This window comes from Balaenoptera acutorostrata, chromosome 2 (genome assembly GCF_949987535.1).
Source record: "Balaenoptera acutorostrata chromosome 2, mBalAcu1.1, whole genome shotgun sequence".
NCBI lineage: Eukaryota > Metazoa > Chordata > Mammalia > Artiodactyla > Balaenopteridae > Balaenoptera > Balaenoptera acutorostrata.
Genome location: NC_080065.1, coordinates 136031115 through 136103203, shown reverse-complemented (window position 1 = coordinate 136103203; position 72089 = coordinate 136031115). Strand labels below are relative to the sequence as shown.

Here is a 72089-nt window from a genome sequence, read left to right as displayed (position 1 = left end):
CTATTGTTATGTCCCTTCTACTGCCCCATTGTTGATTGTGGTAGCAGGACCGAGGGTGCTGGTCGAGGGTCACCAACCCCTGGGAACAGAAACGGAAATGACAAGCCAGCTCTTCTTTTATAACAAGTTTTTTTTCTTTTTCTCTCTCTCCTCTCTTTCAGGCGTATGGTGAGCTTCTTTCTTATAGTCACCCAGATGGGCTTCTGCTGCGTGTACATTGTGTTTCTGGCTGATAATTTAAAACAGGTAGAGTCTTCTAGAGAAGGTGGGAGGGAAAAGAACATGGAAAAGGAGGGTCCTCTTTTTCTAGTTGTTCAACAAATAGCTTCTTCTCTTTGGGCCCTAGTGTCCTCATCATACAATGAAGAAAGTTAAACTGAGTGTTATCAAAGAACCCAGGCTTCCCCCAGTTCACATATCTGCAGATTTCTGTAAGTGATTACTTTATCCACAGTACCCTTTGTCCAAGAGTTGTCTCTAAAACTGGACCTGTCCTCAAGGTTGGTCTTTAAAATTGAGCTGGAAGTAACCTTGGATTTTGTCAATCGTCCTGCCTTGGTACGTAATCATCCTTAACTCTTCTTAAACTGATATAGGTCTTTTTGAATGATACCTAATCTTTGGGCCATCTTTATCTACCTTTAGCTGTTTAATCTCCTTGGTTTAACAGTTTTTTGTCCCCGAGAAATTCTTCTGATCTAACCCAATAGTTATCTTGGAGCAATTTGAGCAAAGTAATGTGGGTAATAACAGAGGCTATCCTTAATCAATAAGCTTAAAAAAGAAAACTATTCTTCAGGGCTCTTTTTCTGTTTATAGTACTACCAGAAATTTGGAAATGTAAAAAAAAAATTTAAAAGAAGGAAAAAAATAGTGAGAATTCAGAATTAGCTTCTATTATGTGTCAGGTACAGTGCTGATCATTTTATAAGCTTTCCCTCATTTAATTCTCTCCATGGTCTTATCAGAGTAGGTACTATGGTTATTCCCATCTTGCAGATGAGAAAACTGATGTTATGAACTCTATAATGTATATAAATATGGTCACAGAACAAAGGTTAAAAACACAGGCCTTTTTAACATCACAGCTCAAGTTTTTAAACACTATGCTATACTGCTTCTCAAAATAAAACAAAATTATTCTTAATCCAACCACTCATGGATTGTTTTAAATGAGTATTAACTGATTAGCATTTTTCAATGTCCTTCAATTTTTTAGTGTAATTTTTAATAGTTTTAGAATTTTCCATCGTACAGATGACTTAGTCTTTTATCATCTGATATTTTCTGTTTTTCTACTATAATCTGTTTTTCTACTATAACCTGTACAAGTCTTTGTACAACCCTTTATTACTTTAGTATATGTATTTTTTAAGTAAAATTACTGGGTCAAGGAATTTGATTTGAAGGCTCTTAATTGCCAGATTGCTGCTTGGAAATCAATCTGACATTAGCAGAACTTTATCAATCATCTGTCTAGAGACAAGCTAAGCATTATCTCAAGGAGTTTTCAGACTAAGTGGGATGTGCTCTAAGACATATAAAAAGCTAAATATCAATATAATATGTCGGTGTTGGGTCAGGACTCCACTAACACCCTGAGGTTGGGGATGCTTAATTGTGAGCTAAGGGGCAGAAATGTATGGGAGCAGGAGAGATCATTGGAGCAAGAGAAGGCTCCCTTGAGGAGATGCACCTGAGCTGGGCATTGAAGGGCAGGTTGGAGAAGTAGTGGCAGCCAGGGTGGGAGGAGGAATAAACACCTGAAGGCAGGAATGTACAGGACTTGCTCAGGAGAGGCAATACAAGTGGTTGTAGAAGAAGGTGTGGGCCTTGGGAGAGGAAGAGCTTTCACAGTTGAATGGGTCCATTTATGGAAGGCCTTGAATACCTGGCTAATGTTCCAGGTATTTTTCCTACTGTAGTGAGGAATCCGAAAAAAAACAAGACTTAATGATTTATTTAAGTATTCATGATGTGTTAAATGAAAAGGAGATTTCTTTTTTTTTTTAATTAATTAATTTATTTATTTTTGGCTGTGTTGGGTTTTCGTTGCTGTGCATGGGCTTTCTCAAGTTGCAGTGAGCGGGGGCTACTCTTCATTGCAGTGCGCAGGCTTCTTATTGTGGAGGCTTCTCTTGTTGCAGAGCAGGGCTCTAGGCGCACAGACTTCAGTAGTTGTGGCACACGGGCTCAGTAGTTGTGGCTCGCAGGCTTTAGAGCGCAGGCTCAGTATTTGTGGCACACGGGCTTAGTTGCTCTATGGCATGTGGTATCTTCCCGGACCAGGGATCGAACCCATGTCCCCTGCATTGGCAGGCAGATACTTAACCACTGCGCCACCAGGGAAGTCCCGGAAAGGGGATTTCAAAATAAGAGTGTATACTATAATTTCAGTCTTGTAAAATAAAAAGGATGTGTGTAATACATGTAATTTGTGATACTGCATAGAAAATGTACAGATGAATATATTGCAAGGCATTACCATGGCTACCCATAGGTACTGAGATTATCATTGATTTTACATTTTCTTCTTGCTTAAATCTAGTTTCTAAATGTTCTGCAGTGGACTGTGTTGCTTGCACAATAAGACTGTAGCCATTAAGTCATGCTGATTCCAAAGGAGGGTGGTACCCTCCCTCCTACCCCCACTTTGCTGGGAGGTATTTGTACAGTGTGCAGGGGGTGTTCCTTGTTTGTCGCAATGACGGGGGGATGCTAATACCTTTTACTGGGTGGCGTCCAGAGATGCTAAATGTCCTGCAATGAATGGTCAAATGCTCACAAGGAAGAGTTCTCTCACTCAAAATGTCAGTGTTGGTCCAATTAAGAAACAGTAAGTGATGAGCTTTTTTGGTTATAAGCAAAAGAAACAGATTCAGTGGAACTTAAGCAGAAAATGAGTTTAGTGGAAGAATATTAGCTAACTTCCAAAATGACAGAGAAAACTAAAAAACAACAAAAAAATGGGTCTCAGAAAAGGACAGGAACAGGAACCAGGGCAGCTAGGGGGATGTCAATAGAACTGATGAGCAGTCTTCTCAGGGATTCCCTCTCATAATTACTGTTTACCCTTTTCTAGGTCTGCCTTGTGTCATTTTGCTTGTTATTTAGATTCATATTCCAGGGAGAGATGTGAGTGCCTCTGCTTGAGTCAAAGGCAGTGCTTTGGCTCTGCCACATGATTGTGATTTACAGTCCACCAAGGTTGTATTCATGTGGGCGAGAATGCACCAAAAATAAATCAAACTCAGGAGGAATGGATTCTGCGTTGCCAAAAGCTAACAAATAGCCACTCTAAGTTTAGGTATTTATGTTTATTAAGTTTGTTTTTTATTAAAGTTATTTCTGCAGCTTCTGTTGAGGAAGTATGGTGCAGAAGATGTGCAGTAAGAAGTCCTAAAGTCACTCTCACTCACTCTGAGACCCTGGCACGTGAGACATGCTAGCTCTTTGTGAGGGAGTCTGATTATGGGCCAGGCACTGAGCTAATCATGTGGCCAGAAGATTCATCGAATCTTCCCCTTGCTTTTCCCATTCCTCTCCCAGGTAGTGGAAGCGGTTAATAGCACAACCAACAACTGCCATTACAACGGGACAGTGATCCTGACGCCCACCGTGGACTCTCGACTCTACATGCTCGCCTTCCTGCCCCTCCTGGTGCTGATAGTCCTCATCCGGAACCTCAGGGTTCTGACCATCTTCTCCCTCTTGGCCAACATCACCATGCTGGTCAGCTTGATCATCATCGCCCAGTCCATCATCCAGGTTAGCACACCACACTCCTCACTCCTCTAGTGGGCAGAGCCTTTTATCAATGACAGACTGACACCTGGGGCCAGCCCTGAGGGTAGATAGGTATGCACTCCCCTCGTCAGCTTAGAACCCACTTTACTGTAGCATTTCTTCCACAAAGATGTCTCTGTGCACTCTCATTTTTCTGGGTATCTCCTCTTTGATGTTCCTTCTCCAATACTCGTTGTATGTCAAATCCTGGTTTTAGAAAAAAATTATGCTTTGCAAGGAAAATATCTTGATTGGTTAACTATAGACCATTCCTGTAATGGCTGGATAGCAGCAAAAGGCAGATAAAAAGCAGGATTTTCTACCACAGCTAAACCTTATTGAACTAGTCTTACATCCTCTAAGCTATAATTCCAAGTAATTGCAAAATTACCCCTGGGGAACTCAAGAGAAAACAACAACAACAACTAATATTTAGTCACAGAGGTATAAACAGAAAGTCTTGGAAGACCACAAACAAATCTATCTTGGTGTAAATCACACACCTTTGAAGTTGAGTATGGGTATTCATTCTCCCTCAGTTTCCCACTTTTCTCTCCTTTCTAATTTTCATTTTATAATGGACAAGCCTACATAGAAATTTAAATCCAGAAGACCCTTGGCATGCCTAATACCTTTCAAGATGTTTTCCTCTTTCAGAAGTCACAAGAAAAAAACGTTATTTTGTCCATGGAATTTAGTAAAAATAACAGATTAGCCAAATATTTTAGGATAACCACAGATAAGTCTTAAGGCAATATTGATAGATTCTACAAAATTGAATTCCCCAATGAAATAGCTACCTCTGATTTATTTTTGGACTATTCCAGAGGTTGCTCAGTTAGAGAAATTGTTCTGTCATTATTTTCACATACTAGGTCACAGGGTACATAAAATATTTATTCCACACACTTTCTTCTCCTTCTATTTACAGCTCATTGAAGAAGAAAAGGGGACTTTCATATTTAACTAATTACTTTGGGCTCCCTAGAATGTCACTGTAACTATAGTCACAGTAATTTCCAACATCTATAACCACTGGTACATTCAAAGTGTTCTTGGGCACTTTAGGCTAGTACTAAACTGTGGTGTGTAAGATTTTCTTCTGGAGGATTCTGATAAACCAGACTCCCTCTGTGAGATCCCTGATCCTTCAGTACTTTGATAATACCTTAATCTTTCTTTCCTCTGGCTCTTTGGTATTGGGAAGTGTTAAAATCAACTCTGATTGTTGCCTACTTCCTTTTGAAGTTTTCTGAATTTCTTGATATTCAATTTTTTTAATAATTCAGCTTTACTCTCAGAATACTCTTCTCTTAAGGGAGCCCAAACATGCTTTGAGAGAAAATGTCTTTACCACATTTCTCTCCCCCATAGGGAATTCCAGACCCCAGCCACTTGCCACTGGTAGCAAATTGGAAGACCTACTCGCTCTTCTTTGGAACAGCCGTTTTTTCATTTGAAAGCATTGGTGTGGTAAGGTTTCAATTGGGGTAGACTTTGCAAGGTGCTGTGGGTGGCCTTCTGAACAGGAGCTGGGAGCTCTGGGTTCTGTGTGCACGGGAGAAACTAACCCCTGACCTCACTTGGGTCAGCTGGAGAAACTAACCTCTGACCTCACTTTGGACCAGCAGGAGAAAGTAGGTTATAGCAGAGAGGTTAGAGCAGTCAGGAGAGTTTTATTCCTGTCCCAGTACATTTGTTAAACATTTATCTTCATATCAACATGTATTTATTAATCTTTAAAAATCAAGATAAATGGAGGTGTGCAACTTAAATTACAGGACTTTTATGAAACATAAAGGAGTTTTAAACTGGAAAGTACAGTTTATTTACAATGGATTATTATATAGTCTCTACTACCACACTTGAGGAAGGATAGTGCTGTGTATAATTTTTTTCTTCCAGTTTTATTGAGGTATAATTGACTTACAACACTGTATAAGTTTAAGGTGTACAGCATAATGAGCTGACTTACATATGTCATGAAATGATTATCACAATAAGTTTAGTGAACATCTATCATCTCACATAGGCACAAAATTAAAGAAATAGAAAAAAATTTTTTTCCTTGTGATGAAAACTCAGGATTTACTTAATTTTCATATATAGAATAGTGTTAATTATATTTATAATTGACCTACAGCACTATGTTAGTTCCTGTTACTTACAACATAGTAATTCGATATTTCTATGGCTTTCAAAATGATCACCATGGTAAGTCTAGTTACGATAAATGTCACAATACAAAGATATTACATAGTTATTGACTGTTTTCCCTGTACTGTACATTTCATACCTGTGACTCATTTATTTTGCAAGTAGTAGTTTGTACCTCTTGTACCTCTATGCTTTTTAAGTTTACTTTTAATTTATATACAGTACAATTCACTTTTTTTTTTATTTTTACAGTTTTTTTTTTTTTTTTTTTTTTTTTTAAAGATTTTTTTTTTTTTTTTTTTGATGTGGACCATTTTTTTTTTTTTTTTTTTTTTTTTAATGAGGATCTTGAATCAGATGCGTATGTTTGATTGATTGATTGATTGATTGATTTTGGCTGTGTTGGGTCTTCGTTTCTGTGCGAGGGCTTTCTCCAGTTGTGGCAAGCGGGGGCCACTCTTCATCGCGATGCGCGGGCCTCTCTCGTTGCGGAGCACAGGCTCCAGACGCGCAGGCTCAGCAGTTGTGGCTCACGGGCCCAGCCGCTCTGCGGCATGTGGGATCTTCCCAGGCCAGGGCTCGAACCCGTGTCCCCTGCATTAGCAGGCAGATTCTCAACCACTGCGCCACCAGGGAAGCCCCAACAATTCACTTTTATTTGGTGTACATCTCTTTAAGTTTTGAGAAGTGCAGAGTCATAGATGCACCACAATCAGAACACAGAACAATTCCCCCACCATAAAAAGCTCCCTTGTGCTGCCCTTCTTGTAGTCAACTTCCCCCCACTCCCACTAACCCCTGGCATCCACCTTCTGTTCTCTGTCTCTATTGTTTCACGTTTTCCAGAATGCCATCCACATGGGATCATACGGTATGTAACCTCTTAAGCTCGGCTTCTTTCACTTAGCTGCATGTACGGCCATCCACGTGGTTGCACGCATCAGGAGCTTGCTGCTTTCTACCGCTGAGCATCCACTGTGTGAGCAGTACCACGGTTTGTTTAACCATCACCTGTTTAAGGACATTTAGGTTGTTTCTAGTTTCTGACGATTATGAGTAATGCTACTGTAAGCATTTGTGTACAGGGTTTTGTGTGAACATACGTTTTCATTTCTCTAGGAGTAGGTTTGTTAGGTGACATGTTAATGTATGTTTAACTTTATAGAAAATTGCCCAACAGTTTTCCAGAATTGCTATACCATTTTGCATTCCCACCGGATGTATGAGTGTTAGAATTCCTTTGCATCTTTGCTAGTTCTTATCTGTGTTTTTAGTGTTTTTTTAAATTTTAGCCATTCTAATAGGTGTGTAGTGCTATTTGATTGTGATTTAATTTGCATTTTACTAATGACCAATGATTTTGAGCATCTTTTTATGGGCTTATTTGACATCTGTGTATCGTCTTTGGTATAAGTGTTCAAATCTGCTAATTTTTTTTTTTAATTTATTTTTGGGTGTGTTGGGTCTTCGCTTCTGTGCGAGGGCTTTCTCTAGTTGCCGCAAGTGGGGGCCACTCTTCATCGCGGTGCGCGGGCCTCTCACTATCGTGGCTTCTCTTGCTGCGGAGCACAGGCTCCAGACACGCAGGCTCAGTAATTGTGGCTCACGGGCCTAGGTGCTCCGCGGCATGTGGGATCTTCCCAGACCAGGGCTCGAACCCATGTCCCCTGCACCAGCAGGCAGACTCTCAACCACTGCGCCACCAGGGAAGCCCCAAATCTGCGAATTTTTAAAGAACTGAGTTGTTGTCTTTTATTGCTGAGTTTTAAAAATTCTTTATATATGCCAGATGCAAATCCTTTATTAGATGTGTAATTTGCAAATATTTTCTCTAGTCTGTAGCTTGTCTTTTCATTCTCTTAACATTGTCTTTCATAGAGAAAAAGCTTTAATTTTGATGAAGTTCAACATATCAAAATTTTTCATTTATGGCTCCTACTTTTGGTGTTTTATCTAAAACACTTTGCCTACTCCAAAGTCACAAAGACTTTTCTCCCGTATTTTCTTCTAAATGTTTTGTTTTCATTGTATATTTAGATCTATGATACATTCTGAGTTAATTTTTGTTAAAAGTGTTTATAGGTTGAAGTTCAATTTTTTTAAGGATGCCAGTTATTCCTTCATCATTTGTTGAAAAGACTGTCTACTCTCCATTGAATTACCTTTGCATCTTTGTAAAAAGCTAATCGATATATGAATATGGGTCAGTTTCTGGACTTCCTATACTGATTCATTGATCAATGTGTCTTTCCTTTCACGAATACCAAAATATCTTGATAACACAAGCTTTACCTTAAAATCATGTAATATTAGAGCTCCAACTTTGTCCTAATTAGTATTTGTGTGATACATTTTTTTCCATCCTTTTAATTTTTTTATCGAGATAAAATTCACCATTTTAACCATTTTAAAATATATAATTCAGTGGTTTTCATTGCCTTCATAATATTGTGCATTCATCACCACTGTCTAATTCCGAAACATTTTCATCATCCCAAAAAGAGACCCTATGCCCATTAAGCAGTCAGTCTCCATTCCCCTCTGCTCCCAGCCCTGGCAACCACAATCTTTGTCCTTTAATTGGTGTGGTGAGACCATTTGCAGTTAATGCAGTTATTATGTTTCTTAGGTCTGCATTTTATTATTTGTTTTCTGTTCTACCCTTCCTTTTGCTTTCCCATTTTCTCTTTTTGCCTCCTTTTGGATTCTTTGAATACTGTTTAGTATTCTACTTTAGTTTGCCCATCGGAGGTTGTATCTGTATCTGTATCTCTTTCTATAATACTTTTCATGGTTGCTCTAGGGATTACAGTATACATATATTTCACAGTTTACTTACAGTTAATATTTTATCATTTCTAGTAAACTATAGAAATCTTATAGTTGTAGAGTTTTTTTTTCTTTCCCCCCTTTTTGTTGTAATGCCCATACTGCATTGGCCAAAAAGTTCGTTCGGGTTTTTTAAGGAAAAACTCAAACTTTTCAGCCAACCCAATACATCTAAATATATCAAAACACCATCAGAAAAATGTTATAATTTTTGCTTTCAGTAGTGCCACATGGCACTTTTGATAAACCTACTAAGGGAAAAATAGTCTAATGTATCTATCCAGGTAACTACCATTTCTGTTGCTCATTCCTTATTCCTGAAATCACAAGTTTCCCTCTGGCATCATTCCCTTCAACAGGAAGAAACTCCATCATTATTTCTTTTAGACTGGTGACAAATTTTTTTCATTTTTTTTAATCTCAGAATATCTTTATTTTTTGCCTTTATTCCTGAAGGATGTTTCTGCACAATATAGAATTCTAGGTTGGCAGTCTATTTTTAGCACTTTGAAAATATGGTATCCCTTCCTTTTGCCCTCAATGGTTCTGGTGAGAAATCTGCAGTTATTTGAATCATTGTTCCCCTATATGTGATGTTGTTTTTTATCTGGTTACTTTCAAGATACTTTTCTAAAAATCTTTGGTTTTCAGCAGTTGTATTGTATTGTCTGGACTAGTTTTCTTTGAATTTGTCCTGTTTGAAATTCACTTAATTTCTTGAATCTGTAAATATATGTCTTTTACAATTTGGGAAGTTTTCTTTTTTCAAAAAGTTTTTTCTGTACCAATCTCTTTTTCTTCCCCTTCTGGGACTCCAGTGACCTGAATGTTAGACACTTTGATATATGTCCCACTATTTTCTGAGGCCCTATTCATTTTTTAAAATCGTTTTTTCTCTTTTATGTTCAGATTCAATAGTTCCTATTGATCTATTTTCAAGTTCACTGACTGTGTTCTGTCATTTACATTGGGCCTCTCCAGTGGGGTTTTTCAGTTCTAAAATTTCCATTTGGTTCTTTGGTTCTTATTCCTTCAGCTTCGTTGCCGAGAACTTATATCTGTCAATTTGTTTCAACAGTGTTCTCCCTTACTTCACAGAGGATGGTTATAACAGTTGCTTTAAAGTCTTTGTCTGATATTTCCATAATTTTAGTCATCTTAGGGTTGGCATCTGTTGTCTTTTCCCTTGAGAAGTGTTGAGATTTTCCTGGCTCTTTGTATGTTGATTAATTTTAGACTGTATCCTACACATTTTGAATATTATTTTATGAGACTCTGGAGCCTGTTAAAATCCTCTGGAGAATGTTGACTTTTTTACTTTAGCAAGCAGTCAATCCGATTAGATTCAAACTACAAGTCCCGATCTCCCTTCAGTAGACCATGGTTTTAATATGAGATTAGTTTTCAAAGACTTGGAAGTGATGTTTGGCTTCACCTTGCTTACATGCTACCCAGGGGCCAGATGGTGGTCTGTCTACACAATAGTTCTCAAAGCCTTTAGTTTGATGCTTCACATCAGTTCCATACATGTACAGCTCAGGGCTAAGCCCAGACTTCATTCACAGGGATGAAGGGAATCACTTTCTCTGGCTCCCTCCTTTCCGTGTTTTCCTGCACACTCACCAGTGTGCTGCACATTCACCCAGCAGCTTCTTTTTCTGGTCCTCTGGCTACAAAGCCAGGGTTTTAGCCTCCCTATACTCCTATACACTTCTTGTGACTGGGCCTAACTCGAGGGTGAGCACTGAGAGTAAAAAGAGAAGAAAAGAGCAATAGGGGTTCCTTCCAGGTCTGGCTTCATGGGCATGTAACCTGTGTGGTCACATGGGCCCCTGCCTTTAAAAGGATTTCACACTTGGTTTAATGCCCTGTGTTCATCATCTTGAATTTCTTGATCTTTGACCAAGTGGCCTTGCGTTGTCATTTTGCACTGGGCCCCACAAATTATGTAGCCAATCCGATTCCCCCTTTACTTTTTGGACTCCCAAAGCCCTCTTTCCCTGTTCCTCTGCTCCAAGAGAAGGAGTTTGTCTTGTCTCAGATTTTTAGGTGCCTAAGTAACCACCACAGTCCCTGATACAACAGATTGCTGCTTTGTGACTGAGACTTGCCTTAGGGAGTATGACCTGGAGAGTAAAAAAGGAAACAGAATAATAGGGATTCTCTCCATGCTCTCTGTCCCATAGGGTCCCCTATTTTAGGTCCCACCGGCCAGAAAGAGGGTTTCTTTTTGAGTTTTTTCTGTCTGTATCCACTACATAGTTCTAGGATTTGGGCTCTCCTTGAGTCTAAACTAGGAGATACAAGAAGAAAAAAAATCAGGAAACTCACGGCCATGATGGTCATTTTTACTGGTTTTGAGCAATTCACCTTCTATTATATACTTTTCAGAGTCCATGGATAGTTGCTTTATGTATTCTGTCCAGGGCTTTTAGTTTTAATTAGTGAGAGAGATATGGCGCAATGTGCTTACACCATCTTAATGGACCCGGAAGCACTTTATATTTAGAATTTTGAACAGTCATGGCAAAAAGAAGAGTACAGTGGTTGAGCAAATGACTTTGGAGGCAGAATGTGCTGGAATCTTAGTTTAGTCACAGGCTAATCTCTGAACCTTAATTCTTCAACTATAAAATGATGATTCTACGTGTTCAATAAGTGTTTATGATCATCTACTATGTGCTAATGATTATTAGTATCAGAGTTCAAATTACCTTTAGAAACCTTCTATTCCAGTCTCTAATTTTACAGAAGAGGAGCCTAACCCCAAAGAAGGACAGGGTCTTGAGCTGCGTCACCAGCTGGGAACTGCTACAGCTGGTACTACTCACTCCCAAGCCAGAGGCCTTCCCACTTTATGTGAATGGCCATTTAATCTCTTTGATTGATTGTGGGGAGGCGCGGGGAGCGGAGCGAGAAAGCCAGTTACAGTAAATCCCCTACATACAAACCTTCAAGTTGGGAACTTTCAAAGATGCAAACATAAGGAGTGAAACTGTGCAGCTTGCCCTCTGTCTCCTATTGCTGACGATACTTCAGCTCTACATCTCCCACCTCCTCTCCCTCCTCCAGTTAGTAACTCTTCTTGCCTGTTCACTCGATGCCAGCCCCTGTATGCCAGCTGTTGTACTGTACTGTACTACTGTACTTTTCAAGGTACTGTACTGTAAGATTAAAAATGTTTATTTTTTTGTGTTTTTTATGTATTATTTGTGTGAAGAGTATTATAAACTTATTATAGTACAGCACTATATAGCCGATTGTGTTAGTTGGGTACCTAGGCTAACTTTGTTGGACCTATGAACAAATTGGACTTACGAACGCGCTCTCAGAATGAAACTTGTTCTTATGTAGGGAACTTACTGTACTTAGTATGACCTGGCCTTGTAAAAAGATCATCTTTAGCCTGGGGAATTTATGCAACAAAAATGTATTGCAGGGTAGAAGAGCTCATGTTGGATTGCTCTTCACCTAATCCCCTGGACATTTTCCCAAGCACCTGCTGCATCTAGGAATGTGCACTTAACCCAGAAGAAAGTGGAAAGTCCCAGACACGCACTCCCCTCAAGCATCTGCCATTTGCATGGGGAGGGAGGGGAGGTGCATACAGGACAAAGAAGGATTTAACGATACAAAGGAATAGGTGCTAAGTTCTCACTGAGTAATAAACAAGCCCAGGGCTGTGCGAGTTTAGGCAAGATCGGGTAGAAGTAAGTACTTGGACTTTGGAGGACAGCCCTGGTTTGCAGCCTTCCTCTGCCACTTCCAAGCTGTATAGCTTGGTGTAAGTTATATCATCTTCAGAGCCTTGTTATAAAATAAGAATTACACAAGTACCAGCTTCATAGAGTTGTGGTCTTCGCAGTATTACAAAATAATTGTAGTTAACATTTACTAAGTCCTTACTGTGTGCCATTTCAATGCTCATATAATTCTCCAAAAGATTCTAACAGGTAAGTTTTCAGATCAGGAAACTGAGGCACAGATCACCCTAATGGTGCATGAAGTGTGCTTAGCACATGGCTGGATCAAGGAGAAGGGGAAGGGGAAGGTGAGGGTGGGCCCTCGGTCAGTAGAAGTCTGAGGAGGAAATTATGAGATGAGGCCAAAGAGTTGCTACCAAAGATAGAAGAGACCTTGGAATGCCCAACAGGCCCAAGAGGCAGGCTGGCCTCAGTTTGGATTCTCTTAGAGCCAGGTATGCATCTGGGGAAGAAGGATCCTGAGAACATGGTATGTGGGGAAATGTGCCTCTGGGGAGCCAGGGCGCTCTAGTCCCAGTGCTGCTGCCAGCCCACTGCATAACCTGAGTCTTGGCCTTCCCATCTGTACAGAGAGGGGCAAGTGCACTAGAATTGGGAGCCTCAAACTCAAGTGCTTTTGGAAGACAACGTGGGTGGAGAAGCCAGGTATATGTCAGCGTGAGAGGGAGAGGTGGGCCTCGTAGGTGGAGAAAGAATGTTGTGCTTAAAGGCATTCATATTCAGTTGTCTGAAAGGCTGGCCAAACAAAATGCACCTGCTGGCCAGATCGGGCCGCCCCAGGGAGTTGAGCTCCTTGGTCTGGTCAACCTGCAGGGTGCTTCCAGCTCTGAACGGTCCAGGGATCATCTTGTGACTCCAGGCCTTCCTTTCCTTTCTTTTCTCTCTTTTTTTCTTTTTTTTTTTTATTATTTATTCACTTATTTTGGCTGCGCTGGGTCTTAGTTGCAGCACTCAGGATCTTCATTGCGGCATGTGGACTTCTTAGTTGCCGCATGCAGACTCTTAGTTGCAGCATGCATGTGGGATCTAGTTCCCCGACCAGGGATCGTATCCGGGCCCCCTGCGTGAGGAGCGCAGAGTCTTACCCACTGGACCACCAGGAAGTCCCTCTTTTTTTTTTTTCTTTAATTGTGGTGAAATATACCTAACATAAAATTTACCATCTTAACCAGTTTTAAGTGTACAGTTCAGTGACATAAAGTACATTCATATTGTTGTACAAAGATCATCACCATCCATCTCTTTTCATCTTGCAAAACCAAAACTGAGTACCCATTAAACAATAATTCCCCATTTATTCCTCCCTCCAGCCCATGGGAATCACCAGTCTACCTTCTGACTCTGAATGTGACTACTCCAGTTACCTCATATAAGTAGAATCACATAGTATCTGTCATCTTGTGACTGGCTTACTTCATTTAGCTTAATGTCTTCAAGAGTCATCCATGTTGGGGCATATTTCCTTCTTTTAAAGGCTGAATAATGTTCCATTGTATGTATGGACCACATTTTGTTTATCCGTTCCTTCATCGGTGGACACTCGGGTTGCCTCCAACTTTTGGCTACTGTGAATAATGCTGCTATGAATGTAGGTATACAAATATCTGTGCATGTTCCTGCTTCCGATTCTTTTGTGTACATACCCCCGGAAGTGGCATGCCTTTCTTCTTTATGCTTGTGTTCCTCTTTCTCCTCCTCTCTTCTTACATTGTGGCGTTTCTGTAGGTTCTGCCCCTGGAAAACAAGATGAAGGATGCCCGCCGCTTCCCAGTCATCCTGTCTTTGGGAATGTCCATCGTTACTGCCCTCTACATCAGCATCGGGACTCTGGGCTACCTGCGGTTCGGAAATGACATCAAGGCCAGCATAACCCTTAACCTGCCCAACTGCTGGTAACTCTATGGGCCCTCAGGCGGTAGGGACTCAGGGCCAGTGGGAACAGGAATATATAGGTTACTTTCTCCTCCTTTCCGCAGAAGGTAAACTGAGGTCTGGAGGGTCTCCACAGGGAGAAGCAGACCTGACACTGGAACCCTGGGCTCTGGATTCTCTGTCCAGGGAGCTCTTCTTCAACAACAGCCTCCCATGTTGAGTGAGGCCTTGATAGCTTAGTATGAGGAAGGACATGATTTAGGAAGAGAGGGGAGAAGTCAGAGTCCTTGGTCACCTAAGGAGAGAAAGGAGGGGCACAGAGAAGGGCAAGAGGCAGAGAGTGGAGCCGGTGGGTGGCTCCAATCACATTTACTAAGGCTGCACTACCAAGTCTTGCAGAGTAGCTAGGATGAAAAAGTAAAACAAGAACCAATTGGGGAAGACCATTAGAATCTGGAAAATGTTTATATCAAATGACCAATTCATACAACAGTTAGCTGACCCAGACTTCAACACTGAATATTTAAATAGACATGAACCCCTATCACATTGTGCAGCACTTTCTCCCATACTGAGGCATGTCATTAATTACCAGGTGCCTGTCTTTTTAAGGGTCACTTGGAGGCTTAATTTGTCTAAATGGGGCTCCTTTCCCAAGTTGATCAATATCATTCATCAAGCATTTACTGCACCCCAATTACATGCAGATGCCAGTCTAGACACATGGTGTGGAGGGTGCTGATGTGAGTAGACTATGATTTTGCGCTTCACTCTCTTCCTCAGCCCATGGTCCAATGGGAATGGGGAATGGATAGTGTATGTACACAAATACAACATAGAACAGAAAAAGAAGCCCTCCAGAATAGTGGAGAGGATGTGGGGACTCCCAAGGAAAGAAAGTACATTGGAATGGGAGAACAGGGAATCTTCCTGTCCAATGAGACGACTCCGTCCAAACAAGGACAACAACAGCACCTCTGGATCCAAGACCCAGTTACACCAACTCCTAGCTTATGGTCGTGGATGGTTTATTTAACTTCTCTGATGTTCAGTTTCCTCTTCTAAAAAGCAGAGTTATCATGTGGATTAAGTTGGGCATGCCTAAAAGCATCTGGAATGTAGTACCTCCTCAAAAGATGGGAATTTCAAAAAATAGGTGGGATTTGCACAGATGGAAAGGGAGTAGAGAGGGTGTTCCAGGCAGCAGAACTAGTGTGAGCAAGAAACACAGAAATGTGGACGTTTGCCTTTTTAAGGAATGGACTAAATATACACAGACACAGTCATACAGGTTTATTTAACATGCCAGATGCATCTACCACATTAGTGGGCTAAACGAAAAAAGCCTTATCTCCATTGGTCAAAAAAGGCATCGATAAAACTCAGCATCCCCCGTCACATGCTCTCCTGCCCCCAGTCTGAGGCCTGCAAGTAACCCTGCCTCTCCTTTTATTCCCCAACCCTCACACAATCCTCTGTGTAGACTACCTCTTCCCTCAAGGATTTGGGATTCTGCAGTTCATTCAACCACCTGGAAGCATTTGTTGAGAGCCTGTTATATGCCAGGTGATTTGGGGGATCCAGAGAATTCCTAATAAAAGAGATTACAAAAGACCAGATCTTTTAGACCCAGGTTTTTTGGTCTTCACCACTTATCACTTGTATCTCCCTGAGCAAGGTACTGGGCCTGAGCCTCTCTTTCCTAAAATCTAAAATTCAGCATCAAGTGATGATGGTTTATGAAGGTGTTATATATACCCATACCTTTTTATGTAGCGATGACCCTCTGAACTGTTTCCATTTGAATCTGTGATGCTTCACTCTATTTCCACTGCGTGCTCTGCTGTGACTTCCTCTCATAGAAGGTCCCTCCCCGTCAATTTCAGACAAGGAAACATTTGCCTACGGGACTGTTCCAAGGTCAGAGGTTAATGTACAAGGAGGCCAGGGACTTCCCTGGCAGGCCAGTGGTTAAGACTCCACACTTCCAATGTAGGGGGCTTTCAATCCCTGGTCAGGGAACTAAGATGCCACATGCCTTGCAGAGAGGCCAAAAAAAGCAAAAACAAAAAAACAAGGAGGCCAGGTGTCAGAGCACGTTGACCTTGAGAGCACTGCTCTGGTTTGTCCTGCAGGCTGTACCAGTCGGTCAAGATCCTCTACATAATTGGCATCCTGTGCACCTACGCCCTGCAGTTCTACGTCCCTGCAGAAATCATCATTCCCTTCGCCACCTCCCAGGTGTCAAAGCGCTGGGCGCTGCCTCTGGACTTGTTCATCCGCTTCGCCATGGTCAGCCTGACATGTGAGTAGGAGGCAGAGCACCTCGTTGCTGTTTTCCTGAGGGCTATCAGGAATCAGCCAGATGGTAGACAATAGTCATGATAACCAGCATTGATTGCATACTAACTGTGTTTCAGGGTCCATTCTAAGGCTTTCCAAGTAGTAATTCATTTCATTTATGCTTTAGGGACAACTTAATTCTTACATGTACCTAATTAGACAGATTTACTGGTGTCCAGCTTGAGGGAGTGACAACTTATCAAATAATAATCACAATAAGAACTGACTTTTATTAAACACCTACTACGTGCCAGCCACTGTGCTAAGCTCTTTCTGTTCCATATTTCATAGTATTTTATTCAGTCCTTGCAGCAACTCTTATGAGGTAGGACTGTGATAAACCTTACTTTGTAAATGAGAAAGCTGAAGCAGAGAGTGATAAGTAATTGGGCAGGAAGTGCCAGAGGTGGGATTTGAACGCAAGTCCAGGCCCATCACCCTTCACCTCCAGGACAGAGGTTGAAAATGGTGGCCAGTGAGTCTAATCTGGCGTCAGAGGTATGTTGTTTCACCCTCATAATGTTGTATAAATTTGGGCCAACATTAAAAATGTGGGAGAGATCTCACATACAAATGCAGGTTTCTAATGTTTGGGGGAAAAATAAAATGATTTGGCAAACCTAGGGTCACATCCCCATTGGCAGCAGCTCCTTGGCCTCCGATGGGCTGGTATTCACCTGTTGGCTTCAACTGTCCCCACTCACCCCCTCGGCAGCCCTCCTTGTGCTCCAGGCCCTATGATCCAGGGTGCCCCTTTCTGTAAGTATTTTAGTGGAGGCGAAGATGATAGAGATTCCTGCGTTGTGTTTGCCATGGCCCAGCTGTCCCTAAGGCTCCTTTTAATTGTGATTCTTGCTGTGCTAGACCAGCCCATATAAATCATGGGACACTGATTTTCTTCCTTTGAAGTTATTTGTTCCCAATTTGTCCTAGGAGGCAGGGACACTACCCTTCAGAATATTGGAGACTCCAGAAAGATCAATGAATTTGCCCCAGATATGAAGATAACAATTCCTTAAGCTTCTGCATGCGTTGCCGCAATCAGTACATATGCAAACAGTTACCTGCAAACAAGTAATAATAATAAAGTAATAATGAAATAATAACAAAAATAACTTCTCTGAGTGCTTTACACGAATTAACTCATTTAAAACTTTAACACCATTTGGAGTATGAACCATAATACCTAAAAGGATAGCTACCATCCCCATTTGGCAGATGAGGAAAAAAGCTGAGAAACGGGTGGAGACTTACCCAAGGCCACACAGGGAGAAACCAGAATCCTGCCTTCCAGTCCTGTTTTGTTCTGTTATACCACACTCCATCCTAGGAGACCTGGGGGAGCCTTCTGGGCTTTCTTTGTAACTAGGAAAATTGTCCATCAAGTAAAATAAAAAATGTAAAAGCCCAGGCCTATAAAACAGCCTACAAAAAAACAATATATATATATATAAATAATATATAATTATATATAAAAATTTTAATATATAATTATATATTATATATATTACATATTATAATTATATAATTATATAATTATATCACATATATGTATATATTATATATATATATAATTTCAAAATCTTTATTTTAACTTTTAGTATTTCTTTGTTAGATGTTTTCTGACATGTATATAAAACCTGGAGAAGATACTCCTTTAAAGGGACTCTGTGATCTTGTTCCCACTGAAGACCCCTTTCTATAAATAATTTCACATTCTAATTGTTTGCAAGTAAGAGGTTCTTGCAGTCATGTTACTTATTAATGTTAGTTCCATGAAGGTAAGGAGTTTTTTGTCTATTTTGTACATTGACACATTCCAAACAGCTGGACAGTTCCCAGCACTGTTATTTAGTGTTATTTATTAAGTAAGAGCTTAATCATTGAACATGTAGAGGTTCGAAATGTACTTCTGTGGCATAAAAATTATCTTAGGCTAAAAGCATTAGAACAAGCAGCCGCAGGGGGCGCAAAACCTTATCTAAACTTCCTTTGCTGAATTAAGCAGGAACTTCTGAAAAATACAGGCACCATAAATCCCCTTTCTGGGAGATTTTCAATCAGAAAGAAGACTAACCATCATCACAGACTGAGTAATTACTTAAATTATCAGAGAATGTCATACCTTCCACTTGTTCTTGCATGGAAGCTATTTCTCCCCCATCCAGTTCCCCTTCTGAAGTGGGTATATAAACCCCTATCGTTGTTTGGAGAGCCAATTCATCTGAAGGCTCCCTAGCCCTAAATAAACTTTGTCTTTCCTCCTGTTAATTGCCTAATTGTCAGTTAAATTTGCAGGCCCCCAAACACTTGAACCTAAATGGGAAGAGAGAAGGTTTTTCTCCCCAACAATATGAATGTATATATTTGAACAATAATTGGTTGAAAATGATTGAAAGGAGACACACCAAAATTTTAATGTATAAACCTCTAGTGAATGTGATTGGGGGTATTACAGGAGTTTCAACTTTTTCTTTATATAACTGAATGTATGAGAAACAACTGGTATATGTTTTAAGAAAAAGATTTTTAAAACAAACTTTAAAATTTTGGCTAAGCCTGGGAAGAGCCATCTATCCCGTGTCATCTCCTGCAGGCATCTTGGCCATCCTCATCCCCCGCCTGGACCTGGTCCTCTCTCTGGTGGGCTCCCTGAGCGGCAGTGCGCTGGCCCTCATCATCCCACCCCTCCTGGAGGTCACCACCTACTACTCAGAGGGCATGAGTCCCATCACCATCATCAAGGATGCCCTGATCAGCATCCTGGGCTTCGTGGGCTTTGTGATGGGGACCTACCAGGCCCTGGACGAGCTGATCCAGTCAGAAGACCCTCTCACCTTTTCCAACTCCACCATTTTTATTCAGTGAAAATGGCACTGCTTCTTACCCACCAGCACCTGACATTTAATGATATAAATCTCTTTTATATGCATTATCTATATTTTGCTGCTTTACCTTTCTCTGGGTCAAGTCACAGTGAAACAAGCACAGACTCACCAGCTACAAGGTCTAGATGGTAATTTTAAAATTTTTTTAAAATTTATTTTCTTTCCATTCCTCGCTTTCCACTCTACTGAGAGCTCTCTCAGAAGGAGCTCTCTCTCTGACGGCTCTTGATTCCATCCAGCTTTTTGGCAATTCACACGATCAATTTCACACCTTGAGTGGGGCTATGCAAGAGGAAGCCACCAGGGGGCAGCCAACAGGCAGCAACTGACAGAAGGAGGTGCCGCCAGCTAAGGCTGATGGTGATTTGGTAGACAAAGGGTGTCCTCTTTTCCAGATCTGTTTAAAGAGCAAAGATTAAGAGTGGGGACATAATCCATAATCCAGCAAGGTGTGCACAGCGCCAGCGTCAAGATGGATAGGATCCACAGGTCCATGGTGAGCTGCAACTCTCAGACAGAAAGGAACCACCATATTTAAGTCAAGGGCAATAAACTTTCTAAACAACTGGATAAAGCTTTGGCCCAGTTCAAAGATCTCAACAAAGGACAGCTGTCACAGAAATGGATGTGCCAATGGCGGGGGGTGGGGGGTAGGGTGGGGATGGACAATGATTATTTCATTATTTATCTCTTGATTCTTTTTTTTTCTTTAACCTCTTGATTCTTGCAACAAGCATTCTTTCTTACCTACCACGCACCAAGCATAGTTCAAAGTTCTTGTAATAGTTTGCAAAAACGGCGACAAATTCCTCTTGACAATGTGACGTTGCAGCTCGCATCAAGAAGTGAAATCTATATCTCTACCCCTTGAATCTTGTCTTGGCCTTGTAACTTGCTTTGGCCAATGGGACATAGTAAATGTGATGCAAGCAGAGGTTTCGTGATGGCTAATGCATTGGAACTTTCATCGTGATGCTCTGTGGAGATAAGAGCACCAAGTGAAGAAGCCAGGGCTAGCCTACTGGAGGAGGAGAGATCACGTGGAGCAGAAATGAATCATCCCAGTTGAGCCCCATCTCCCAGAACAGCCAGACTGCTGACTTCGAGACACGTGAGTGAAGTATCCTAGACTATATACAGCCCCAGTCAAGCTGGCCCGGACCATAAATATTGCTCAGATGATCCACAGAATTATGAGAAATAATAAATGTTTTTAGTTTTAAGCCATAAGATGTGGAAGTTTTTATGCAGCAAAAGCTAACTGATACATTACTCTAAAGGGGATACACTAATGAGTGAGAAAAGAATCTCCGTCCTCCAGCTAGTCTGCTCTCCACTGGGGAATAATGACAGGTCATCAACTAAGTTAATACCATCATAGGTCCTTTTGAGGGCAGGGGGACACTAACTGCTCTGGAGTACTGAGCATGTCTTTCCACCTGACTTTCCACCGGTGGCACCATTAGAGCTGGATTTTGAGTAGAACTTGGGTCTCCCAACACTGAATCTGACCCTTCTTCCACTCAGTCCTGCTGCCTTGACATTCCTGTGCCTTTTGTCATGTCTGACCTTGGCTGACAGCCAGGGGCCCCTCAACCCAACACAACACTTCACCCTTCTTGGTGGTGACGGCTCCCTCCCTTCTCCCTAAAATCACTAAAACTGGGGAAAGGCATATAGATAAATGAGATGTTGTAGGCAGATCTGTAGCTCAGTGGGGGGTAAGGATGTTTCTTATTACACTCTCTGTGGTGTTGGAAAGTGACCCATGCTTGTTTCAGCCTCAGTTTTAAGATACCATTTTAAAAAGCCCTTTCCTGCTTATTTTTATCCATCACCCTCCCTTTGCAGCCTAGGGAAGTTACGGAGGGGTGAGGGGCGTGTCTGCCCCAATTCCCAAGTCCTGGTCTCCTGTTTTTGTGTGTTACTTTCTACCTGCTGGATTCCAGAAGGTACTTCATGAACACAAGCTCCACACTCAGATCCCATAGTCTGCAGAGTACCTGCTGGGAGATGGGACACTCATAGCCTCTGCAGTGGTCCACAGCCTACCTGGCCAGAGAGCTGGGTCATCATTTCTACCTCAGAAATGTAAAAGACCCAAAGGACTTCCACTGATTGGTTCAGAGCCTTGGCAAAGTGGTCTTCCTCTCTCTGAACCTGTCTCCTCCACCTGGCTCAACTGTCACCCAACCCAACATTGCTAAGTTTAAGATTGTTTTCTCTGTTGTTAAAAAATGGTCACTCTCATTCTCCAAGGACAAGTCCCTACTGTGTAAGATGATCAGGTTAATCTTATCATTTATAGCAGTCTGGCTAAAGTTAAATCTTGGAAAGAAAATAAAAATTTAGCAACATGGATATAAGCAATAAATGCAATCTGGGGAGACTTATTAGTAATTGTCAGCAACACTAAAGATAACAACTATTAGAATTGTGTGAGCATTGGGGATATTAAAATTTTTTAATTCTTCGATACTGGGTTTTTACACACACACACACACACACACACACACACACACACACACACACACACAGAGGCTTCCCCCTCCCTACCCCCCTACTGATTCTTTAACTTTGGGAGCTTGCTTTTGAATCAAGCATCAGAGAAAATCATTCCATCCCTCAGTGAGCACTTTTTAAGTGTTTTGCATGTGATTATCTCATTTAATCCTTACAATGAAACCATGAGGTATGCAGTGTCATTGTTCTCATTTTCAGAGAAGGAAATAGGCCTAGAGATATTGAGTAACTTGCTGACAATCAAACATGTAGTGACAGATGGGTTCAGGACTGAAGACTTTCCACACCAACACTCCTCACTGCTTTGTAGAGCCCAGGAGAGACCTTTGAATGATGGTGGTTAAAGTAAAAATGGGAAAAATGTGTCCAGTGGATTACACATTTTTAAAAATTAGAAACCCCACAGCCTCCCTTTATAAGTAATAAATCAGCTGTGAACTGAGGAGGGGGTTTCTGGAGACTGTATGGTGAATCAGGAGCAAAGCAGGATGTCCTTGCCACCCTTCATGTCTGCCTGATGCTATTTAAACTCTTTTCAGGCCTAGAGAGAGAAGAAAGTCTTCCCTACTTTTTATACAAAGGTATCCTGATTCTGCTACCAAAATCTGACAAAGCACACAGAAAAACCATGACCAAATATAAACATAAATACAAGCATCTTTTGGACTTCCCTGGTGGCGCAGTTGTTAAGAATCCACCTGCCAATGCAGGGGACACTGGTTCAAGCCCTGGTCCGGGAAGATCCCACATGCTGCGGAGCAACTAAGCCCATGCACCACAACTACTGAGCCTGCGCTCTAGAGCCCGTGAGCCACAACTACCGAGCCCACATGCCACAACTACTGAAGCCCACATGCCTAGAGCCCGTGCTCCGCAATAAGAGAAGCCACCACAATGAGACGCCCACGCACCACAATGAAGAGTAGCCCCCCTTAATGCAACTAGAGAAAGCCCGCATGCAGCAACGAAGACCCAACACAGCCAAAAATAAATTAATTAATTAATTAATTTAAAAATAATCTGCAAAATCATTATCTTTCCTACATACTAATTGTCATCAAAAAAACAACATGAGTGGAATGATATCAGCAACATGGAGTGAAGAGCTACCTCTCTCTCTCCCCCTTCAATCTACAACCAGTCAAACATCCACAACTCAACAAAGGCACCCCTGCCCAACACACCAGGACACTAGAGAATTCTAAACATCTGTATACCTGAAGGTGGGTAGACTGAAACACATAGAAGAGGCAGAACTGAGGGACCAGCAGAGTTGGTGCCTGTAATCCCAGCCCTCTGACCGTGGCAGCTAAGCCGCAGCTTCAGAGAACCCAAGAGCAGAAGGGGAGGTGGAGCACACAACTCCGGCCTCCTGACCACAGCTGTGCCTGCGGCCACAGGTAACTGGGCAGCAGTGGCAGTGGGGCCTGGGACCCTGTCCCTCGAACCACTGAGGCACACATGACCCCAGCCTGCCCCCTTCATCTGCAGTGGGGAGCCCTTGAACCTTACAACACCAGACCCAGTAGAGGCACCTGCAGGACCCCAGCTCACCACCCCACCACCTTTCCCCTCCCACCACGGCAGCAGAGCCTGCAACTCGGGATCACAGATGCTAGGGAAGAGCCAACCATCCGGGTGACAACAGTGGCTCTGGCAGAAGCAAGGCAGCAAGGACGCCAGAGGCACAAGAAGCAATAACAAAGGCACGGAGCCACACCTCTTACAGAGACAGAGGCTGGAAAGTGCCAACTCTCAAATGTAACCAGGGGCAGCTCAGGTAAGAAACCAAAACCTTGTGTTATGGCGCCACCTACCTGAAAACAAAAGAAAGGACTCTAACTTCTAACCTGTCGTTAACTTCAAATGTGCTGATAGAGGGACAATTCATCAAGACCCATGAAGAACCATGGTAACATTATACCACCAAAAAAGAGAGAGAGAGAGAGACAATTCTTCATAGACAAGTGATGGAATATTGCAATTTAACTGATAGCGAGTTCAAAGTAGCTGTCATGAAGAAACTCAATGAGCTACAAGAAAACACGGAAAGGTAGTTAAATGAGCTCAGGAATAAAATTAATGAACAGAAGGAATACTTTACCAAAGAGATTGAAACTCTGAAAAAGAACCAAACAGAAATTCTGGAGCTGAGGAACTCAGTAAATGAGATGAAACGTGCATTAGAAAGCACTGGAAATAGAGCAGACCTTATGGAAGAGAACGTCAGAGAGCTCGAAGATAGAAATCTAGTAATGATACCAGTAGAAGAAGAAAGAGAAATAAGATATCTAAAATGAGGAAATTCTATGAGAGCTCTCCGATGCTTTTAGGGAAGGTAATATTAGGATAACGGGTATCTCAGGAGGAGAAGGGAGCAGAGAGTTTATTAAAGAAAAAATAGCTGAGAACTCCCCAAACATGGGGAAGGAATTGGATATACAAGTCCATGAAGTAAAGAGAAAACCTAATTACTTCAATGCAAAAAGACCTTCTCCAAGACACATAATAACTATATATCAAAAGGATTATACACCATAATCAAGTGGGATTTATTCCAGGGATGCAAGGATGGCTGAATGCCTGCAAATCAATCAACATGCTACACCACATTAACAAAATGGAGGATAAAAACCATATGATCATCTCAATAGATGCAGAAAAAGCATTTGACAAGACTACACCTATTTATGATAAAAATTCTCAATTAAGGTGGATAGAGAAGAGACGTACCTAAACATAATAAAAGCCGTATATGACAACCCCACAGCTAACATCATACTCAATGGTAAAAACCTGAAAGCTATCCCTCTAAGATCAGGAACAAGACAAGGACTTGCACTCACACCACTCTCATTCAACAGAGGATTGGAAGTCCTAACCAGAGTAACTAGGCAAGAAAAAAGGCACCCAAATTGGAAAGGAAGAAGTAAAACTGTCACTATTTGCAGATGACATGATTTTTTTTTTTATGATTTATTTTTGGCTGTGTTGGGTCTTCATTGCTGCGCGTGGGCTTTCTCTAGTTGCGGCGAGTGGGGGCTACTCTTCGTTGAGGTGTGCAGGCTTCTCATTGCGGTGGCTTCTCTTGTTGCAGAACGTGGGCGTTAGGTGTGCAGGCTTCAGTAGTTGTGGCATGAGGGCTCGGTAGTTGTGGCTTGCGGGCTCTAGAGTGCAGGCTCAGTAGTTGTGGAGCACGGGCTTAGTTGCTCTGCGGCATGTGGAATCTTCCTGGACTGGGTCCGAACCTGTGTTCCCTGCATTAGCAGGCGGATTCTTAACCACTGTGCCACCAGGGAAGCCCAGCAGATGATATGATTTTATATATAGAAAACCTAAAGGCTCAACCAAAAACTATTAGAAATAATAAATACAGTAAAGTTGCAGGATACAAAACCAATATACAAAAATCTGTTGCATTTGTATACACTAACAAAGAGCTAACAGAAAGCGAAATTAAGAAAACAATCCCATTTTCAATCTCAACAAAAAGAATAAAATACCTAGGAATAAATTTAGCCAAGGAGGTGAAAGACCTGTACGTTGAAAACTATCACACATTATTAAAAGAAATTGAAAACACAAATAAATGGAAAAATATTCCATGCTCATGGATTGGAAGAATTAACATTGATAAAATGTCCATATTACCTAAAGCAATCTACATATTCAAAGCAATCTCTATAAAAATTTCAACATTTTTCACAGAAAAGGAAAAAATTCTAAAATTTATATGGAAACACAAAACACTCTGAATAGCCAAAGCCATCCTGAAAAAAAAGAACAAAGCTGGAGGTATCACACTCCCTAATTTCAAACTATATGACAAAGCTATAGTAATCAAAACAGCATGGTATTGGCAGAAAAACAGATACATAGATCAATGAAACAGAATTGAGAGCCCAGAAATAAACTCACACATATATCGACAATTAATTTACAGCAAAGGAGCAAAAAACATACAATAGAGAAAGGATAATCTCTTCAATAAATAGTGTTCAATAAATAGTCACATGCAAAGAAATGAAACTAGACCATTATCTTACACCATACCCAAAAATCAACTCAAAGTGCATTAAAGACTTGAATATAAGACATGAAACCATAAAACTCCTAGAAGAAAACATAGGCAGTACACTCCTTGACATCAGTCTTAGCAATATCTTTCTAGATACATCTCTTCAGGCAAGGGAAACAAAAGCAAAAATAAATGGAACTGGGCTTCCCTGGTGGCGCAGTGGTTGAGAATCTGCCTTCCAATGCAGGGGACACGGGTTCGAGCCCTGGTCTGGGAAGATCCCACATGCCTCGGAGAAACTAGGCCCGTGAGCCACAACTACTGAGCCTGCGTGTCTGGAGCCTGTGCTCCGCAACAAGAGAGGCCGCGATAGTGAGAGGCCCACGCACCCCGATGAAGAGTGGCCCCCGCTTGCCACAACTAGGGAAAGCCCTCGCACAGAAACGAAGACCCAACACAGCCAAAAATAAATAATAAATAAATAATAAATTTAAAAATAAATAAATAAATGGGACTACATAAAACTAAAAAGCTTCTGCACGACAAAGGAAACAATCAATAAAAGGAAAAGACAACCAACTGAATGGGAGAAAATACTTGGAAGTGATATATTCAATAAGGGATTAATATCCAAAATATATAAAGAACTCATACAACTCAACAACAACAACAAAACCCAAACAACCCATTTAAAAAAGGGGCAGAGGAGCTGAATAGACATTTTTCCAAAGAAGACATACAAATGACCAATAGGCACGTGGAAAGATGCTCAACATCACTAGTTATAAGGAAAATACAAATCAAAACCACAATGAGATATCACCTCACACTGGTAAGAATGACTGTTATCGAAAGGACAAGAAACAAGTGTTGGTGAAGAAGTAGAGAAAAGGAAACTCTTGTGCACTATTGGTGGGAATGTAAATTGGTGCAGCCACTATGGAAAACAGTATGCAGATTCTTCAGAATTCTCCAAGATTCTTCAGATTCTCCAAGAACAGACCTACCATATGATCCATCTATCCCACTTCTGGGCATTTATCCAAATAACGTAAAAACACCAATTGGAAAAGATAAACAAACCCCTGTGTTCACTGTGTTACTATTTACAAGAGCCAAGATATGGAAACTGAGTGGATAAAGAATAAGCGGTATATATATACAACAGAATACTACTAAACCACCAAAAAAGATAAAATCTTGCCATTTGTGACAATATGGATGGAACTTGAGGATATTATGCGAAGTGAAATAAGTCAGACAGGGACTTCCCTGGTGGCGCAGTGGTTAAGAATCTGCTTGCCGACGCAAGGGACAGGGTTCAAGCCCTGGTCCAGGAAGATCCCACATGCCGTGGAGCAACTAAGCCCATGAGCCACAACTGCACTCCAGAGCCCATGAGCCACAACTACGGAGCCCACGTGCCACAACTACTGAAACCCACGTGCCTAGAGCCTGTGCTCCGCAACAAGAGAAGCCACCGCAATGAGAAGCTCATGCACCGCAACGAAGAGTAGCCCCCACTCCCCGCAACTAGAGAAAGCCTGGGCACAGCAATGAAGACCCAACACAGCCAAAAATTAATTAATTAATTAAAAAGAAATAAGTCAAAGACAAATACCCTATGATTTCACTTATATGTGGAATATTAAAAACTAATAAACAAAAACAAAATAAATGAACAAACCAAACTGGACAAAAACAAACACATAGATATAGAGAACAGAGCAGTAGTTTCCAGAGGGGGAGGGATGGGGGAGGGCAAAATGGGTAAAGGGCGTCAACTGTATGTTGAAGGATGGAAACTAAACTTATGGTGGTGAACATACTGTAGTATATAGAGAAGTAGAAATTTAATATTGTACACATGAAACATGTAATGTTATAAATCAGTTACCTCAATTCAAAAATAATAATAATAATAAAAATAAATAAAAGGGGAGTTATTAGAAATCCTACACGTGGCAATAGGAAACAAAAGCACCTAGAAACAAACTTTTAAAATGTGCTATATCTATGTGAAGAAAAAGTCAACTGAGTCATAAATTAAGATTTGCATAAATAGAGTCATAATGCATGCTTCAGATGGGAAAACTCAGATTGTAAATATGACCATTTTGCCCAATATAATCTATCACTCTAACTTAATCACAATAAAAATGCCCAACTAGATTTCAGCGGGGTGTTGAGGGGGTTAGAAGATTCTTAAAGTTATCTAGAAGGATTAATGGTGGGGGGAATAAAATCATGAAAAAGGTAGAGTGGCCCTTTCTTATCAGATATTAAATATACTATATAATTAAAATAATTTGGTACTAGCATTAGAAAAGACTAACCAATGGAAAAGGAGAATGCAAAAAAACAGATCCAAGCCTACAGAGAAATTTGATTAATATGAGGGAAACCTTTCAAATAAAATGAGGAAAAGATAGATTATTCAATATATGGTGTTGGAAAAACTAGCTAACCATTTAGAAAATGTATGAGCAACAGTAATAACTTATTGGTGCTTACCAGATGCTGAGCACTGTTCTAAATGCTGTACACATGTTAATTCATTTAATCTTCCTAACAATGCTCTGACATTGGTATTACTATCATACTCATTTTACAGATGAGGAAAATAAGGCACAGAAAGGTTAAATGACTTGGCCATGCCACACAGCTAGTAAGTGGCAAACCCAGGATTCTAGTAAGAATTAAAAATTAGATATTTAAAGGCAAAAAATTAATAACCATTAAAAATATACATCTTTATTTTTCCAAAGAAGACATACAGATGGCCAGCAGGCACATGAAAAGATGTTCAACATTGCTAATCATCAGAGAAATGCAAATCAAAACCACAATCAGGGACTTCCCTGGGGGCGCAGTGGATAAGACTCCACGCTCCCAATGCAGGGAGCCCAGGTTCGATCCCTGGTCAGGGAACTAGATCCCACATGCATGCCACAACTAAGAGTTTGTGTGCCACAACTGAGGAGCTCACGCACCACAACTAAGGAGCCCACGAGTCACAGTTAAGGAGCCCACCTGCTGCAACTAAGACCCAGTGCAACCAAATAAATAAATAAATAAATATTTTTTTTTAAAAACCACAATGAGATATCACCTCACACCTGTCAGAATGGCTATCATCAATAAGACCACAAATATCAAGTGTTGGGAGGGTGTGGAGAAAAGGGAACCTTTGTACACTGTTGGTGGGGATGTAAATTGGTGCAGCCACTATAGAAGACAGTACGGAGCTGCCTCAAAAAACTAAAAGCAGAATTACCATATGATCCAGCAATTCCACTCCTGGGTATATATCTGAAGAAAACAAAAACACTAATTCGAAAAAATACATACACCCCAACGTTCATAGCAGCATTATTTACAAATACCAAGATATGGAAGCAACCTAAGTACACATCAGCAGATGAATGGACAAAGAAGATGTGGTGTATATATATACAATGGACTATTAGTCATAAAAGAGAATTGCAATAGCATGGATGGACCTGGAGGGTATTATGCTTAGTGCAATAAGTCAGACAGAGAAAGACAAATTCTGTATGTTATCACTTATATGTGGAATCTAAAAAATAAAACAAACGAATGAATGTAACAAACTGTGAGGAAAGAGACTCACAGATACAGGGAACAAACTAGTGGATACCAGTGGGGAGAGGGGAAAGGGGAGGGATGAGACAGGGGTAGGGGATTAAGAGGTACCAACTACTATGTATAAAATAATATACTGTACAGCACAGGGAAATATGGCCATTATTTTATAATAACTTTAGAGGCTAATCTATAGAAATTTTGAATCACTATGTTGTACACCTGGAACTAATATAATATTGTAAATCAACTACACATCAATTTAAAAACAAAGCCACTCCACCCCCACCCAGGGAAGGCGGCAGCCAGATTACCCTCTGTTGGGCCACACCTGCATCCTACGATTCATCAGCACCTTATTGGCCGGGCAGCCTCCATTGTGAGGTAATTCTGGTTTCCTCCTTACCAAAGATAGACAAGCCCTGAGCCTGGCCCTACATCCAGGCACCAGAACCTCCAGTCCAATGGTGTCTTCTTCCTCCCAGTCACACAGTTCACTTGCCCTAAAGCACTAAGGGCTAAACTGGGAGGGGCTGAAAGCCCGGGGCGAGTCCCAGCGTGTGGCGGGGCAATCACAAGGGGCACTGAGGATCCTCCTGAGATGAGACTCTCGTGAGTCCCCAAAGCCAAGTGAGGCATATAATCGACATCAGCGTCCCCCTCTCACCAGCTCCAGGGCCAGGCACCCTTGGGAATTAGGAGCCAGCATCTCAGTGCTGCAGCCTTGGTTCCTCCGGAGAAAAACCCATGGGAGGCTGGTTCAAGGCTGTTACAGTCCTTAACCCTGAGCCACCACCACCTACCCACCATGCTGAAGATCTCACTGCTTGCAAGGGACACCAACAGCGAGCCCAAGGCCTTGGATGATGGGTCCAAGTCGCTCTCGGAGAGTAGCAGTAGCATCACTTCAGAGAGTGTCCGTCCTGAAGAGGAAGCCAATGGATTATCGTAAGTGGCTGCACGGCCCTCCCCTATCTGAGGTCAGGCACTGCTGCCTTCACAGAGCTGGGCCACAACTTCCTACTTCTCTCTTCTTAACACATTTATCCCCGTTGAACAGGAGACACGTAGATTAGAGACGAAACCTTCAGAATCTAAGAAGTTTGACCCATGTGGCTCTGGGTATTACACCTGTTTCACAGGTGTTGCAAAATCACAGATAGTCATCCCCAACAGGAGCTTCTTTTTTTTTTTTTTTTTAATTAAGTAATTTATTTATTTAGCCTGTGCCAGGTCTTAGTTGCAGTGCTCCGGGATCTTAGTTGTGGCATACGGACTTCTTAGTTGTGGCATGTGAACTCTTAGTTGCAGCATGCGGGATCTAGTTCCCTGACCAGGGATGAAACCCGGGCCCCCTGCGTTGGGAGCATGGTGTCTTACCCACTGGACCACCAGGGAAGTCCCCAGCATGAGCTTCTCAATTCCCAGAACAATTTTCTATCTCAGGCTGGCTGCTCTTTCTTCAGCAGTTTCAAGCTGCTTTCCTCTCTGTGGACTTCTGCTATCATTCATACACTCTCTCCCTCTCTCCCCGCCCACCAGCCTCCCTCTCCCTTCCTCATACAAACCCATCCAGGAAATAGAAGTTCACCTCGTAGCCCCATGTCCCTACTTTTACTCCCATAAACTCAGACACATGGCTCTTTTCCTCAGGGCTTTATTGCCAATCAGACTATTATTTAGTAATCAGATCAGATAATATCCATGGTATAAAGAGACTGTAAATGACAATACCCAGTGTTGATAAGGATGTCAGGAAACGCCCTCTCTCGTGTCCTTTTGGGAGGAACTAAACTGGTACCTTTCTAGATGGCAATGTTGTAATATATGTCGAATCCTAACACATATTTATATAAAACATACAAATACTTATTTGGCCTATGCTTTCTTTTAAAGTACACACACACACACACACACACACACACACACACACACAAACAACTGGCCGTAGTGGCTGCTTCTGGCTAAGAGAATTGGGAGACTGAGAGGCAGAGATAGAAGAGACATTTATGTTCACTACATAAGGTTTTTTTGGGTTCTTTTTTAGTTTCTTTTACCTTTTGAATTTCATACTGTTACTTAGGGCTTTTTTTTTTTTTTTTTGGCTGTGTTGGGTCTTCGTTGCTGCAAGTGGGCTTTCTCTAGTTGCAGCGAGCTGGGGCTACTCTTCGTTGCGGTGTGCGTGCTTCTCATTGCAGTGGCTTCTCTTGTTGCAGAGCACGGGCTGTAGACGCATGGGCTTCAGTAGTTGTGGCATGCGGGCTCGGTAGTGGTGGCGCACGGGCTTAGTTGCTCTGTGGCATGTGGGATCTTCCCGGACCAGGGATCAAACCTGTGTCCCCTGCATTGGCAGGTGGACAAACCTGTGTCCCCTGCATTGGCAGGTGGACAAACCTGTGTCCCCTGCATTGGCAGGTGGATTCTTAACCACTGTGCCCTAAGTAGGGAATTCCCCTACTTAGGGCTTTTTAAGCATAAGTAAATATAAATAAATAAATCCTTTGATCAGTAATACCACTTCCAGGAATTTTTCCTAAGGAGATAATAATGCAGGTATGCATGATAATTTTATTGAAGCCAGATCTTAACCTCAGATCTGGTTGTAATACTGACAATTGAGAAACAACCAGAGATTATTTAAAGTATGATACACATAGTGGGATACAATACAGCCATTAGGAGTGATGAAGGAAATCTATGGTTGTGGGAAAATACGTAGGACATACTAGTCATAAAGAAAATTAAAATACAGTATTATAATGGTTCTCCTTGTGTAAAATTTGTGTGCATTTAAAGACAAGTAAAGATGCCTAGAGTAATGTTAAGGTGTTAAAAGTAGTTTTTTTCCAGTTGGTGGAATTTGAGTATTTCCTTTTACAATGACAATGTATCATTTTTCAAGGAAAAAAAAATAGAAACTTTTTTTTAAGTCCCTGGGAGCTCCCAACATGTGTTTTACTCCTCACAGCCCTGATCTATGATGCTGTTAACTAAGGTGCAGTGTTTTCTCCAAACCCTTATCTCACCCTTCCCAAGAGATTTGATCAGGTTGGGCAGGACGCTGCTGTAGGAAAGAAATGAGGGATGGAGAACAGGAAGGGGGCACATCTTTTGGAGAAATTACTGTCAAAGAATTGACAAAAGATTTTTTAAAATAGGGTGTGTGGTTTTTTTTTTTTTTTTTTTTGGCTTTGACATATTTTTCAATAATTGCAGTTACCAAGAAATATAAATTACTGTTGGAAGTGAAGGGACATCTTGTACCACCCACCCTCCCCATTGCTTAGGTGAAAAGTCTGAACTCACAGAGACGCAGGAAGTCACTCTCTTCTCTCAGCCCCAGCCCTCTCCCTGGGCAATACTGAAATGCCAAAACCTGACACAGCCCTGACACCCTAAACAACAGGACAAGACCAGGAGACGTGAGCACTGACTCGCCATGTGACCTTGGTCAGTTTATTCTCACCCTCCGGGCTGCCTCCAGACAGTTCAAAGGCTGCACAAGGAGGTGCCTCCAATGACCTCCTCCAGGGACCTTTTGTTCCAGGAGGAGGGGGCCTCACTACCTGCTTAAACCAGCCCTTGCTTGCCTTTTTTCTATCACCGCAGCTCTGCCTCCTCTTTAGGAGACCCTTTCAAACAGGTGAGCACCGTAAGGCCAAACCAAAGGTGGTGATGGTGGTGATGAGGATGATGATGATGAGGATGATGATGATGATGGTGATGATGGTGATGATGCCTCACATCTGTGAAGCACTTCACAATTCCAAGATTCATTATGTCATTACCTCTTCTGGTTCTTATTATATCCTTGGGAGGTAGGCAGGTCAAGATGAATAAACAGAAGATGTAAGCAGCCGAGGGCCTTCCCAAAATAGTGACCAAACACAGTCGGTTAATGGCAGAGCTAGAACTCAGAATCCAGTGGTCCTACCGCAGTTCAGTGCTTTGCAGTCAACTTTTCATTTCAATTCCTTTTTGATTCTCTTCTCATGATCCTGTTCCACATTCCCCCTCCCCAGTGGACCGGTGGTGCCTGAGCAGGCACTGCCAGCACTGGTGTGGAGAACATTTAGAACCCTGGTACCTAGCACCCTGCCAGGCACATAGTAAGTGTTCTATATGCACGTTTAGCAACTGTTATTAAATTGTATCCAATGCATAGCATGGAATAAGTTTGCGGTGAATATTGAGTAAATGGATGAAAGAGTGAACTAGAACCAATAAATACTCCATATGTGGTGGCAGACTTTTTTTTCTAGTGAATGAATTAATAAATGACTGGGCAGCGATAATTACCTGTAAATTGAGAAAATTCTTATTATTTTTTTCATTGTCTATCTAAATGCCAAACATCTAGTAGGTCTCAATAAATTTTGAGTGAATGTATCATGGAAGAAATCATTGAATACATTAATGAATAAACTGGTACTAGGGAGTTATCCAGAATAGTAGCAATGGTTATTAACTTTTTCTTTAGAGCCTAGTGTGTGTTAAATATTTGTTGAGTCACCTGAACTAGCACCAGCCCTTGATCAGAGGTTCCAGAACAGATCCTGGGAACTGAGAGTTAAACCAGAATCCCCTTCATCTGGTTTTGTCTTCCCACCACAGGGTGCCTGGAGAGGCTGAAAGAAGCCTGAACGTTGGGTCTCCTTTCCCTCCGCTAACATACCCTTTTGTTGCCTTATGCTCCCCCTACAGGATTATGCAAACCTTGATTCACTTATTGAAATGCAACATTGGCACGGGGCTCCTGGGACTTCCTCTGGCCATGAAAAATGCCGGCTTATTGGTAAGATGGACCTGTGCAATGGGGACCAGGTCTACCCATTTGGGGGAAAGGGTTGGCGGGTCCCTAAGGCCTTAGTACTGTTTATCAATGGGCAATAAGCCTGTTGCTTAGGGGGGTACCCTTTGCAATAGGAAATGAGCCTATTGGCATCAATCCACTGGAGCCAACCCAGAGCTAAATGGAGCAGGCCTGGAGGAGACAAGCCATTCTTTTTTTTTCCCCCCCAGTTTTATTGAGATATAATTGACATACAGCTTTGTATAAATTTAAGGTGTACCGCATAATGACTTGACATACGAATACTACAAAATGATTGCCACAATAAATTTAGTTAACATCCATCTCCCCATATAGTCACAAAAATAGGTGTTTTTTCCTTGTGATGAAAACTTTTAGGATCTACTCACTTTGCATCTCTCAAATATACCATATAGCAGTGTTAACTACAGTCATTGTGTTGTACAATACATCCCCAGTACCTTTTATCTCATAACTGGAAGTTTGTACCTTTTGACCACCTCCATCCAATTCCCCCTCCCCACCATTGTTCTTAAAGACTCACCATACTCGCATACTGATGCAGAATCTACTTTGCCACAGTTCTCCCAACTCCCTAGGATTATATCCTTGCTATTTCATTCATTTATATCAGCAGCCTGGCCCCTCCAGGCATTTGAGTGTGTGACTCCTGTTTGTGATTGATTGTGAGAAAGTGGCTTGGAAGATGAGGATAACAAAGTCTCCCCCAACCCCCGACACTTCCTGTGCCCTCCCACCTCTGTCTTCTTGCTTATGCTGTTACCTTCTCCCTTACTTCTGTCTTTTGAGCTCCACCTCCTCTGTAAAATTTGACTGTTTCCTATTAAAATTCCTTCACCTTGTGTTTTACTAGAACTTATATCTACCTAACCTGGAATCCTTCCAGCACTTACAAAGATGAAACATGCTTATTTTTTTAAATACCTATCTTCCTCACTTACCTGAAAACTCTGAGGGCAGGTACTCTCTGATTCATCTTTACACCTCCCCACAATACCTGCTATAGAGACTGGCACACTGGAAGTCCCAATTTATGTCCATGGAATTGAATAGATAGGTTATTTCCATTTAGTTGAAACGAATTTCTCCTTCTCTCCAGGCCTGCTAAGTGGCCCTCATGTCTGAAAAAGTCACATTGAGACCCTGGCTACTGACATGACTTCCAATCTGAATCAGTTCCAACCCAGAGATGGGACGTTCCCCTTTAGAATTCTCAGGGATCTAGACCTTCTGAAGAGCATTATTACCACATGGCCATCAACCAAACTCTCTTTGCCAGTGTGGTCTTTGCTTTTTTTTTTTTTTTATTTTTTTTATTTTTTTAAACATCTTTATTGAAGTATAATTGCTTCACAATGGTGTGTTAGTTTCTGCTTTATAACAAAGTGAATCAGCTACACATATACACACGTTCCCATATCTCCTCCCTCCTGCATCTCCCTCCCTCCCACCCTCCCCATCCCACCCCCCCAGGCGGTCACAAAGCACTGAGCTGATCTCCCTGTGCTATGCGGCTGCTTCCCACTAGCTATCTATTTTACATTTGGTAGTGTATATATGTCCATGACACTCTCTCACCCTGTCACATCTCACCCCTCCCCCTCCCCATATCCTCAAGTCCATTCTTTAGTAGGTCTGTGTCTTTATTCCCATCTTGCCACTAGGTTCTTCATGGCCTTTTTTTTTTTTTTCCCTTAGATTCCATATATATGTGTTAGCATACTGTATTTGTTTTTCTCTTTCTGACTTACTTCACTCTGTATGACAGACTCTAACTCCATCCACCTCATTACAAATACCTCCATTTCATTTCTTTTTATGGCTGAGTAATATTCCATTGTATATATGTGCCACATCTTCTTTATCCATTCATCCGATGATGGACACTTAGGTTGCTTCCATGTCCTGCCTATTGTAAATAGAGCTGCAATGAACATTTTGGTACATGACTCTTTTTGAATTATGGTTTTCTCAGGGTATATGCCCAGTAGTGGGATTGCTGGGTCATACGGTAGTTCTATTTTTAGTTTTTTAAGGAACCTCCATACTGTTCTCCATAGTGGCTGTATCAATTTACATTCCCACCAACAGTGCAAGAGTGTTCCCTTTTCTCCACACCCTCTCCAGCATTTATTGTTTGTAGATTTTTTGATGATGGCCATTCTGACCGGTGTGAGATGATACCTCATTGTAGTTTTGATTTGCATTTCTCTAATGATTAATGATGTTGAGCATTCTTTCATGTGTCTGTTGGCCATCTGTATATCTTCTTTGGAGAAATGTCTATTTAGGTCTTCTGCCCATTTTTGGATTGGGTTGTTGTTTTTTTTTTTATTGAGCTGCATGAGCTGCTTGTAAATTTTGGAGATTAATCCTTTGTCAGTCGCTTCATTTGCAAATATTTTCTCCCATTCTGAGGGTTGTCTTTTGGTCTTGTTTATGGTTTCCTTTGCTGTGCAAAAGCTTTTAAGTTTCATTAGGTCCCATTTGTTTATTTGTGTTTTTATTTCCATTTCTCTAGGAGCTGGGTCAAAAAGTATCTTGCTGTGATTTATGTCATAGAGTGTTCTGCCTATGTTTTCCTCTAAGAGTTTGATAGTGTCTGGCTTTACACTTAGGTCTTTAATCCATTTTGAGTTGATTTTTGTGTATGGTGTCAGGGAGTGTTCTAATTTCATACTTTTACATGTACCTGTCCAATTTTCCCAGCACCACTTATTGAAGAGGCTGTCTTTTCTCCACTGTATATTCTTGCCTCCTTTATCAAAGATAAGGTGACCATATGTGCGTGGGTTTATCTCTGGGCTTTCTATCCTGTTCCATTGATCTATATTTCTGTTTTTGTGCCAGTACCAAACTGTCTTGATTACTGTAGCTTTGTAATATAGTCTGAAGTCAGGGAGCCTGATTCCTCCAGCTCCATTTTTCGTTCTCAAGATTGCTTTGGCTATTCGGGGTCTTTTGTGTCTCCATACAAATTGTGAAACTTTTTGTTCTAGTTCTGTGAAAAATGCCAGTGGTAGTTTGATAGGGATTTCATTGAATCTGTAGATTGCTTTGGGTAGTAGAGTCATTTTCACAATGTTGATTCTTCCAATCCAAGAACATGGTATATCTCTCCATCTATTTGTATCATCTTTAATTTCTTTCATCAGTGTCCTATAATTTTCTGCATACAGGTCTTTTGTCTCCTTAGGTAGGTTTATTCCTAGATATTTTATTCTTTTTGTTGCAATGGTAAACGGGAGTGTTTTCTTAATTTCACTTTCAGATTTTTCATCATTAGTATATAGGAATGCAAGAGATTTCTGTGCATTAATTTTGTATCCTGCTACTTTACCAAATTCATTGATTAGCTCTAGTAGTTTTCTGGCAGCATCTTTAGGATTCTCTATGTATAGTATCATGTCATCTGCAAACAGTGACAGCTTTACTTCTTCTTTTCCAATTTGGATTCCTTTTATTTCTTTTTCTTCTCTGATTGCTGTGGCTAACACTTCCAAAACTATGTTGAATAATAGTGGTGAGAGTGGGCAACCTTGTCTTGTTCCTGATCTTAGTGGAAATGGTTTCAGTTTTTCACCATTGAGGACAATGTTGGCTGTGGGTTTGTCATATATGGCCTTTATTATGTTGAGGAAAGTTCCCTCTATGCCTACTTTCTGCAGGGCTTTTATCATAAATGGGTGTTGAATTTTGTCAAAAGCTTTCTCTGCATCTATTGAGATGATCATATGGTTTTTCTCCTTCAATTTGTTAATATGATGTATCACGTTGATTGATTTGCGAATATTGAAGAATCCTTGCATTCCTGGAATAAACCCCACTTGATCATGGTGTATAATCCTTTTAATGTGCTGTTGGATTCTGTTTGCTAGTATTTTGTTGAGGATTTTTGCATCTATGTTCATCAGTGATATTGGTCTGTAGTTTTCCTTCTTTGTGACATCATTGTCTGGTTTTGGTATCAGAGTGATGGTGGCCTCGTAGAATGAGTTTGGGAGTGTTTCTCCCTCTGCTATATTTTGGAAGAGTTTGAGAAGGATAGGTGTTAGCTCTTCTCTAAATGTTTGATAGAATTCACCTGTGAAGCCATCTGGTCCTGGGCTTTTGTTTGTTGGAAGATTTTTAATCACAGTTTCAATTTCAGTGCTTGTGATTGGTCTGTTCATATTTTCTATTTCTTCCTGGTTCAGTCTCGGCAGTTTGTGCATTTCTAAGAATCTGTCCATTTCTTCCAGGTTGTCCATTTTATTGGCATAGAGTTGCTTGTAGTAATCTCTCATGATCTTTTGTATTTCTGCAGTGTCAGTGGTTACTTCTCCTTTTTCATTTCTAATTCTATTGATTTGAATCTTCTCCCTTTTTCTCTTGATGAGTCTGGCTAATGGTTTATCAATTTTGTTTATCTTCTCGAAGAACCAGCTTTTAGTTTCATTGATTTTTGCTATTGTTTCCTTCATTTCTTTTTCATTTATTTCTGATCTGATCTTTATGATTTCTTTCCTTCTGCTAGCTTTGGGGGTTTTTTGCCCTTCTTTCTCTAATTGCTTTAGGTGCAAGGTTAGGTTGTTTATTCGAGATGTTTCCTGTTTCTTGATGTAGGCTTGTATTGCTATAAACTTCCCTCTTAGCACTGCTTTTGCTGCATCCCATAGGTTTTGGGTCATCGTGTCTCCATTGTCATTTGTTTCTAGGTATTTTTTGATTTCCCCTTTGATTTCTTCAGTGATCACTTCGTTATTAAGTAGTGTATTGTGTAGCCTCCATGTGTTTGTATTTTTTACAGATCTTTTCCTGTAATTGATATCTAGTCTCATAGCGTTATGGTCAGAAAAGATACTTGATACGATTTCAATTTTCTTAAATTTACCAAGGCTTGATTTGTGACCCAAGATATGATCTATCCTGGAGAATGTTCCATGAGCACTTGAGAAAAATGTGTATTCTGTTGTTTTTGGGTGGAATGTCCTATAAATATCAATTAAGTCCATCTTGTTTAATGAATCATTTAAAGCTTGTGTTTCCTTATTTATTTTCATTTTGGATGATCTGTCCATTGGTGAAAGTGGGGTGTTAAAGTCCCCTACTATGATTGTGTTACTGTCGATTTCCCCTTTTATGGCTGTTAGTATTTGCCTTATGTGTTGAGGTGCTCCTATGTTGGGTGCATAAATATTTACAATTGTTATAACTTCCTCTTGGATCGATCCCTTGATCATTATATAGTGTCCTTCTTTGTCTCTTGTAATAGTCTTTATTTTAAAGTCTATTTTATCTGATATGAGAATTGCTACTCCAGCTTTCTTTTGATTTCCATTTACATGGAATATCTTTTTCCATCCCCTCACTTTCAGTCTGTATGTGTCTCTAGGTCTGAAGTGGGTCTCTTGTAGACAGCATATATATGGGTCTTGTTTTTGTATCCATTCAGCCAGTCTGTGTCTTTTGGTGGGAGCATTTAATCCATTTACATTTAAGGTAATTATCGATATGTATGTTCCTATTCCCATTTTCTTAGATATTTTGTGTTTGTTATTGTAGGTGTTTTCCTTCTCTTGTGTTTCTTGCCTAGAGAAGTTCCTTTAGCATTTGTTGTAAAGCTGGTTTGGTGGTGCTGAACTCTCTCAGCTTTTGCTTGTCTGTAAAGGTTTTAATTTCTCCATCAAATCTGAATGAGATCCTTGCTGGGTAGAGTAACCTTGGTTGTAGGTTTTTCTCCTTCATCACTTTAAGTATATCCTGCCACTCCCTTCTGGCTTGCAGAGTTTCTGCTGAAAGATCAGCTGTTAACCTTATGGGGATTCCCTTGTGTGTTATTTGTTGTTTTTCCCTTGCTGCTTTTAATATGTTTTCTTTATATTTAATTTTTGATAGTTTGATTAATATGTGTCTTGGCGTGTTTCTCCTTGGATTTATCCTGTATGGGACTCTCTGTGCTTCCAGGACTTGATTAACTATTTCCTTTCCCATATTAGGGAAGTTTTCAACTATAATCTCTTCAAATATTTTCTCAGTCCCTTTCTTTTTCTCTTCTTCTTCTGGGACCCCTATAATTCGAATGTTGGTGCGTTTAATGTTGTCCCAGAGGTCTCTGAGACTGTCCTCAGTTCTTTTCATTCTTTTTTCTTTATTCTGCTCTGCAGTAGTTATTTCCACTATTTTATCTTCCAGGTCACTTATCCGTTCTTCTGCCTCAGTTATTCTGCTATTGATCCCGTCTAGAGTATTTTTAATTTCATTTATTGTGTTTTTCATCGTTGCTTGGTTCCTCTTTAGTTCTTCTACATCCTTGTTAAATGTATTCTATTTCCAAGATTTTGGATCATCTTTACTATCATTATTCTGAATTCTTTTTCAGGTAGACTGCCTATTTCCTCTTCATTTGTTAGGTCTGGTGTGTTTTGACCCTGCTCTTTCACGTGCTGTGTGTTTTTTTGTCTTCTCATTTTGCTTAACTTACTGTGTTTGGGGTCTCCTTTTCACAGGCTGCAGGTTCGTAGTTCCTGTTGTTTTTGGTATCTGTCCCCAGTGGCTAAGGTTTGTTCAGTGGGTTGTGTAGGCTTCCTGGTGGAGGGGACTAGTGCCTGTGTTCTGGTGGATGAGGTTGGATCTTGTCTTTCTGGTGGGCATGTCCACGTCTGGTGGTGTGTTTTGGGGTGTCTGTGGCCTTATTATGATTTTAGGCAGCCTCTCTGCTAATGGATGGGGCTGTGTTCCTGTCTTGCTAGTTGTTTGGCATAGGGTGTCCAGTACTGTAGCTTGCTGGTCGTTGAGTGAAGCTGGGTCTTGATGTTGAGATGGAGATCTCTGAGAGATTTTTGCCTTTTGGTATTACGTGGAGCTGGGAGGTCTCTTGTGGACCAGTGTCCTGAAGTTGGTTCTCCCACCTCAGAGGCACAGCCCTGATGCCTGGCTGGAGCACCAAGAGCCTTTCATCCACAAGGCTCAGAATAAAAGGGAGAAAAAAATAGAAAGAAAGAGGATAAAATAAAATAAAATAAAGCTATTATAATAAAAAATAAGAAAAAAATTATTATTGAGTGTGTTTCATGTTTGGTAACTGCAATCATTGTTGCTTTTGTTGTGGTCATCCATGTACAATGCTTGGTGTCAGTCTATTTATCTCTTGTAAAAAAAAAAAAAACTGTTAACAGAGTTGGCTCTGTTGGATGTTGGTATTGGCAAAATCATTGGTAAGTTTTGCCACTTCCATTTGTGTGAGCTGCACAATGGCACCAACATTGTTACACGTGTTTTGTTAGTTCATGCTGATCCTTACAGGGTTTCAAATTTCTTTTCATTTGGAGAAAGAAATGTAAGCAAGTGAGTTACTCTACCTACGTCTTGAATCTTTTTTGCCTGGCTGGGTAGTTCCAGTATTAAATACACAGCAGAAAATGGGGGTCTGTAATTTCTGTGTCTAGAAAATTGCCAAAGATCAGACAGCCATCTTGGCCTATCCAGGCACAGGCATAAAAGCTGGAAAAATCTATTGAGAAGTATCAAGCCTCAAAGAAATATCAACCAAGGAAGCTGTTATTTTTCTTTTCAACTGAGAAAGATTATAAAAACTTAATTTTCACCTAGCTTTGAAGATGACTTTGTGATTAAAATGACTTAGGCATCCCCCAAAGGTACCAAATATCGAAATTCCATCTACTGTTGGACAGTTCTTCATCTGGCAGCCCAAATTTCCAAATAAAATCTATCAAAGACCAAAGAGCATTCCTAGGACTCCTGACATCCTAATGAGGTATTTGTCCCTCTTTCTGTGCATCACAATAGTCTCTGTGTGCCATATCCTGCTCCAGTGATCTGCAGGGTAACAAGGTACAAGAGACATCCTTTGGTAGAATGGAGAAGGCTGCATTACCCAGGGGAAATGTAACCAGCACAGGGACTCCTGTGATGTTGTTTAGTCTTGTGCCTGTGTTTTTTGATGTAATATGATTGGCTCTTGTTAGTTTAGTCAATTAAGGATTGGAAAGGTGGAACTTAAATCATAAATGATTTTGTAGTCTGTATCTTTTTACTTAATAAGTCATCCAAAGAGATAATAAATACCCTGTTTGTGAAATTATACCATTTCTATTGTCATGGAGGCCTAACTCCAACAGAGAAGGTGTGAAAAAAAAGAATAAATGTATTCAGAAAAATTTTTTTTTTAATTTTTAAAAATAGATTTATTAATTTTTATAGTAAAAAATAAGAAAAAAATTAAGCAAAAAATTTATTAAGAAAAAATTTTTTTAATTTTTTAAAATAAAAAATATGAAAAAACTTATTAAATTTTTTTTAAATTTCTAAAAATAGAAAATAAGGGAAAAATTATTAAGAAAACATTTATTAGGAAAAAAAAATTTTTAAGCTAAAAAAAAAAAAAAAAAAAAACGGACGGACCTAACCCTAGGACTAATGGTGAAAGCAAAGCTATACAGACAAAATCTCACCCAGAAGCATACACATATACACTCACAAAAAAAGGAAAAGGGGAAAAATTAATATCTCCTGCTCCCAAAGTCCACCTCCTGAATTTGGGATGATTCGTTGTCTATTCAGGTGTTCAGCAGATGCAGGCACATCAAGTTGTTTGTGGCGCTTTAATCCGCTGCTTCTGAGGCTGCTGGGAGAGATTTCCCTTTCTCTTCTTTGTTCGTACAGCTCCCGGGGTTCAGCTTTGGGTTTGGACCCGCCTCTGCATGTAGGTCGCCTGAGGGCATCTGTTCCCCGCCCAGACAGAACGGGGTTAAAGGAGCAGCTGCTTCGGGGGCTCTGGCTCACTCAGGCCGGGGGGAGGGAGCGGTATGGAGGAGGCGGGGCGAGCCTGCGGCGGCAGAGGCCGGCGTGACGTTGCAGCAGCCTGAGGCGCGCAGTGCGTTCTCCCGGGGAAGTTGTCCCTGGATCACGGGACCCTGGCAGTGGTGGGCTGCACAGGCTCCCGGGAGGGGCGGTGTGGAGAGTGACCTGTGCTCGCACACAGCCTTCTTGGTGGCGGCAGCAGCAGCCTTAGCGTCTCCTGCCCGTCTCTGGGGTCCGCGCTGATAACGGCGGCTCGCGCCTGTCTCTGGGGTCCGCGCTGATAGCCGTGGCTCGCGCCCGTTTCTGGAGTTCGTTTAGGCGGCGCTCTGAATCCCCTCTCCTTGCGCACCGTGAAACAAAGCGGCAAGAGAAAGTCTCTTGCCTCTTCGGCAGCTGCAGACTTTTTCCCGGACTCCCTCCCGGCTAGCACCAAAGCCGGAACCTCAGCTCCCAGCCCCCGCACGCCCCGGCGGCTGAGCAGACAAGCCTCTCGGGCTGGTGAGTGCTGCTCGGCGCCGAGCCTCTGTGTGGGAATCTCTCCGCTTTGCCCTCCGCACCCCTGTGACTGTGCTCTCCTCCGTGGCCCCGAAGCTTCCCCCCTCTGCCACCCGCAGTCTCCGCCCGCGAAGGTGCTTCCTAGTGTGTGGAAACCTTTCCTGCTTCACAGCTCCCTCCCACTGGTGCAGGTCCCGTCCCTATTCTTTTGTCTCTGTTATTTCTTTTTTCTTTTGCCCTACCCAAGTACGTGGGGATTTTCTTGCCTTTTGGGAGGTCTGACGTCTTCTGCCAGCGTTCAGTGGGTGTTCTGTAGGAGCAGTCCCACATGTAGATGTATTTCTACTGTATCTGTGGGAAGGAAGGTGGTCTCCGCGTCTTGCTCTTCCGCCATCTTGCCCCTCCCCCGGTCTTTGCTTTTTAAGATAACTCTTTTATCCTTTGATTTTTGGTTCCTAAGAGTTATTAGGCAATTTCTTTACCCTCCATCTCCCATCAGAACCTGTAATCATGATTCATTTGAGAAATATATATTGAGCACCTACTATTCTTAAGCCCTGGGAATATAGATGTAAACAAGACAAAAGAGTCTCTGCTATTGGGAGGCTACATCCTGGTGCAATCTAGTGGTGCTCTTCATCTCTCAAATTTCTTCATGATGTTAGCACAGGTCACATCCATAAAGGCACAGGTGTCCAGCACAAAGAGGGTGAGAGAGTCCCTCTTTGCTCTGTGCCGTTGTGATCACATCTGGGAGATAATGATTAATAATGAGCCCTGCTTTTTAATCTCATCACACATAAAAAAAATGGAGACTATGTGAGGAGGAGACTTGTTCATTAGCTTGACTCTAGTCATCATTTCTCTGTGTATGTATATCAAATCATGTTGTTCACCTTAAATACATACAATTTTTTGTTAAAAAAATAAAAGGGACATGGAAAGTAGACATACGAGAGCAGTGATTCTCAACTGAGGGTAATTTTGCACCCCCCTCACCCAAAGACATTTACAATGTCTGGAGACATTCTTGGTTGCCACAACTTGGAGAGGAGGGGGAGGGAGTTCTTCTGAAATCCAGTGGGTAGAGGCCAGGGATGCTGCTAAATATCCCACAATGTCTAGGACAGCCCCCTGCAACAACAAAAAATCAGCTGGCCCAAAATATCAGTAGTGCCCCTTTTGATGACTTTGTACTAAATGAAGGAAGCCAGTCCCTAAGAGGAACCTTGGTCTTCAAGCATCTTGGAGGAGGTAAGGGCTGGGATGTGAGAAGGAATGAGAGATCTAGAAGCGGAACTAAAGGCCGACGAGGAAAGGCATGGGCTGTCTGGGAGGTAGTGAGCTCTCTGTTACTAGAAGTATTGTAGCACAGGTTGGGCAGCCACTTTGCAGTGATGTCAAGAAGGGCATTCAGGCCAGAGCATCTGGGGGCACAAGGACATTCAGGCAGGGGCTCTCATCCCCAAACCTCTATTATGAGAGGGACCCTAGCACCCAGGCGGGGAGAGGGCCAGGTATGGGAGCAATCCACCTGGGGCTCACTGTGCCCACATCTCCTTTCCCTTCCAGGTCGGTCCTTTCAGCCTGCTTGCCATCGGGATCCTCACCGTGCACTGCATGGTCATCCTGTTGAACTGTGCTCATCACCTAAGTCAGAGGTGAGAGTCCTGCTTCTCTGTCACTTGGTGCCGGGTTCCATCTGCGGGTGTGCTAATTTTCCCTGGATCGCTGACCCAATTAGCTGGCCCCCTCTCCAGGCCACCACCCCTGCTGCTCTAGATACTGCAGAGGTGGTGGAGGGAGTGATTAAATCCCAAGTGAGAACTCCTAGGTCTGGGCCCAACTCTGCTGCTAACTAGCTGGACAACTTTGCCAAGCTCCTGCGCTCTCTGAGCCCAAATATCCCCACCTAGAGAAATCAAAAGAGGTAAAGGATGCAAATGTGCTCATACATATCCATGAATATGTGAGATACTTAAGATGTCTTTCTTTTCCTCTTAATCTCCCCACCCCCATCTCCCCCCAACTCCAGTACATACACCTTCGAAGGGGAATTTTTTCCAGGTAAACCCTTCTTGGGACAATTTAGTAACAGTAAAAAAACATAGTTAGCAATGAGATGAATAGCTCACAGGGATATTAGGGATATCCCTAATACAGGGATAGTTCACTTCAATCCCTAATAAAGTGTACATACAACACTCAACGTTTATATATTTAAAACTGTAATGCAAAACAAAATTCCAGAAGGAAAAGACAAATGCAGTGAAAACAAACAATGCTGAGAATTTCATATTTATAAACTAGCAATTTATGGTGATTAACAATTCTTTACAGCCAACAGCCTTATGGCTTTCTGTCCACAGGGCTCAGCTTCTCCCAAGGCAGGCAAATCTAAATATGTCCTCATAGATGTGGAGAAGGTCCTCATGAGTCAAAGTACGGATATTAAATGAAGCTCCTCGTAAAGTCAAATTATCATAACCCAAATAGGTGCATCTGGAGTATATATCAATCACACCTAACTTGTGTGGTACTTTCCAGCCCACGAAGCACTGTTAAGAGCATTTACTCATTCAGCAATTAAATTTATTGCACAACTACATTGTGCCAGGTACATGGCAAGAGCTTTGCAAGTCTTCTTTCATTTACTCCCTACAGTAAAATTTTATGGTAGGCACTATTTTTCCCATTTTATAGATGATTAAACTGAAGCTTAGGTGAGTTAAATGCCTTGCTCAAGGTCACACAGCTAGGAAGTGGCAGAGCCGGTATTCCAAGACCTGTCTGACTCTACCCATTAACCTATCTGCAAATCTTTTTCTTCCCTCAAGCCTGCCAGGACCATTTTATCACCATGCAGGTTTCCAACATCTCTGTCATTTATGACAACCTTTCCCTGATTTTTGCTTTTGATTATTTGTTTTTCCTTTTTTTTTTTTTCCTCTAATACAGAGGTTATAGACCCATGGCCTAAGAGCTGACAGTGGTTTTCAGATATATTTGGGAGGACTTCTACAGTTTTCTAAAAATATTTATTTATTTATTTGGCTGTGCCAGGTCTTAGTTGCAGCAGGCGGGCTCCTCAGTTGAGGCTCATGGGCTCCTTAGTTGTGGCATGTGAACTCCCAGTTACGGCACGCATGTGGGACCCAGTTCCCTGATGAGGGATCGAACCCAGGCCCCCTGCATTGGGAGCGCAGAGTCCTAACCACTGCGCCACCAGGGAAGTCCCTTGGTTTTTTGTTTTTCTCCAGCATTTAAAAACCTGGAGATTTCACATAAAAAAAATCTGCACCTTCTTGCTAGTCAGACACTCTGCCACCTCTGCGGCTTCATTCCTTCATCGTTCAGCTGGAGCCCCATCCTGATCAAGCCCTTTTGGAGCAAGACCTGTACCATAGCCTAGGACACTGTCTCCACTATCCCCTATTCTGTCTCATACCCAGCCCTTCTCACCACAGTACTGACACCTTTCTGATCCCCATTGCTTTTGAATTTGCAATCCTCAGAGTAATGTATTTGCCAGTCCTATGCAATGTGACCTCGTCTGTATTTCATATGCCAAGCGCATTGAGTAATAATAAAAACAGAAGCATCATGCCGTGTTCTCAGTGCATCACCATATTCATCTCTTACTGGCTCCTCCCCAAAACCGACTGCGTGTAAAAAACTGAAGCCTGGAAGTATAAAGAGACTTGCTCAAGGTCTCCCAGCCATCTAAGGGGGGGTGTTGGGACTTAAACCCTAGTCCCTGACAAGTCTGGGGCCGTTTCCCTCTCCAAGCTACTCCCCTGAGTCATGCAATTAACTCCAGGGACCTGGGCAACTTGCTCCCACTTGCTCTGTTGACAGTCCTCAGCAGGGCCTTCCCGTCCCTTAGGAAGGGCCGCCTAGGGAAGGAGGGATGAAGGAAGAGGGATAGGCTGGAATTGGGGTGTCACATCCTACAGGGGTGCTGGGCAGGAGGCTAAAGATCACCTTTGCATGGGGTCTGGTCCGGGGCAAGCATCCCAAATGTTCCAACACCCTCAACAGTGAGAAGAAGGGAATGTAAGTCCAGAAAAGACAGAACCACTGTCTTGGCCATACTCATACCTCGTCCCCCTCCCTTCTCCTCCCTCTAACCAGGTGCGCACACCTCACAACTTTCGTATCCTCTCTGTCCTTGTTTGCAGACCTAATCAATTCACAGCTACTGTCTACCTAAATAATAATAATAATATCCACTTAAATATTAGTGTTAAAAAGGACAGCTACAAAAAAGAGGCAGAATTCTGAAACTTTTAAAAGTATACCATTATAAAATATCTCAGTAATACTGTTGCTAGAAAATTACCAGAATGTCCCATATTAATACATGAATATATAATAACTACTCACTTCGAGAGTACATTGTACTTTAAAAAAAAATGTTTTAAGTTATTCATTGCTTGTCCTTTCCCTAGACTGCAAAAGACTTTTGTGAACTATGGAGAGGCCATGATGTACAGCCTCGAAACCTGCCCAAATGCCTGGCTGAGGACCCACTCAGTGTGGGGAAGGTAGTAGTCATAGATGTCACAGTAGTAGTAGTAATAATAACAACAACAATAATAATAATCCTCACCTGTTCTTTCTTTATTTCTAGTAACACAAGTTTTAAATGAATATGTTCTTGTTGAAAACTATTGAACAATACAGAGAATCTCCTCCGATAGCTCCATCCCCCATCCCACTCTTCACCCAAGAAGTAATCGCTGATATCTAGTTAGTAAACATTCCTCTAGACTTTTTCTCTGCATGTACTTTTTCTCTGTATATATGTGTACAAATGGAAATACATATTTTGTTTTGTATTTTCTTGTATATTAATTGGAATATTTTTTGGAAATTTGCTCTTTCATCTAATAATATGATTAATTTCTTTCCACATTTTGACATAGAGATTGACCTCATTATTTTGTAAGGCTCACGATGTTCCCCAGTATAGATGGATCCTGTGGTTTTATTTAATCCTTCCCCTAATGGTGAACATTTAGGTTGTAACCCTCGCTGGATAAAAAGTTTATGGTGTACAAAATGCTCTTCTCTGTCTGATCTCCTCTGATCATCTCAATGACCTTGTGAGGTAGGCAGGTGTATCTTTATTGGGAGGAAATATGGTGATAAAAGCTCACAGAGACAGAATAATGTGTCCAAGGTCACAGGTATAGATACTGGTGAAGCAGAGTTTTGACCAAGCACCTAACATGTTAGCCTTTCCCAGCAGAGCCCCTCAGGAGTTAGCCCCTCACCTGCCAAGATCCCTCCTGCAGCTCCTCTCTTGGGAATGTCAGTAGGTCACTGATCTCCTGATCAGGAGTCACTCTGATTGTCAGACAGGAAAGGCGTGGGGCAGTAATAATAGAGATCTCACAATTGTCCATCCATTCTCATGAAGATTTATCAGCTTCTGATGACACCCTGAATAAAACTTTCAGGCAGGAAGGCTCCTTGGAGATCACTATATCCATGCCTATTCAAGTGGAGGAGAATGAAGACCAGATAGAACAATAAGGCTGCTCAAGTTACCCAGGGATCAGAGCAAGGACTGAAATCCAGAACATTCAGCTCTCACCCACTATACTGTGCCATTTCTCTGGAGGCCCAGCAGCTGAGAAAGAATTGGGAAACTATTTTATTTAAACGAATGATTTGCAATTTTTAGTGTGCTAAGAAATACCTGGGGAGTTTGATTAAAAATTACCTATTCCACATAAGCAACAATCATCAACTGATGCTCATTGTGCAAGGTCATTGGAAAACTATAAAGGAAGAATACACTGGCATCACCTGATTCCATGTAGTTATCAACTCATGTCTAGACATGGGACAACTGGACATGATGTGTCTTATAATAGGATACAATAGGGAGTACAGAGAACCACCTCTGAAATACCCTTGCCAGAAAGATAAATGAAGAACCTCAGTCTTATCAAACCACTAGATCTAATATCAGTTTACAGGAAACACAGGGGATAGAAGAACAAGATAAATGACATTATGAATTCATCAACTGAATCTAGAAAGTGAAACGTACTGCAGGGCAATTTTCTGGTATCTTCAGCACCAACCAAAAAAATTAAAGTTGCAAGGGAAAAAATAAGGCAAGGGGAATATAGCAGATTTAAAAACTTGAGACTTAATTACAAAATGCAATGAATAGACTTGTTTAGAAACCAACTGTGAAATAGACATTTTTGAAAAAATTGGAAAAATCTATGGATGGAATATTAAGTGATATAAGAAATTATTGTTAGTTTTGTAAGGGGCGATTAAGGACATTATATTTTATTTAAATTCTTGTCCATTAAAGCTGCATACTGAATTATTTACAGGTGGAATGACTTGACATCTCCAGTTCGCTTCAAATACACCAACAAAATAAGCTTGTGTGCAGTGGGGGTGAAGGAACAGATGGAAGAGGATTGGCAAAAAGTTAATTGTTGAACCTGGGATGAGCACACAAGGAGTCATTGAATTATTATCATTGTTTTCATGTGTGTTTGAAAATCTCAACAATAAAGAGAAAAAACATCTCTATTCTGAAGTCTCACATGACACTGCCAAGCTTCTGACTCAATAGGCTGATATGAGAGCCAGGACTCTGTATTCTTACCATAAACCTCACATGATTCTGATGCAATGGTTACTACAACCCAGTCTTGAAAAACATGGATCTAAACCTTAGAACCTAAGTAGAGGAACATATTTTTGTTCTCTTAAAAAATAAATACAGGGCTTCCCTGGTGGCGCAGTGGTTAAGAATCCGCCTGCCAATGCAGGGGACATGGGTTCGAGCCCTGGTCTGGGAGGATCCCACATGCCGCGGAGCAACTAAGCCCATGCACCACAACTACTGAGCTCACGCGCCTAGAGCCCGTGCTCCACAACAAGAGAAGCCACCGCAATGAGAAGCCCGCGCACCACAACAAGAGAAAGCCTGCTCACAGCAAGGAAGACCCAACACAGCGAAAAATAAATAAATAAATAAATAAATAAATAAATAAATAAAATTTATTAAAGTAAATAAATAAATGCATCTCCAAATACGGGACAATTTAAGAATCCAAAAGAATAACGACAATAACAGAGTTTAATATATTAAGTAAAGAATAATTAATGTGAATTTACTGTGATAAAAAAAGAGGAAAGGAGAATATATCTTTCTTAAATGTTAGCTAATAAACTTAGATAAAATGACAGAACTAGAAAATCACCACCTTGCAACCACCAGTGAAATAATTGATTCAGCAAGGATCATCAATGAATGTTAAAACCCTTGGGTTGAGGAGGATAGGCTATTCGTGGCATCTCAAAGTTTTTACCTCCAGGTTGCAAAGTAGGAAATGTACACTTTCAATGGAGAGGCCTAGCATTCGCCATCACAGTGGACATCCTGTGCCTCCCAATGTGATGAAACACACGTACACAGTATCACCTATGTGTGTGCTTGCTTCTCTGAATCACGAGGAAACAGTCACGTAAGTCTACGATGGGGGACATTCTACAAGACAGATGGCTTAGACTCTTCCCAAAAAGGCAATGTCACGGGAAACAAAAAAGGTGGATATGTACAGGGCAGCTCTACCTGAAAAAAAATACTAAACAAACGTAGCCGAATGCCACATATGAAGCATGATTAGATCCTTAATCAAAAAAATTTTTAAAACAGCTATAGAAGATACTTTAGAGAATTGGGTTATTTAAAATATAGACTATGTATCTGAGTATATTGAAGTTGATTTTCTGGACATCATAGTCCTAAGGGAGGTATGTTATGGTCTTTAGGGTTGACGTGTTATAATATCTGCAATTAATTTTCAAGTAGTTCTGAAAAAATGCACACGTGTGTGTATGTGTGTGTGTGTGTGTATGGATAAACACATTCATCCATACATATTTAATGCAGTTAGGGCTAAACTTTAGCAATCAGTATATCTAGTTAAAGAGTATATGGATGTTAATTATACTAGCCTTTCAACTTTTACTGTGGACTTGAAATTTTTCAAAATTAAAAAATGAGGAAATATTTAAAATAATAAAAGAAATAATTGTCTCAAAAAAAATGCATTTAAAAATAATTTGTTTCTCCCTCTGTCTGCCTCTTGTTTTCCTTCTCAGGTACACTGTCAGTTTTTTATTAATCATCACCCAATTGGGCTTCTGCAGTGTTTATTTTATGTTTATGGCAGACAATTTACAACAGGTAAAGAGGCCCCTTCTGGGCAGAGGGTGGGAAAGCAGACCTCCTGCTGCTAGGGTTGCATTAGCAAAATTATAGTTTTTGGATCATGTGAAGAGAGGGCTTCATTTCTACTCCCTAGTCAGACTACACTTGGGAGCTCTTTCAGTCCTGGGAATCACTCTTGAAACGGATCTTAGGGAAGCCGAAGCAACATCTGAGGAGTGTAACCAGGATGGAAAGAGAGGCTTGCAATCCTGTCCAATCAGAAATAATTGAGAATTTTTAGCCTGAAAAGTGTTGCTGAGCTTTTCTTTAGGCAGCTCAAGGTTGTCATGTAGAAGACTTAAATTAAGGCAAACAAGTTGCAACATTGCCCTCATTGCATTCCTAACAGGCGTTATAAATCAATCATAGCATTCTTTCTTGGTTTCATGGAATAAAGGAAGCATACTTGTTTTCGTGCACTCAAACAGCCAGAACTATGACAGGCATTATAGATGGAATATTCAAGCAGACAGATTTTGCTCAATATTCAGAGCTTTCTAACTTTTAGGGCTATCTAAAGTTGAAGAAGATATTCCTGTGTAATCAATTACTATTCTCTGGATGTATGAAAGAAAACCATTTGGTATGGAAGACGAGCTTGGGCTAGATGACAAAAGGACCCTTCAGGCTTGAGATTTGATGATTCTAAGGGTTTCTGGTTGTCACAGTCGTGGGTACTACAGTTTAGGGTTACCAGATTTGGCAAATAAAAATATATGACACCCAGTTAAATTGGAATTTCAGATAAGCAGCATAATTTTTTTTTACTACAGGTATGTCCTTATGTAATATTTGGGACATACTTTTACTAAAATGTTATCTGTTAATTATCTGAAATTGAAACTTAATGGCATCCTGTGTTAATGTGGCACCTCTAACGACACTGCCCTTCCTTGTGCTCCACGTCAGATGGTGGAAGAAGCCTACGTGACCTCCAACACCTGCCAACCCAGGAAGATCCTGGTGCTGACCCCCACCCTGGACATTCGTTTCTACATGCTGACAATCCTGCCCTTCCTGACCCTGCTGGTGTTTATCCAGAACCTCAGGATTCTGTCCATCTTCTCAGCACTGGCCAATATCACCACCCTGGGGAGCATGGCTCTGATCTTTGAGTATATCGTGCAGGTCTGTTCCCAAAACCACCACAGAAGGGGGTCAGTGTCCAGGGCTTCTGAGACCCTTGGGGAGGGTCACTGTTGTCATGGGCAGATGAGAGTGAGGAAGGTAACCTCCTGCTCTGAGCAGCCCCTGCCAAAGTGATGCGTCCGTGAACACCTGCCCGACAAGCTATAAAAGCTAGTCACCATCATCATCATTATCATCACACTGGACAATGGGTCATTCAACAAATAGTTATTGATATAGCTTCTATGACCCAGGCATTGTGCAAGGGGTGGGGATTCAGTAGTAAGTAAAATTGATGGGGTGTCTGCTTTCATGGAGGTTACAATCACTTGGGGTAATAAATCTCAATCAAATAACCAAACAAAATTGTAGCAGTGATAGGTTGACAAGGGATACATGGATGATAAAGGAATTCGATTTACTTTGTGCCAAGTTCTTTACATAGATTAACTCATTAAATCTTCACAATGCTGCTATTTTGGAAGTAATACTACTTTATCCTCAGTCCACAGACAAGAAAACTGATAAACAGAAAGTAATTTTTCTACTAATTACAGTCATTTTGCCTCCCAAGCCCATGCTTTGCTATCATTACAGGCCCTGAAATTTCACCATTATAGTTTCGTTTCTTTGAAAGTCTCTGGGGTTGTATTAGTTTCCTGCTGCTGCTGTGACAAATTACCATAAATCTGGTGACTTAAAACAACACAAAATTATCTCAGAGTTCTGGAGGTCTCACTGGGCAGGACCTTTCCGCATTTCTTTCTGGAGGCTTGTGGGGAGAATCTGTTTCTTTGCTTTTTCCGGCTTCTAGAAGCTGCCCTCATGCCTTGGCTAATGGCCCACTTCCCTCTTCAAAACCAGCAATGTCAGGCCAAGTCTTTCTCATGCTGCCATCTCTCTGGTTCTCTCTTCTGATTTCTCTCTTCCACTTTTAAAGTCCCTTGTGATTACGTTGAATCTACCCAGGTAACCCAGGATAACCTCGTTATTTTAAAATTAGCTTCAGGGGAAGTATAAAGCATTATCCACCTGTGCATCTCACCTCTCAGTTGTCTCCTTATTTTATTGTACAGGCACAGGAGTGTACAGTAGCTCTGCTGCTGCTCACAGCTCACATTCAAGTGCAATAGCCTCAGTGATGTACACTGTGACCACACCCATGCTGAACCCCTCCATCTAGTCTGACTTAAAGAGGGGCCTGAAATTGCTCTTTGGAAAGGAAACTATAAAAGGTCCTGTTGTCCTAAGGGCTTAAGAAGTGCCTGTGATAGCAGAGCTCAAAGCCTGGGCCAAGTGTTGCCAGTCTTTGATGAGACTGTGGAAGTAGAACATGCCTCTTCTATTTTTCTTGGAATTTCTACTTTGATTTTGACTCTACAATTCACGTAACTCACCTTCAAGTTTTGTGATAACTCTGATATCTGAGAGATTTTCCCTTTGTCACTTTCGTACTCTCCCAATTGTATTCCCAAACTTGGATTTGAAATATTTGGAAATTCCCATTTATCTCAAGGGGCTACATGAATCTCTTAGGAATAATTTCTTCTCAAATAAAATATATAATACTGTGAAATAAATAAATTAATTAAATTAAATTAGCTTGATTAGCTACCTTAATTCATTCTGAAAACTTAATTCTCCTTCGCCATGTAATGTAACATATTCAAGGTTCCAGGGCTTAGGATGTAGACATTATTCTGCCCACAGGTGTCTATTAAAATACTCATTCCCTCTAGATCTGTGATAGCTACTGTGCCAGCCAGAAGACTTCACGGCTCTGAGAGAAGTGATGGGAAAGAGGTATTACAGAACTGGAAAACAGAAGACCTGAATTCTTATCTGGGCTGTGCCACTCACTTGCAGAGTGGCCTTGGGCAGTTCCCTTCTTCTCCCTGGGTTCCATTTTCACCACATGTAAAGATGTGGTAAATCAAAATGTAAATATATACAATGTATTCCTTAAGAAGGAATGAAATTCTGATTTATACTACAACATGGATGAACCTTGAGGACATTATGCTTAGTGAAATAAGCCAGCCACAAAAACACAAATATTATATGATTTCACTTGTAAGAGGTACCTAGAATAGTCAAATTCATAAAGACAGAAGGTCCAATAGGGGTTACCAGTGGGCTGGGTAATAGGGAGTTATTATTTAATGGGTGCAGAGTTTCAGCTGGGGATGATGATAAAGTTCTGGAGATGGAATGTGGTGATGGTTGTACAACAATGTGAAGGCTCTTAATGTCACTGAATTATACACTTAAAAGTGTTTAAAATGGTAACTTTTGTGCCATGTATATTTTACCACAATAAAAATAAGTAACTTGTTTAAAAGATGAGAAGGCTGACTCAGCTGGAGATATCTCATGGGTGCTTCTAACACTGTCTCTGTTGATGTCGGGCAAGCCCAGCTCTCTACCAGATTTGGGGTGACTTCTCCACCTTGGCAAAATGAATGCCCTTCTTCTACTTCCTTTCAGGAGATTCCAGATCCCAGGAACCTACCCTTGATGGCAAGCTGGAAGACTTTCTTGCTGTTCTTCGGTACAGCCATCTTCACGTTTGAAGGCGTCGGTATGGTAAGATGGGTGTGGGGTTTGAGGGAATGGTCCCCAGTGCTCTCTATGAAAGCCAGTCATTGTTCTAGGTGTCCAAATAGTAATATTTATGAAAAGTGCAGAATATGATCTTCTCCTGGTGGAAGGGAAAGTCAGTACCCATTTACAGGGTGCCACCTGCCCCATACACCACACCAAGCCTTGAAGACTGAGTGAGAATTTACCATCAGCCCAGATGGAGTGGGGCACTCCTGGCTGTAGAAAATGTGGGAGAAGATGAAAGGGGGTGTGGCCCCTTCCTGACTCTGGGCTGCCTGGAGAAGGATGTCTGTGCTTGTGGGGGAACCTGCTAGCTTTCTTTCTACCTTTTCTTTCTCAACCTCCTTTCATCTCTAGGTTCTGTCTCTCAAAAACCAGATGAAGCACCCACAGCAGTTTTCTTTTGTTCTGTACTTGGGGATGTCCCTTGTCATCGTCCTCTACATCTGCCTGGGGACACTGGGCTACATGAAGTTTGGGTCAAACACCCAGGCCAGCATCACCCTCAACTTGCCCAATTGCTGGTACGTCCCTGCCCATCTGGGGTTGCGGGGAAGGGGAGGAGAGTCACAGGGTCTGAGCCTTAGCAACAGAATGTGGCATTCCTGAGTTACCATTAGCAACAAATATTAACTGCTAGTATTAGTATTATAATAACAGGTACGTTTAATAACCCAGGCATTGTGTATTATCTCATTTAATTCTCTCAACAGCCCTATGGGTTAGCATTATTATTATCAACTCCATTGAATGGATAAGGAAGTTGATATGTGGAGAGGCTGTAAGTAAATTTCCCAGCTCACATTGTTCATGAGAAGTTGAAACTTGAAACTGAATCTGTCTGACTGTATGGTTCAAAGACTGTCAAACAGGAATGATCTGGGAGTGTCTATGAAACTGAAATAGCAACAACAAAAAGTATAACTCCGGAGTAATAATTGAGGGGCCTGCATATGGACTGCTACTTAGGACCCCAATTCCAGAAATGGGCCTAAGCTGCCATTGCTATGCCCCACTCGGTACTTGGACTGGAGTTCTTGCATTCAGTCATTGATTCACTTACTCATTCATTCATTCATCCAGGAAGCATTTTGGGGACTGGCACGTAGCATTCATCAAGTATTAGCTATTGTCATTATTCTGGCAGTGTTGGGTGCAGAATGACTAAGCAGTCAGTAGAACCAAGTGTTTAAGAGCACAGATTCTACACCTGAGCGATGGGATTTGATCCTGGTTCCCACGTGACCTTGGATAAGCTAACCTAATCTTGCAGACCTCATTTCCATCCTCCATAAAATAAGGATAATACTCTCGCCTATTTGTATCAGTCAGGATAGGTTATGCTCTGGTAATAAAATAAACCACTCCAAAATCTCAATGGCTGAACACACAAATGCTTAATTGTATGTTCATGCTACATGTCCATTATGGGATGGCTGAGGCTCAGCTCTGCACCATCCCCACTCCAAGACCCAGACTGATGGAACAGCCACTCCCTGAAACATTGGTTTCCATGGCAAAGGGCACACTGAATCATACCCTTTACCATGAAGCTGCTAAAGCTTCTCTAGGAAGTGACATATGTCTCTTCTGCTCGCACTTCATTAGTCAAAGCAAGTGGCCACGCCTCACTCCAAGGGGCAGGGAAGTGAAATTCTACCATGTGTCTGGAAGACTGGGAAGTATTTGGCGAGCAGTGCAAATGACCGCCATGCTATCTCAGGGAGTGACTGTGAGGGTGAATTGGCTTAATATACATAAAATGCTTAGAAAAGTGTCTGGCACACAGTAAGTGCTCATTGCGTGTTAGCTATTATCATTGCTATGTCTCCCCCACAGCCTCGGTCTTTTGGAAGTGAGTAGGGTGGTGGGGCGTTCATTTCCCATAAGGCCACAGCTATAAAATGAGAAAAAATATCACCAGTCCCACCCACTTCACTGTGTTGTGGTAATGACTAGATGAGATAATAAACGTGGAATTTCTTTGAAGTTGTGACTTATTTTACACAAGTAAGATATCAGCCTAATATGCTGTTCTTATTCTGGGTAATTCAGGCTGCCACTAGCTACCTTGGGCAGGGCGGGTGCTTTCCTTCTGGGATATCAGCTGGAAAAAAACGGGCATCGGGTGCCATGAGGACCTCACAGCTTCTCTGAACCTGGCTGGTGATGAGATTCTCCAGAAGAGCCTTAAAGAAGAAATGAACAAATATCCCCTCCCAATGAGCAAAAGACCAACAACCCAAGGAGAAATGGGCCCGAGCAAACAGTTCACAGGCAACTCAGAAAGTGACATTTTATATATTTGAAAAGCTACTCTGTCTCCCTCATAATCATAGAAATGCCAGTTTTACAAAACACAATGGCACAAACCAACATGTGTTCACACACTGTGTTTTGCCAAGGATGGAGGAAAGCAAGCACGCCATTATGCTGGGACAACAAATGCACAATATGTCAAGAGCTATCAAACTTTCATTTTTTATTTTATTTCTTTTTATTGAGGTATAGTTGATGTATAATGTTATATAAGTTTCAAGTGTACATCATAGTGATTCATAATTTTCAAAGATTATATTCCATTTATAGTTATTATAAAATATTGGCTATATTCTCTGTGTTGTACGATATATCCTGTAGCTCATTTGTTTTATACAGAGTAGTTTGTATCTCTTAATCCCCTACCCCTATCTTGCCCCTCCCCCCATCCCTCTCCCCACTGGTAATCACTAGTTGCTAGTTGGTTCTCTATATCTGTGAATGTGCTTCTTTTTTGTTATATTAATTAGTTTGTTTTATTTTTTAGATTCCACATATGAGTGATATCATACAGTATTTGTCTTTCTCTGTCTGACTTATTTCACTTAGCATAATACCCTCCAAGTCCATCCATGTTTTTGCAAATGGCAAAATTTCATTCTTGTTTATGGCTGAGTAGTATTCCATTGTGTGTATCTGTGTGTGTGTGTGTGTGTGTGTATACATATATATATATATATATATATATATATATATATATATATATGTATATACACACTGCGATGAACATGGGGGTACATGTATCTTTTTGAATTAGTGTTTTAATTTTTTTTTTCAGTTATATACCCAGGAGTAGAACTGCTGGGTCATATGGTAGTTTTGTTTTTAGTTTTTTGAGGAACCTCCATACTGTTTTCCACAGTGGCTGCACTAATTTACAACAGTGTATGACAGTACCCTTTTCTGAGAGCTATCAAAATGTTAAATCACATATACTTTTACCCAACATTTTTACTTCTGGGGTTGTATACTGTATGTGCATAGGTATATGTACAAGCATATTCTTTACTGCATTGTTTACTGGCAAAAGACTAGGAATAATCTAAATATCCATTAACTGGAGACTGGTTAAAAAATTATAGTATATCCATGCAATTGGAGTATCAAGCAGCTATTAAATAGAAGAGCCAGATCTATGTATCTATGTGTACTGATAGGGAACAATCTCTAAGAAATATTTAATGACTAAAAACAGATCAATGGTGTGTAGAGGATGCTTCTGTGTGTGTGTGTGTGTACCTACATTCTGTGTAAGTTTGTATCTACACTATTTCTGGAAGGGCTTCAAGAAAATTGTTCGAAGAGTTGCCTGTGGAGAGAGGAACTGGAGACTGGGAATCAGAGGTGGCAGGGAGTCCTGTGTGACCTTTGTACTGTGAATTTTACTCCATACAGGTATACCTTTTTTAAAAAGTAAAAGAAAAAAAAAAAAAAAGAAAGGCACAGATTCCTGAGCCACAGGCCTATTGAATGAGAATCTCCAAGAATGTACACTTTTAATAAGCTTCCCAGGTGGCTCTGGTGGCGGGTCAGGCTGAGTCAGTGGAAGTTAGGCCGTTCTATAACTCAGCAAGTCCCAACCTCCAAGCAGTGGTGAGTCCTGTGCGGCCCTGCCCAGGAGTCACATCAAATTTCACGTGCTGTCCCTCTCCCTGCAGGTTGTACCAGTCGGTCAAGCTGATGTACTCCATTGGCATCTTCTTCACTTATGCCCTCCAGTTCCACGTGCCAGCTGAGCTCATCATCCCCGTCGTCATCTCCCAGGTGTCAGAGAGCTGGGTGCTGTTTGCAGACCTGTCTGTCCGCACGGCCTTGGTCTGTCTGACCTGTGAGTAATCTCTACTGTCTACACATAGAAAGAATACATTGACTGGTTTGAGGGAAAAAGAAGCGTCATTTATTCATTCCTATATGCCTCCTATATGTCAAGCACAGCACTGACATTATCTAATACTCATGACAGCCTAACTATGTAATATTACCAATTGAAGGAACTATGACCCAGGAAATTAAGTAACATGCTCACATCATAAATAGCTGCTAAGCGACAGAGCTGGGATTTGAATGCAGGTTGTGCAGCACCGAAGTCCGTGTTTTCCACTGTGCCATATTCCTTCCTATCATAAATTAAGGTCAAGTCCCCTTCAAGTGGTGTTTAACTATAGAGAAAAACCCCAAGGGGCTGATTTGTTACAGTCCTGGAAGTCATTTTCTCCTCCCTTCCTCCATCCCTCCCTTTCTTCCTTCCTTCCTGCTTCCTTCCATTCATTTATCCATTCATTTCCTCATTCATTCTACATCAGGTGCCATTGTAGATGTTTGGGAAACATTGTGAACAGGGCTGGGAAACTTTCTCTGAAGCATGTTCAGAGAAGAAGATCAAAAAGGTGTCCCATGAAGATTGAGGGAAAGAACTATGGAGGTTTTGCCTGGAGAAGCAAAGTCTTGGGGAAATTCTATGTCTGTTCTCAAACACCTGTGGGATTATTGTGCAAGAGAGAGAGCAAATTTCATCTTAAAGTCTCCAGGAGTCAGCGTTTAAAGTTGAGGGAATCCCATCTCAGTTCAGGGTCAGGAGAAAGTGTGTAAGTCTTGGAGCAGACCAGCAGAACAATATACTATCAGATGCTATACTCCACATAACTGGAGTTCTATAAGCAGAAACAGCATACCTGCTTGGCTTAAGGTATTGCTACAGAGAGTTCCCAGTCTGTACCAAGACATCAGGAACCTGTAAATATATTGTTTTGAGATCATTCCCAATAGGAAGGATGTACGTTGAAGAGAAACACTGAGTAGTTCAGGCCACTTGGTATCAGGGAAAGAGCATCACTAGAGACAGCTGACTTTCAATGACATGTCCTGCTTCTGTTCTGTGCTGAATGACCACTTCTTCCTCTTTTATTCATCTGTCAATTCTGTTATCCTTCATTCAGTAATCATTTGTTGAGCACCTACTATGTGCCTGACATTGTGCTAGGTGCTAGGGATACAGTAATGAATCATGAAAAAGACATGACTCCTGCCCTCATGAGGCTTAGAGTTTGAGTGGGAAATATATGCAGGCAAATAATTATAGCACATTGTGATGAATGTTAAGATGGTACACAGTGATGTATCAGAGGATAGTTAAGACTGTAAGAAGAGGCTACCCTAAGAGCACCTGAGAAGGTCCTATAACTTAGCCTGGGCCAGGTCAGGAAGACCTCTCCACTGGAGTGATATTTCAGTTAAGACCTAAAAGATAATTAGGAGGCAGGTGGAGCAGTGGAGAATGTACCATGTGCAGTGAGCAGGCTCTGCACAGATTGGAGGCAAGTACTTACATATGGCCTCTCTGGAGAACTGAACGCATAAGGAGTGATAAGACACGAAACCAGAGGATTTGTCAGGGCCCAAGTCCTAAGGGACCTTGTGCTAAGGAGGTCAGGCAGTGGGGAAGGGCCCACAGCAATGGGTTAGCATCACCAGATCTGACCCTTCTAGAGCACTCCTCCAGTCCACCTTGCATTATAGCTTTCCTTGAGCATGTCTTCTCTCTGCCCTGCCTGCATGAGCTCTCCTAAAGAACAGACACTGAATTTTCTCTGTACTTCCTCCAGTAAGCAATTTATTAAATATCTGATAAAAGAAAGCTGTGGACGAGGATCATCCCATCAGAGAGGTGATGGATTCTCAACCGTGAGAGTCTATGAGTCTCTCTCGTTCTCTGATTAGATGTGCTGGAGCAATTTTAGAAAGAGGTGATGTTTTCTTCAAGACCCAGAAAGCTAGTCTGAGTGCTTTCCAGAACTGGTTTTCCCTAATTTATTCATAGGAAAATCATATGGCTGTATAAAGTTGTCACATAATTTATATGTTTATTTGTTCAAATATTATCAAAATTGGACTCCCCTCGAAAATCCATGATATACGTTCATTGTATGTATAAAAGATGGAAATCTAAGAGTGTCTATGGAAGAGAAGAGATGGCGAGTGAGCCGCCTAATGCTGTCTGCATGTTTTATGTCCTCCTTAATTACCAGTTTCCTTCTAAGAGTAGGAAAACCAGTGGTTGAGAGTCTGAGAGCAGCAGAGCCATCTCTCATTGTTTATCCATCCTTGCTTCTAGACAGCGACTATATTGTGTAGATTAGTACAAATTCACTGTAGATGCAGTGCCTGGGCAGGAGTCAAGCATTTATCAAGCACATACTGTATACCAAGTTCTTTCACGTACATTAGAGACCACCTAGTAGGGTGGAGGGGCCTTAGATTGGGCATTTCAGTGGCTTCTCATGTCAGTTCTGTGTGACTTTGGGCACAACCCATTCCCTCTAGAGCTCTAGATTTCCCCAGCTCTGCAATGAGAAGGTTATAATAGATAGGTGGTAGAGGATCCTTTTCAATAAATATTATATGTGGAAAACCCAGTAGATAAAACATAAAAGGAGGAAGCTAGAACCAAGATGGCGGAGTAGAAGGACGTGCACTCACTCCCTCTTGCGAGAGCTCCAGAATCACAACTGGCTGCTGGACAATCATTGACAGGAAGACCCTGGACTTCACCAAGGAGGATACCCCATGTCCAAGGACAGAGGAGAAGCCACAGTGAGACGGTAGGAGGGGCGCAATCAGAGTAAAATCAAATCCCATAACTGCTGGGTGGGTGACTCACAGACTGGCGAACACTTATACCACAGAAGTCCACCCACTGGAGTGAAGGTTCTGAGCCCCACGTCAGGCTTCCCAACCTGGGGGTCCGGCAACGGGAGGAGGAATTCCTAGAGAATCAGACTTTGAAGTCTAGTGGGAATTGATTGCAGGACTGTGACAGGACTGGGGGAAACAGAGACCCCACTCTTGGAGGGCACACACAAAGTAATGTGTGCATCGGGACCCAGGGGAAGGAGCAGTGACCCTGGGGGAGACTGAACCAGACGTACCTGCTGGTGTTGGGGGGTCTCCTGCCGAGGCAAGTGGTGGCTCTGTTTCACCGTGGGGATAAGGACACTGGCAGCAGAGGTCCTGGGAAGTTCTCCTTGGCGTGAGCCCTCCCAGAGTCTGCCATTAACCCCACCAAAGAGCACGGGTAGGCTCCAGTGTTGGGTTGCCTCAGGCAAAACAACCAACAGGGAGGGAACCCAGCCCCACCCATCAACAGTCAAGTGGATTAAGGTTTTACTGAGCTCTGACCGCCACAGCAACAGGGAGGGAACCCAGCCCCACCCATCAACAGTCAAGAGGATTAAGGTTTTACTGAGCTCTGACCGCCACAGCAACAGTCAGCTCTACCCACCACCAGAGCCTCCCATCAAGCCTCTTAGATAGCCTCAACCACCAGAGGGCAGACAACAGAAGCAAGAAAAACTACAATCCTGCAGCCTGTGGTCCAAAAACCACAGTTACAGAAAGACAGAGAAGATGAAAAGGCAGAGGGCTATGTACCAGATGAAGGAACAAGAAAAAACCCCAGAAAAACAACTAAATGAAGTGGAGATAGGCAACCTTCCAGAAAAAGAATTCAGAATAATGATAGTGAAGATGATCCAGGACCTCGGAATAAGAATGGAGGCAAAGATTGAGAAGATGCAAGAAATGATTAACAAAGACCTAGAAGAATTAAAGAACAAACAAACAGAGATGACCAATACAATAACTGAAATGAAAACTACACTAGAAGGAATCAATAGCAGAATAACTGAGGCAGAAGAACGGATAAGTGACCTGGAAGACAGAATGGTGGAATTCACTGCTGCAGAACAGACTAAAGAAAAAAGAATGAAAAGAAATGAAGACAGCCTAAGAGACCTCTGGGACAACATTAAACGCAACAACATTCGCATTATAGGGGTCCCAGAAGGAGAAGAGAGAGAGAAAGGACCAGAGAAAATATTTGAAGAGATTATAGTCGAAAACTTCCTTAACATGGGAAAGGAAATAGCCACCCAAGTCCAGGAAGCGCAGAGAGTCCCATACAGAATAAACCCAAGGAGAAACACGCCGAGACACATAGTAATCAAAGTGGCAAAAATTAAAGACAAAGAAAAATTACTGAAAGCAGCAAGGGAAAAACGACAAATAACATACAAGGGGACTCCCATAAGGTTAACAGCTGATTTCTCAGCAGAAACTCTGCAAGCCAGAAGGGAGTGGCATGATATACTTAAAGTGATGAAAGGGAAGAACCTACAACCAAGATTACTCTACCCGGCAAGGATCTCATTCAGATTCGATGGAGAAATCAAAAGCTTTACAGACAAGCAAAAGCTAAGAGAATTCAGCACCACCAAACCAGCTCTACAACAAATGCTAAAGGAACTTCTCTAAGTGGGAAACACAAGAGAAGAAAAGGACCTACAAAAACAAACCCAAAACAATTAAGAAAATGGTCATAGGAACATACATATCGATAATTACCTTAAATGTGAATGGATTAAATGCCCCAACCAAAAGACATAGACTGGCTGAATGGATACAAAAACAAGACCCATATATATGCTGTCTACAAGAGACCCACTTCAGACCTAGGGACACATACAGACTGAAAGTGAGGGGATGGAAAAAGATATTCCATGCAAATGGAAATCAAAAGAAAGCTGGAGTAGCTATACTCATATCAGATAAAATAGACTTTAAAATAAAGAATGTTACAAGAGACAAGGAAGGACACTACATAATGATCCAGGGATCAATCCAAGAAGAAGATATAACAATTATAAATATATATGCACCCAACATAGGAGCACCTCAATACATAAGGCAACTGCTAACAGCTATAAAAGAGGAAATCGACAGTAACACAATAATAGTGGGGGACTTTAACACCTCACTTATACCAATGGACAGATCATCCAAAATGAAAATAAATAAGGAAACACAAGCTTTAAATGACACAATAGACCAGATAGATTTAATTGATATATATAGGACATTCCATCCAAAAACGGCAGATTACACGTTCTTCTCAAGTGCGCACGGAACATTCTCCAGGATAGATCACATCTTGGGTCACAAATCAAGCCTCAGTAAATTTAAGAAAATTGAAATCATATCAAGCATCTTTTCTGACCACAACGCTATGAGATTAGAAATGAATTACAGGGAAAAAAACGTAAAAAAGACAAACACATGGAGGCTAAACAATACGTTACTAAATAACCAAGAGATCACTGAAGAAATCAAACAGGAAATAAAAAAATACCTAGAGACAAATGACAATGAAAACACGACGACCCAAAACCTATGGGATGCAGCAAAAGCGGTTCTAAGAGGGAAGTTTATAGCTATACAAGCCTACCTAAAGAAACAAGAAAAATCTCAAGTAAACAATCTAACCTTACACCTAAAGAAACTAGAGAAAGAAGAACAAACAAAACCCAAAGTTAGCAGAAGGAAAGAAATCATAAAGATCAGAGCAGAAATAAATGAAATAGAAACAAAGAAAACAATAGCAAAGATCAATAAAACTAAAAGTTGGTTCTTTGAGAAGATAAACAAAATTGATAAGCCATTAGCCAGACTCATCAAGAAAAAGAGGGAGAGGACTCAAATCAATAAAATCAGAAACGAAAAAGGAGAAGTTACAACAGACACCGCAGAAATACAAAACATCCTAAGAGACTACTACAAGCAACTTTATGCCAATAAAATGGACAACCTGGAAGAAATGGACAAATTCTTAGAAAGGTATAAACTTCCAAGACTGAATAAGGAAGAAACAGAAAATATCAACAGACCAATCACAAGTAATGAAATTGAAACTGTGATTAAAAATCTTCCAACAAACAAAAGTCCAGGACCAGATGGCTTCACAGGTGAATTCTATCAAACATTTAGAGAAGAGCTAACACCCATCCTTCTCAAACTCTTCCAAAAAATTGCAGAAGAAGGAACACTCCCAAACTCATTCTATGAGGCCACCATCACCCTGATACCAAAACCAGACAAAGACACTACAAAAAAAGAAAATTACAGACCAATATCACTGATGAATATAGATGCAAAAATCCTCAACAAAATACTAGCAAACAGAATCCAACAACACATTAAAAGGATCATACACCACGATCAAGTGGGATTTATCCCAGGGATGCAAGGATTCTTCAATATACGCAAATCAATCAATGTGATACACCATATTAACAAATTGAAGAATAAAAACCATATGATCATCTCAATAGATGCAGAAAAAGCTTTTGACAAAATTCAACACCCATTTATGATAAAAACTCTCCAGAAAGTGGGCATAGAGGGAACCTACCTCAACATAATAAAGGCCATATATGACAAACCCACAGCAAACATCATTCTCAATGGTGAAAAACTGAAAGCATTTCCTCTAAGATCAGGAACGAGACAAGGATGTCCACTCTCACCACTATTATTCAACATAGTTCTGGAAGTCCTAGCCACGGCAATCAGAGAAGAAAAAGAAATAAAAGGAATACAAATTGGAAAAGAAGAAGTAAAACTGTCACTGTTTGCGGATGACATGATAATATACATAGAGAATCCTAAAACTGCCACCAGAAAACTGCTAGAGCTAATTAATGAATATGGTAAAGTTGCAGGTTACAAAATTAATGCACAGAAATCTCTTGCATTCCTATACACTAATGATGAAAAATCTGAAAGAGAAATTATGGAAACACTCCCATTTACCATTGCAACAAAAAAAATAAAATACCTAGGAATAAACCTACCTAGGGAGACAAAAGACCTGTATGCAGAAAACTATAAGACACTGATGAAAGAAATTAAAGATGATACAAATAGATGGAGAGATATACCATGTTCTTGGATTGGAAGAATCAACATTGTGAAAATGAGTATACTACCCAAAGCAATCTACAGATTCAATGCAATCCCTATCAAATTACCAATGGCATTTTTTACGGAGCTAGAACAAATCATCTTAAAATTTGTATGGAGACACAAAAGACCCCGAATAGCCAAAGCAGTCTTGAGGCAAAAAAATGGAGCTGGAGGAATCAGACTCCCTGACTTCAGACTATACTACAAAGCTACAGTAATCAAGACAATATGGTACTGGCACAAAAACAGAAACATAGATCAATGGAACAAGATAGAAAGCCCAGAGATTAACCCACGCACCTATGGTCAACTAATCTATGACAAAGGAGGCAAAGATATACAATGGAGAAAAGACAGTCTCTTCAATAAGTGGTGCTGGGAAAACTGGACAGCTACATGTAAAAGAATGAAATTAGAATACTCCCTAACACCATACACAAAAATAAACTCAAAATGGATTAGAGACCTAAATATAAGACTGGACACTATAAAACTCTTAGAGGAAAACATAGGAAGAACACTCTTTGACATAAATCACAGCAAGATCTTTTTTGATCCACCTCCTAGAGTAATGGAAATAAAAACAAAAATAAACAAGTGGGACCTAATGAAACTACAAAGCTTTTGCACAGCAAAGGAAACCATAAACAAGACAAAAAGACAACCCTCAGAATGGGAGAAAATATTTGCAAATGAATCAACTGACAAAGGATTAATCTCCAAAATATATAAACAGCTCATTCAGCTCAATATCAAAGAAACAAACACCCCAATCCAAAAATGGGCAGAAGACCTAAATAGACATTTCTCCAAAGAAGACATACAGACGGCCACGAAGCACATGAAAAGATGCTCAACATCACTAATTATTAGAGAAATGCAAATCAAAACTACAATGAGGTATCACCTCACTCCTGTTAGAATGGGCATCATCAGAAAATCTACAAACAACAAATGCTGGAGAGGGTGTGGAGAAAAGGGAACCCTCTTGCACTGTTGGTGGGAATGTAAATTGATACAGCCACTATGGAGAACAATATGGAGGTTCCTTAAAAAACTAAAAATAGAATTACCATATGACCCAGCAATCCCACTACTGGGCATATACCCAGAGAAAACCATAATTCAAAAGGACACATGCACCCGAATGTTCATTGCAGCACTATTTACAATAGCCAGGTCATGGAAGCAACCTAAATGCCCATCAACAGACGAATGGATAAAGAAGTTGTGGTACATATATACAATGGAATATTACTCAGCCATAAAAAGGAACGAAATTGAGTCATTTGTTGAGACGTGGATGGATCTAGAGACTGTCATACAGAGTGAAGTAAGTCAGAAAGAGAAAAACAAATATCGTATATTAATGCATGTATGTGGAACCTAGAAAAATGGTACAGATGAGCCAGTTTGCAGGGCAGAAGTTGAGACACAGATGTAGAGAATGGACATATGGACACCAAGGGGGGAAAACTGCGGTGAGGTGGGGATGGTGGTGTGCTGAATTGGGCGATTGGGATTGACATGTATACACTGATGTGTATAAAACTGATGCCTAATAAGAACCTGCAGTATAAAAAAACAAACAAAACAACTAATACTAAACTTTCATTGGGTTATTTGTATGGAAATATGTTAATATAAATGTTTCAGACATTACATGAAATTTCTAAAAATGTTATATTTGTATTTGTATGGAAATATGTATGGAAATATGTTAATATAAATGTTTCAGACATTACATGAAATTTCTAAAAATGTTATATTTGTATTTGTATGGAAATATGTATGGAAATATGTTAATATAAATGTTTCAGACATTAAAAAAAAAAAAAAAAAACATAAAAGGAGAGCATGTTTTGGCAGCTAAAACAGAGGTGGGAGTCCAGAGCCACAGTGCCTGTTCTGCTCCAGTTCACAATGGGCTCCTTTCCCACCTCTCCAGTGTTCTGTCAGGCACTTGTAGAATTACACAAGTCTCCAAAGAAATGGTTTGTTTCTGGGCTCCCTTCCTGTAGGAACGTTCAGCAATTCTAAACTTCTTATTTCCCCGCAGGTGTCTCAGCCATCCTCATCCCCCGCCTGGACCTGGTCATCTCCCTGGTGGGCTCCGTAAGCAGCAGTGCCCTGGCCCTCATCATCCCACCCCTCCTGGAGCTCATCACCTTTTACCCTGAAGACATGAGCTGTGTCACCATTGCAAAAGACATCATGATCAGCATCCTGGGCCTTTTGGGGTGTGTATTTGGAACATACCAAGTCCTCTATGAGTTGATCCAACCCATCAACCATTCCATAGCCAACTCCACAGCTGTCTATGCATAATTGTCTGTTTTTATTCTGATAGTTCTCCCTTACTCCGATCCCCAATTTGACTTCTATTGTGGATGTTATATACATTCATCAAACCCCAACATCTCTATATTAATTAGTGGCTTCTTTATCTTTCCAAGAGAAATGTAGGTGACACAAGTCAGTATTGATACCTCTCAGGCTATGTCTTTTCTGGTTTTGGATTTCTCTGGAGGCCTTTTGTACCTCTGAACCAAAACCACATTCAACCATTTGTATTATCAGCCTCATTTAATGGGAAAAAGGATGCCATTTGCCCATGATATCCCTGGAAACAGAGACCAAGCAAAAATATAAATGCAAAAGGAGTTGTTTTCTCTATTCTGCAGTAACTACCCTTAAAGCATCAGGTTTAGAAAAGTGTATTTTGGGGGAAGAGGAGTTTCTATTTAGGTATGGTTCTAAGTGGAAGAGTCACAGAACAAAAATAGTACTTAGCAGTAATTTTTCTAACCAATAGCTCTGACACTGATTTCTGATGGGATTTTTTTTTTTTTAATTTTTATCCTATGGGATCTTGGGCAAGTTTCTCTCCCTGTCCATCTCACTTTCCCATTCTGTGAAATGAAGGATTGGACTAATTGGCTATTAAGGGCTCTTCCAGCTCTGACATTCTGAAAGCGAAAAAAAAAGAAAAGAAAAGAAATGAATTTATCCCTTAACACATGTGTGAATATCGAAGAGTTTTCTATCAGCAAGTTACCCTGTTGCCCTGGAGATACAGGCATACCAGAAGTAGGTTAAGGGATAAAAACATATTTCTTAGCAATCTTTCATTATGATGACCTCCCTACTGAGAAGGACATCACCTCTCTCTCTTTCTTTTTCTCTCTCCCCCAACCCGACCCCCACATCCTCAGATATCTTAAGGCCACTTAGAGCTGATTTAGGCTAAAGGGGATGAGCAGTTTGTGTGAGGGAAAGGATTTCATCATGTGCAAGGACTACCGACCTTTTTAAAAATAATACTTAGTTTTGGTAAGGGTTTGGAAAAACAATCTTATACTCTGCAGAATACATTTTTATGGCTTTTCTGAAGGATAATTTTTATAATACATAAGTTTAAAATGTATAGTCCTCTGATCCAATTTCACTTCTGGGAGTTTATTCTAAGAATCTTCTATGCTTGCAAAAATGTATGCATTATTTATGTTGGAAACAAATATCCAACATTAAGTTAAATTATGATTCATCCAGAATAGAATTCTGTGATGACCCCAAACACTGCAAAAATGCACCTATTGATATGCAAATATATTTGTGATTTATCAGTGGGGAAAAAAAAAAAAAACTGGTTTAAAACACTCTGTGAACCAAAACTAGGCAAAGACATTACAAGAAAATAGAGCTACAGACCAAAATCCTTCATGGAAATAGATGTAAAAATTCTAAACAAAATTTTAGCAAATCAATATAATCAATGTAATTCACCATATTAACAAACTAAAAAGAGAAAAATATATGATCATCTCAATATATACAGAAAAACATCTGGCAAAATCTAATGTCTATTCCTAGAATAAAACTCTTGGCAACCAGGAATAGTAGGCAACTTTTACAACTGGTAAAAAGCATCTGTGAAAAATCTATAGCTAACATCATACTTGATAAGGAAAGACTGAAGATCAAAAACAAAATACAGGGACTTCGCTGGTGGCACAATGGTTAAGACTCCATGCTCCCAATGCAGGGGGCCTGGGTTCGATCCCTGGCCGGGCAACTAGATCCCACATGCGTGCCGCAACTAAGACCCAGTGCAACCAAATAAATAAATATTTAAAAAACAACAACCAAAAAAAAAAGAAAACAAAATACACATGTGCATTCTCACCACTTCTATTCAATATTGTACCAGATGTCTAGACAGTGAAATAAGGCAACAAAAAGAAATAAAGTCATCCAGAATGGAAAGGAAAAAGTAAAACTGTCTTTATATGAAGTTGATATGATCATCAGTGTAGAAAATCCAATGGAATCTACAAAAAAGCTACTACTAATTGATTTTACAAAGTTTCAGGATATAAGGTCAATGTATAAAATCCAGTTGTGTTTCTCTGTAATAGCTGGAAACAATCAGAAATTGCACTTAAAATAGCACAAAAATATGCAATAATTTGGGATAAATCTGATGAAAGATATGAAACATATGTACAATGAAGACTATAATATATTCCTAAAAGAAATTAAGATGTAAATAAATGGAGAGATACACCTTGTTCATGGCTCAGAAGAGACATTATAGTTAAGATGTCAATCCTCATCAAATTCAGCAAGGTTTTTTTTTTTTAAATAAATTGACCAGCTGATTCTAAAATTCATATGGAAATGCAAAGGAGCTAGAATTGCCAAAATATTCTTTGGAAAAGAACAAAGTTGAAGAGCTAACATTATCTGATTTCAAGAACTATAACAAAGCTACCGTAATCAAAACTGCATGGTGTTGGTGCCAAAATTGACACATAATTCAATGGACAGAATAGAGAGTCTAGAAATAACTCTATACACATGTGAGCAACTTATTTTTGATAAAAGTGAGGAGGCAAAGGCAACGTAGTGGAGAAAGAATCACCTTTTCAAGGCAACTGTGCTTGCCTTGAAAATTGTGCTTGCCTTTTCAAGGCAATTGTGCTTGCCTTTTTTTTTACAAAAAAAAAATCGATTTAAAATGTATCTTAGGCCTAAATGTAAAATCTAAAACTATAAAACTGTTAGA

The 72089-nt window shown here is 40.9% G+C and overlaps 2 protein-coding genes across 3 annotated transcripts in view; both read left to right on the top strand.

Annotated features, from left to right (window-relative positions):
* The window catches only part of LOC103010721 (proton-coupled amino acid transporter 2), a 29323-nt gene extending 8461 nt beyond the window's left edge, over positions 1–20862 (top strand). The window contains exons 5-10 of the mRNA XM_007188623.3: positions 162–246; positions 3550–3768; positions 5161–5259; positions 14262–14428; positions 16544–16713; positions 19348–20862. Coding sequence (XP_007188685.2) covers positions 162–246; positions 3550–3768; positions 5161–5259; positions 14262–14428; positions 16544–16713; positions 19348–19619 — 1012 coding nt within the window. The 3' untranslated portion in view covers positions 19620–20862. The remainder of the gene's footprint in view (positions 1–161; positions 247–3549; positions 3769–5160; positions 5260–14261; positions 14429–16543; positions 16714–19347) is intronic.
* A 9821-nt stretch (positions 20863–30683) lies between these two features.
* Positions 30684–71135, top strand: SLC36A3 (solute carrier family 36 member 3). 2 transcript variants are annotated; one of them, XM_007188624.2, is made up of 9 exons: positions 30684–30734; positions 34491–34581; positions 45490–45578; positions 52066–52150; positions 53084–53302; positions 55790–55888; positions 56264–56430; positions 59884–60053; positions 69081–71135. In XM_007188624.2, exons 2-9 carry the CDS (start codon positions 34495–34497, stop codon positions 69347–69349), a joined length of 1185 nt encoding a protein of 394 aa, XP_007188686.2. In that variant the 5' UTR covers positions 30684–30734; positions 34491–34494; the 3' UTR covers positions 69350–71135. The 2 variants fall into 2 exon arrangements, with proteins under 2 accessions (XP_007188686.2, XP_057397850.1); XM_057541867.1 differs by lacking the exons at positions 30684–30734; positions 34491–34581 and adding an exon at positions 43504–43920.
* Positions 71136–72089: the final 954 nt, after the last annotated feature.

Bases quoted from the DNA above. Each gene is read 5' to 3' on its own strand.
- SLC36A3 (XM_007188624.2), top strand. From the start codon at position 34,495: ATGCAAACCTTGATTCACTTATTGAAATGCAACATTGGCACGGGGCTC. The intron at 52,151-53,083 runs GTAAAGAGGCCC...GCTCCACGTCAG, and splicing joins TGGCAGACAATTTACAACAG to ATGGTGGAAGAAGCCTACGT. The intron at 53,303-55,789 runs GTCTGTTCCCAA...ACTTCCTTTCAG, and splicing joins TCTTTGAGTATATCGTGCAG to GAGATTCCAGATCCCAGGAA.